The sequence below is a fragment of the Narcine bancroftii genome, chromosome 3 (genome assembly GCF_036971445.1).
Source record: "Narcine bancroftii isolate sNarBan1 chromosome 3, sNarBan1.hap1, whole genome shotgun sequence".
NCBI lineage: Eukaryota > Metazoa > Chordata > Chondrichthyes > Torpediniformes > Narcinidae > Narcine > Narcine bancroftii.
This window is the reverse complement of record NC_091471.1, coordinates 291,958,636-292,030,724: the sequence shown is the minus strand read 5'-3', so window position 1 is coordinate 292,030,724 and position 72,089 is coordinate 291,958,636.

The following is a 72,089-nucleotide window of genomic DNA, read 5'->3' as shown; positions in this document are numbered from 1 at the left end:
CAGGGAATCAGAGGCAGGGAATCAGACACGGGGAATCAGAGGCGGGGAATCAGAGATGGGGAATCAGAGGCGGGGAATCAGAGGCTGGGAATCCGACGCCGGGAATCAGAGGCGGGGAATCAGAGCTGGGGAATCAGAGGCGGGGAATCAGAGTTGGGGAATCAGAGGCGGGGAATCAGATATTGGGAAATAGAGGCGGGGAATCAGATATGGGGAATCAGAGGTGTGGAATCATAGGTTGGGAATCAGAGGCAGGGAATCAGAGGCGGGGAAACAGAGGCGGGGAATCAGATATGGGGAATCAGAGGTGGCGAATCAAAGGCGGTGAAACAGAGATGGGGAATCAGGGCAGGGAATCAGAGGCAGGGAATCAGAGCTGGGGAAACAGAGGTCGGGAATCAGATATGGGGAATCAGAGGTGGGGAATCAGGGGCGGGGAATCAGTGGCAGGGAATCAGAGCTGGGGAATCACAGGTGGGGAATCAGAGCTGGGGAAACAGAGGCGGGGAATCAGATATGGTGAATCAGAGGTGGGGAATCAGGGGCGGGGAATCAGAGGCAGGGAATCCGACGCCGGGAATCAGAGGCGGGGAATCAGAGCTGGGGAATCAGAGGCGGGGAATCAGAGTTGGGGAATCAGAGGCGGGGAATCAGAGATGGGGAATCAGAGGCGGGGAATCAGAGGCAGGGAATCGGATGCCGGGAATCAGAGGCGGGAAATCAGAGCTGGGGAATCAGAGGCGGGGAATCAGAGTTGGGGAATCAGAGGCGGCGAAGCAGATATGGGGAAATAGAGGCGGGGAATCAGATATGGGGAATCAGAGGCAGGGAATCAGATATGGGGAATCAGAGGCTGGGAATCAGAGGGGGGGAAACAGAGGCGGGGAATAAGATATGGGGATTCAGAGGTGGGGAATCAGGGGCGGGGAATCAGTGGCAGGGAATCAGAGGCGGGGAATCAGAGGCGGGGAATCAGAGGCAGGGAATCAGACACGGGGATTCAGAGGTGGGGAATCAGAGATGGGGAATCAGAGGCGGGGAATCAGAGGCAGGGAATCAGACGCGGGGAATCAGAGGTGGGGAATCAGAGCTGGGGAATCAGAGGCGGGGAATCAGAGGCAGGGAATCAGACGCGGGGAATCAGAGGCGGGGAATCAGAGCTGGGGAATCAGAGGTGGGGAATCAGAGCTGGGGAATCAGAGGCAGGGAATCGGATGTGCGGAATCAGAAATAGGGAATCAGAGGTGGGGAATCAGAGGCGGTGAATCAGAGATGGGGAATCAGAGGCGGGGAATCTGAGGCAGGAAATCAGACACGGGGATTCAGAGGCTGGGAATCAGACGGGGGGAATCAAAGGCGGGGAATCAGAGCTGGTGAATCAGAGGCAGGGAATCAGAGTTGGGGATTCAGAGGCGGGGAATCAGATATGGGGAAACAGAGGCGGGGAATCAGAGGCGGGCAAACAGAGGCGGGGAATTAGATATGGGGAATCAGAGGTGGGGAATCAGAGGTGGTGAATCAGAGATGGGGAATCACAGGCGGGGAATCAGAGGCAGGGAATAGAACACGTGGAATCAGAGGCAGGGAATCAGAGCTGGGGAATCAGAGGCGGGGAATCAGATATGGGGAAACAGAGGCGGGGAATCAGACACGGGGAATCAGAGGTGGGGAATCAGAGATGGGGAATCAGAGGCGGGGAATCAGAGGCAGGGAATCAGACGCGGGGAATCAGAGGCGGGGAATCAGAGCTGGGGAATCAGAGGCGGGGAATCAGAGGCAGGGAATCAGACGCGGGGAATCAGAGGCGGGGAATCAGAGCTGGGGAATCAGAGGTGGGGAATCAGAGCTGGGGAATCAGAGGCAGGGAATCGGATGTGCAGAATCAGAAATGGGGAATCAGAGGTGGGGAATCAGAGGCGGTGAATCAGAGATGGGGAATCAGAGGCGGGGAATCTGAGGCAGGAAATCAGACACGGGGATTCAGAGGCTGGGAATCAGACGGGGGGAATCAAAGGCGGGGAATCAGAGCTGGTGAATCAGAGGCAGGGAATCAGAGTTGGGGATTCAGAGGCGGGGAATCAGATATGGGGAAACAGAGGCGGGGAATCAGAGGTGGTGAATCAGAGATGGGGAATCACAGGCGGGGAATCAGAGGCAGGGAATAGAACGCGTGGAATCAGAGGCAGGGAATCAGAGCTGGGGAATCAGAGGCGGGGAATCAGATATGGGGAAACAGAGGCGGGGAATCAGAGGCGGGGAAACAGAGGCGGGGAATCAGACATGGGGAATCGGATGCGGGGAATCAGAGGCAGGGAATAGAACGCGTGGAATCAGAGGCAGGGAATCAGAGCTGGGGAATCAGAGGCGGGGAATCAGATATGGGGAAACAGAGGCGGGGAATCAGAGGCGGGGAAACAGAGGCGGGGAATCAGACATGGGGAATCGGATGCGGGGAATCAGAGGCGGGGAATCAGAGCTGGGGAATCAGAGGCGGGGAATCAGAGTTGGGGCATCAGAGGTGGGGAATTAGATATGGGGAAACAGAGGCGGGGAATCAGAGGCGGGGAAACAGCGGCGGGGAATCAGATATGGGGAATCAGAGGTGGGGAATCAGAGGCAGGGAATCAGATGTGCGGAATCAGAGATGGGGAATCAGAGGCAGGGTATCAGAATCAGAAGCGGGGAATCAGAGGCCGGGAATCAGAGGCCGGGAATCAGATGCTGGGAATAAGAGGCCGGGAATCAGAGGTGGGGAATCAGAGTCCGGGAATCAGAGATGGGGATTCAGAGGCGGGGAATGAGATATGGAGAATCAGAGGCGGGGAAACAGAGGTGGGGATTCAGAAATGGAGAATCAGAGGTGGCGAATCAAAGGCGGTGAATCAGAGATGGGGAATCAGAGGCGGGGAATCAGAGGCAGGGAATCAGATGCGGGGATTCAGAGGCGGGGAATCAGAGGCGGGGAATCAGAGGTGGGCAATCAGAGCCGGGGAATCAGATATGGGGAATCAGAGGCGGGGAATCAGAAGCGGGGAAACAGAGGCGGGGATTCAGATATGGGGAATCAGAGGTGGGGAATCAGAGGTTGTGAATCAGAGATGGGGAATCAAGGCGGGGAATCAGAGGCAGGGAATCAGACGCGGGGAATCAGAGGCGGGGAATCAGACTTGGGGAATCAGAGGCAGTGAATCAGATATGGGGAATCAGAGGCGGGGAAACAGAGGCGGGGAATCAGATATGGGGAATCAGAGGTGGGGAATCAGGGGCAGGGAATCAGTGGCAGGGAATCAGAGGCGGGGAATCAGAGGCGGGGAATCAGAGGCAGGGAATCAGACACGGGGAATCAGAGGCGGGGAATCAGAGATGGGGAATCAGAGGCGGGGAATCAGAGGCAGGGAATCCGACGCCGGGAATCAGAGGCGGGGAATCAGAGCTGGGGAATCAGAGGCGGGGAATCAGAGTTGGGGAATCAGAGGCGGGGAATCAGATATTGGGAAATAGAGGCGGGGAATCAGATATGGGGAATCAGAGGTGTGGAATCATAGGTTGGGAATCAGAGGCAGGGAATCAGAGGCGGGGAAACAGAGGCGGGGAATCAGAGGCAGGGAATCAGACGCGGGGAATCAGAGACGGGGAATAAGAGCTGGGGAATCAGAGGTGGGGAATCAGAGTCGGGGAATCAGAGGCAGGGAATCCGATGTGCGGAATCAGAAATGGGGAATCAGAGGTGGGGAATCAGAGGCGGTGCATCAGAGATGGGGAATCAGAGGCGGGGAATCAGAGGCAGGAAATCAGACACGGGGATTCAGAGGCTGGGAATCAGACGGGGGGAATCAAAGGCGGGGAATCAGAGCTGGTGAATCAGAGGCAGGGAATCAGAGTTGGGGATTCAGAGGCGAGGAATCAGATATGGGGAAACAGAGGCGGGGAATCAGAGGCGGGCAAACAGAGGCGGGGAATTAGATATGGGGAATCAGAGGTGGGGAATCAGAGGTGGTGAATCAGAGATGGGGAATCACAGGCGGGGAATCAGAGGCAGGGAATGGAACGCGGGGAATCAGAGGCAGGGAATCAGAGCTGGGGAATCAGAGGCGGGGAATCAGATATGGGGAAACAGAGGCGGGGAATCAGAGGCGGGGAAACAGAGGCGGGGAATCAGACATGGGGAATCGGATGCAGGGAATCAGAGGTGGGGAATTAGATATGGGGAAACAGAGGCGGGGAATCAGAGGCGGGGAAACAGAGGCGGGGAATCAGATATGGGGAATCAGAGGTGGGGAATCAGAGGCAGGGAATCAGATGTGCGGAATCAGATATGGGGAATCAGAGGCTGGGAATCAGAGCGGGGGAAACAGAGGCAGGTAATAAGATATGGGGAATCAGAGGTGGGGAATCAGTGGTGGGGAATCAGTGGCAGGGAATCAGAGGCGGGGAATCAGAGGCGGGGATTCAGAGGCAGGGAATCAGACACGGGGAATCAGAGGTGGGGAATCAGAGATGGGGAATCAGAGGCGGGGAATCAGAGGCAGGGAATCAGACGCGGGGAATCAGAGGCGTGGAATCAGAGCTGGGGAATCAGAGGTGGGGAATCAGAGTCGGGGAATCAGAGGCAGGGAATCGGATGTGCGGAATCAGAGATGGGGAATCAGAGGTGGGGAATCAGAGGCGGTGAATCAGAGATGGGGAATCAGAGGCGGGGAATCAGAGGCAGGAAATCAGACACGGGGATTCAGAGGCTGGGAATCAGACGGGGGGAATCAAAGGCGGGGAATCAGAGCTGGTGAATCAGAGGCAGGGAATCAGACACGGGGAATCAGAGGTGGTGAATCAGAGATGGGGAATCACAGGCGGGGAATCAGAGGCAGGGAATAGAACGCGGGGAATCAGAGGCAGGGAATCAGAGCTGGGGAATCAGAGGCGGGGAATCAGATATGGGGAAACAGAGGCGGGGAATCAGAGGCGGGGAAACAGAGGCAGGGAATCAGACATGGGGAATCGGATGCGGGGAATCAGAGGTGGGGAATCAGAGCTGGGGAATCAGAGGCGGGGAAACAGAGTTGGGGCATCAGAGGTGGGGAATTAGATATGGGGAAACAGAGGCGGGGAATCAGAGGCGGGGAAACAGAGGCGGGGAATCAGATATGGGGAATCAGAGGTGGGGAATCAGAGTCAGGGAATCAGATGTGCGGAATCAGAGATGGGGAATCAGAGGCAGGGAATCAGAATCAGAAGCGGGGAATTAGAGGCCGGGAATCAGAGGCCGGGAATCAGATGCTGGGAATAAGAGGCCGGGAATCAGAGGTGGGGAATCAGAGTCCGGGAATCAGAGATGGGGATTCAGAGGCGGGGAATGAGATATGGAGAATCAGAGGCGGGGAATCAGAGGCGTGGAAACAGAGGTGGGGAATCAGATATGGGGAATCAGAGGTGGCGAATCAAAGGCGGTGAATCAGAGATGGGGAAACAGAGGCGGGGAATCAGAGGCATGGAAACAGAGGTGGGGAATCACATATGGGGAATCAGAGGCGGGGAAACAGAGGCAGGGAATCAGATATGGGGAATCAGAGGCGGGGAATCAGTGGTGGGGAATCATAGGCAGGGAATCGGATGTGCGGAATCAGAGATGGGGAATCAGAGGCCGGGAATCAGAGGTGGTGAACCAGAGATGGGGAATCAGAGGCGGTGAATCAGAGGCAGGGAATCAGACGCGGGGAATCAGAGGTGGGCAATCAGAGGCGGGGAATCAGATATGGGGAATCAGAGGCGGGGAATCAGAGGCGGGGAAACAGAGGCGGGGAATCAGATATGGGGAATCAGAGGTGGGGCATCAGAGGTAGTGAATCACAGATGAGGAATCAGAGGCGGGGAATCAGAGGCAGGGAATCAGACGCGGGGAATCAGAGGCGGGGATTCAGAGCTGGGGAATCAGAGGCGGGGAATCAGAGTTGGGGAATCAGAGGTGGGGAATCAGATATGGGGAATCAGAGGCAGGGAATCAGAGGCAGGAAAACAGAGGCGGGGAATCAGATATGGGGAATCAGAGGTGGGGAATCAGGGGCAGGGAATCAGTGGCAGGGAATCAGACGCGGGGAATCAGAGGCGGGGAATCAGAGATGGGGAATCAGAGGTGGGGAATCAGAGGCAGGGAATCGGATGCCGGGAATCAGAGGCGGGAAATCAGAGCTGGGGAATCAGAGGCGGGGAATCAGAGTTGGGGAATCAGAGGCGGCGAAGCAGATACGGGGAAATAGAGGCGGGGAATCAGATATGGGGAATCAGAGGCAGGGAATCAGATATGGGGAATCAGAGGCTGGGAATCAGAGGGGGGGAAACAGAGGCGGGGAATAAGATATGGGGAATCAGAGGCGGGGAATCAGGGGCGGGGAATCAGTGGCAGGGAATCAGAGGCGGGGAATCAGAGGCGGGGAATCAGAGGCAGGGAATCAGACACGGGGAATCAGAGGTGGGGAATCAGAGATGGGGAATCAGAGGCGGGGAATCAGAGGCAGGGAATCAGACGCGGGGAATCAGAGGCGGGGAATCAGAGCTGGGGAATCAGAGGCGGGGAATCAGAGGCAGGGAATCAGACGCGGGGAATCAGAGGCGGGGAATCAGAGCTGGGGAATCAGAGGTGGGGAATCAGAGCTGGGGAATCAGAGGCAGGGAATCGGATGTGCGGAATCAGAAATAGGGAATCAGAGGTGGGGAATCAGAGGCGGTGAATCAGAGATGGGGAATCAGAGGCGGGGAATCTGAGGCAGGAAATCAGACACGGGGATTCAGAGGCTGGGAATCAGACGGGGGGAATCAAAGGCGGGGAATCAGAGCTGGTGAATCAGAGGCAGGGAATCAGAGTTGGGGATTCAGAGGCGGGGAATCAGATATGGGGAAACAGAGGCGGGGAATCAGAGGCGGGCAAACAGAGGCGGGGAATTAGATATGGGGAATCAGAGGTGGGGAATCAGAGGTGGTGAATCAGAGATGGGGAATCACAGGCGGGGAATCAGAGGCAGGGAATAGAACACGTGGAATCAGAGGCAGGGAATCAGAGCTGGGGAATCAGAGGCGGGGAATCAGATATGGGGAAACAGAGGCGGGGAATCAGACACGGGAAATCAGAGGTGGGGAATCAGAGATGGGGAATCAGAGCCGGGGAATCAGAGGCAGGGAATCAGACGCGGGGAATCAGAGGCGGGGAATCAGAGCTGGGGAATCAGAGGCGGGGAATCAGAGGCAGGGAATCAGACGCGGGGAATCAGAGGCGGGGAATAAGAGCTGGGGAATCAGAGGTGGGGAATCAGAGCTGGGGAATCAGAGGCAGGGAATCGGATGTGCAGAATCAGAAATGGGGAATCAGAGGTGGGGAATCAGAGGCGGTGAATCAGAGATGGGGAATCAGAGGCGGGGAATCTGAGGCAGGAAATCAGACACGGGGATTCAGAGGCTGGGAATCAGACGGGGGGAATCAAAGGCGGGGAATCAGAGCTGGTGAATCAGAGGCAGGGAATCAGAGTTGGGGATTCAGAGGCGGGGAATCAGATATGGGGAAACAGAGGCGGGGAATCAGAGGTGGTGAATCAGAGATGGGGAATCACAGGCGGGGAATCAGAGGCAGGGAATAGAACGCGTGGAATCAGAGGCAGGGAATCAGAGCTGGGGAATCAGAGGCGGGGAATCAGATATGGGGAAACAGAGGCGGGGAATCAGAGGCGGGGAAACAGAGGCGGGGAATCAGACATGGGGAATCGGATGCAGGGAATCAGAGGCGGGGAATCAGAGCTGGGGAATCAGAGGCGGGGAATCAGAGTTGGGGCATCAGAGGTGGGGAATTAGATATGGGGAAACAGAGGCGGGGAAACAGAGGCGGGGAAACAGAGTCGGGGAATCAGATATGGGGAATCAGAGGTGGGGAATCAGAGGCAGGGAATCAGATGTGCGGAATCAGAGATGGGGAATCAGAGGCAGGGTATCAGAATCAGAAGCGGGGAATCAGAGGCCGGGAATCAGAGGCCGGGAATCAGATGCTGGGAATAAGAGGCCGGGAATCAGAGGTGGGGAATCAGAGTCCGGGAATCAGAGATGGGGATTCAGAGGCGGGGAATGAGATATGGAGAATCAGAGGCGGGGAAACAGAGGTGGGGATTCAGAAATGGAGAATCAGAGGTGGCGAATCAAAGGCGGTGAATCAGAGATGGGGAATCAGAGGCGGGGAATCAGAGGCAGGGAATCAGATGCGGGGATTCAGAGGCGGGGAATCAGAGGCGGGGAATCAGAGGTGGGCAATCAGAGCCGGGGAATCAGATATGGGGAATCAGAGGCGGGGAATCAGAAGCGGGGAAACAGAGGCGGGGATTCAGATATGGGGAATCAGAGGTGGGGAATCAGAGGTTGTGAATCAGAGATGGGGATTCAAGGCGGGGAATCAGAGGCAGGGAATCAGACGCGGGGAATCAGAGGCGGGGATTCAGAGCTGGGGAATCAGAGGCGGGGAATCAGACTTGGGGAATCAGAGGCAGTGAATCAGATATGGGGAATCAGAGGCGGGGAATCGGAGGCGGGGAAACAGAGGCGGGGAATCAGATATGGGGAATCAGAGGTGGGGAATCAGGGGCAGGGTATCAGTGGCAGGGAATCAGAGGCGGGGAATCAGAGGCGGGGAATCAGAGGCAGGGAATCAGACACGGGGAATCAGAGGCGGGGAATCAGAGATGGGGAATCAGAGGCGGGGAATCAGAGGCAGGGAATCCGACGCCGGGAATCAGAGGCGGGGAATCAGAGCTGGGGAATCAGAGGCGGGGAATCAGAGTTGGGGAATCAGAGGCGGGGAATCAGATATTGGGAAATAGAGGCGGGGAATCAGATATGGGGAATCAGAGGTGTGGAATCATAGGTTGGGAATCAGAGGCAGGGAATCAGAGGCGGGGAAACAGAGGCGGGGAATCAGATATGGGGAATCAGAGGTGGCGAATCAAAGGCGGTGAAACAGAGATGGGGAATCAGGGCAGGGAATCAGAGGCAGGGAATCAGAGCTGGGGAAACAGAGGTCGGGAATCAGATATGGGGAATCAGAGGTGGGGAATCAGGGGCGGGGAATCAGTGGCAGGGAATCAGAGCTGGGGAATCATAGGTGGGGAATCAGAGCTGGGGAAACAGAGGCGGGGAATCAGATATGGTGAATCAGAGGTGGGGAATCAGGGGCGGGGAATCAGTGGCAGGGAATCAGAGGCCGGGAATAAAAGGCGGGGAATCAGAGCTGGGGAATCAGAGGCGGGGAATCAGAGTTGGGGAATCAGAGGAGGGGAATCAGATATGGGGAAACAGAGGCCGGGATTCAGAGGCAGGGAAACAGAGGCGGGGAATCAGATATGGGGAATCAGAGGTGGGGAATTAGAGGTTGCGAATCAGAGGCGGGGAATCAGAGGCGGGGAATCAGAGGCAGGGAATCGGACGTGCGGAATCAGAGATTGGGAATCAGAGGTGGGGATTCAGAGGTGGTGAATCAGAGAAGGGGAATCAGTGGCGGGGAATCTGAGGCGGGGAAACAGAGGCGGGGAATCAGAGGCGGGGAATCAGAGGTGGGGAATCAGGGGCAGGGAATCAGTGGCAGGGAATCAGACGCGGGGAATCAGAGGCGGGGAATCAGAGGCAGGGAATCAGACACGGGGAATCAGAGGCGGGGAATCAGAGATGGGGAATCAGAGGCGGTGAATCAGAGGCAGGGAATCAGAGGCGGGGAATCAGATATGGGGAATCAGAGGCGGGGAATCAGAGGCGGGGAAACAGAGGCGGGGAATCAGATATGGGGAATCAGAGGTGGGGCATCAGAGGTTGTGAATCACAGATGGGGAATTAGAGGCGGGGAATCAGAGGCAGGGAATCAGACGCGGGGAATCAGAGGCGGGGATTTAGAGCTGGGGAATCAGAGGCGGGGAATCAGATATGGGGAATCAGAGGCTGGGAATCAGAGGGGGGAAACAGAGGCGGGGAATAAGATATGGGGAATCAGAGGTGGGGAATCAGAGATGGGGAATCAGAGGCGGGGAATCAGAGGCAGGGAATCAGATGCGGGGAATCAGAGGCGGGGAATCAGAGCTGGGGAATCAGAGGTGGGGAATCAGAGTCGGGGAATCAGAGGCAGGGAATCGGATGTGCGGAATCAGAGATGGGGAATCAGAGGTGGGGAATCAGAGGCGGTGAATCAGAGATGGGGAATCAGAGGCGGGGAATCAGAGGCAGGAAATCAGACACGGGGATTCAGAGGCTGGGAATCAGACGGGGGGAATCAAAGGCGGGGAATCAGAGCTGGTGAATCAGAGGCAGGGAATCAGAGTTGGGGATTCAGAGGCGGGGAATCAGATATGGGGAAACAGAGGCGGGGAATCAGAGGCGGGCAAACAGAGGCGGGGAATTAGATATGGGGAATCAGAGGTGGGGAATCAGAGGTGGTGAATCAGAGATGGGGAATCACAGGCGGGGAATCAGAGGCAGGGAATAGAACGCGGGGAATCAGAGGCAGGGAATCAGAGCTGGGGAATCAGAGGCGGGGAATCAGATATGGGGAAACAGAGGCGGGGAATCAGAGGCGGGGAATCAGACATGGGGAATCGGATGCGGGGAATCAGAGGTGGGGAATCAGAGCTGGGGAATCAGAGGCGGGGAATCAGAGTTGGGGCATCAGAGGTGGGGAATTAGATATGGGGAAACAGAGGCGGGGAATCAGAACGGGGAAACAGAGGCGGGGAATCAGATATGGGGAATCAGAGGTGGGGAATCAGAGGCAGGGAATCAGATGTGCGGAATCAGAGATGGGGAATCAGAGGCAGGGAATCAGAATCAGAAGCGGGGAATTAGAGGCCGGGAATCAGAGGCCGGGAATCAGATGCTGGGAATAAGAGGCCGGGAATCAGAGGTGGGGAATCAGAGTCCGGGAATCAGAGATGGGGATTCAGAGGCGGGAAATGAGATATGGAGAATCAGAGGCGGGGAAACAGAGGTGGGGAATCAGATATGGGGAATCAGAGGTGGCGAATCACAGGCGGTGAATCAGAGATGGGGAAACAGAGGCGGGGAATCAGAGGCGGGGAAACAGAGGTGGGGAATCACATATGGGGAATCAGAGGCGGGGAAACAGAGGCAGGGAATCAGATATGGGGAATCAGAGGCGGGGAATCAGAGGTGGGGAACCATAGGCAGGGAATCGGATGTGCGGAATCAGAGATGGGGAATCAGAGGCCGGGAATCAGAGGTGGTGAATCAGAGATGGGGAATCAGAGGCGGTGAAGCAGAGGCAGGGAATCAGACGCGGGGAATCAGAGGTGGGCAATCAGAGGCGGGGAATCAGATATGGGGAATCAGAGGCGGGGAATCAGAGGCGGGGAAACAGAGGCGGGGAATCAGATATGGGGAATCAGAGGTGGGGAATCAGAGGCAGGGAATCAGATGTGCGGAATCAGAGATGGGGAATCAGAGGCAGGGTATCAGAATCAGAAGCGGGGAATCAGAGGCGGGGAATCAGAGGCCGGGAATCAGATGCTGGGAATAAGAGGCCGGGAATCAGAGGTGGGGAATCAGAGTCCGGGAATCAGAGATGGGGATTCAGAGGCGGGGAATGAGATATGGAGAATCAGAGGCGGGGAAACAGAGGTGGGGATTCAGAAATGGAGAATCAGAGGTGGCGAATCAAAGGCGGTGAATCAGAGATGGGGAATCAGAGGCGGGGAATCAGAGGCAGGGAATCAGATGCGGGGATTCAGAGGCGGGGAATCAGAGGCGGGGAATCAGAGGTGGGCAATCAGAGCCGGGGAATCAGATATGGGGAATCAGAGGCGGGGAATCAGAAGCGGGGAAACAGAGGCGGGGAATCAGAGGTGGGCAATCAGAGCCGGGGAATCAGATATGGGGAATCAGAGGTGGGGAATCAGAGGTTGTGAATCAGAGATGGGGAATCAAGGCGGGGAATCAGAGGCAGGGAATCAGACGCGGGGAATCAGAGGCGGGGATTCAGAGCTGGGGAATCAGAGGCGGGGAATCAGACTTGGGGAATCAGAGGCAGTGAATCATATATGGGGAATCAGAGGCGGGGAATCGGAGGCGGGGAAACAGAGGCGGGGAATCAGATATGGGGAATCAGAGGTGGGGAATCAGGGGCAGGGAATCAGTGGCAGGGAATCAGAGGCGGGGAATCAGAGGCGGGGAATCAGAGGCAGGGAATCAGACACGGGGAATCAGAGGCGGGGAATCAGAGATGGGGAATCAGAGGCGGGGAATCAGAGGCAGGGAATCCGACGCCGGGAATCAGAGGCGGGGAATCAGAGCTGGGGAATCAGAGGCGGGGAATCAGAGTTGGGGAATCAGAGGCGGGGAATCAGATATTGGGAAATAGAGGCGGGGAATCAGATATGGGGAATCAGAGGTGTGGAATCATAGGTTGGGAATCAGAGGCAGGGAATCAGAGGCGGGGAAACAGAGGCGGGGAATCAGATATGGGGAATCAGAGGTGGCGAATCAAAGGCGGTGAAACAGAGATGGGGAATCAGGGCAGGGAATCAGAGGCAGGGAATCAGAGCTGGGGAAACAGAGGTCGGGAATCAGATATGGGGAATCAGAGGTGGGGAATCAGGGGCGGGGAATCAGTGGCAGGGAATCAGAGCTGGGGAATCACAGGTGGGGAATCAGAGCTGGGGAAACAGAGGCGGGGAATCAGATATGGTGAATCAGAGGTGGGGAATCAGGGGCGGGGAATCAGTGGCAGGGAATCAGAGGCCGGGAATAAAAGGCGGGGAATCAGAGCTGGGGAATCAGAGGCGGGGAATCAGAGTTGGGGAATCAGAGGAGGGGAATCAGATATGGGGAAACAGAGGCCGGGATTCAGAGGCAGGGAAACAGAGGCGGGGAATCAGATATGGGGAATCAGAGGTGGGGAATTAGAGGTTGCGAATCAGAGGCGGGGAATCAGAGGCGGGGAATCAGAGGCAGGGAATCGGACGTGCGGAATCAGAGATTGGGAATCAGAGGTGGGGATTCAGAGGTGGTGAATCAGAGAAGGGGAATCAGTGGCGGGGAATCAGAGGCGGGGAAACAGAGGCGGGGAATCAGAGGCGGGGAATCAGAGGTGGGGAATCAGGGGCAGGGAATCAGTGGCAGGGAATCAGACGCGGGGAATCAGAGGCGGGGAATCAGAGGCAGGGAATCAGACACGGGGAATCAGAGGCGGGGAATCAGAGATGGGGAATCAGAGGCGGTGAATCAGAGGCAGGGAATCAGAGGCGGGGAATCAGATATGGGGAATCAGAGGCGGGGAATCAGAGACGGGGAAACAGAGGCGGGGAATCAGATATGGGGAATCAGAGGTGGGGCATCAGAGGTTGTGAATCACAGATGGGGAATTAGAGGCGGGGAATCAGAGGCAGGGAATCAGACGCGGGGAATCAGAGGCGGGGATTTAGAGCTGGGGAATCAGAGGCGGGGAATCAGATATGGGGAATCAGAGGCTGGGAATCAGAGGGGGGAAACAGAGGCGGGGAATAAGATATGGGGAATAAGAGGTGGGGAATCAGAGATGGGGAATCAGAGGCGGGGAATCAGAGGCAGGGAATCAGATGCGGGGAATCAGAGGCGGGGAATCAGAGCTGGGGAATCAGAGGTGGGGAATCAGAGTCGGGGAATCAGAGGCAGGGAATCGGATGTGCGGAATCAGAGATGGGGAATCAGAGGTGGGGAATCAGAGGCGGTGAATCAGAGATGGGGAATCAGAGGCGGGGAATCAGAGGCAGGAAATCAGACACGGGGATTCAGAGGCTGGGAATCAGACGGGGGGAATCAAAGGCGGGGAATCAGAGCTGGTGAATCAGAGGCAGGGAATCAGAGTTGGGGATTCAGAGGCGGGGAATCAGATATGGGGAAACAGAGGCGGGGAATCAGAGGCGGGCAAACAGAGGCGGGGAATTAGATATGGGGAATCAGAGGTGGGGAATCAGAGGTGGTGAATCAGAGATGGGGAATCACAGGCGGGGAATCAGAGGCAGGGAATAGAACGCGGGGAATCAGAGGCAGGGAATCAGAGCTGGGGAATCAGAGGCGGGGAATCAGATATGGGGAAACAGAGGCGGGGAATCAGAGGCGGGGAATCAGACATGGGGAATCGGATGCGGGGAATCAGAGGTGGGGAATCAGAGCTGGGGAATCAGAGGCGGGGAATCAGAGTTGGGGCATCAGAGGTGGGGAATTAGATATGGGGAAACAGAGGCGGGGAATCAGAACGGGGAAACAGAGGCGGGGAATCAGATATGGGGAATCAGAGGTGGGGAATCAGAGGCAGGGAATCAGATGTGCGGAATCAGAGATGGGGAATCAGAGGCAGGGAATCAGAATCAGAAGCGGGGAATTAGAGGCCGGGAATCAGAGGCCGGGAATCAGATGCTGGGAATAAGAGGCCGGGAATCAGAGGTGGGGAATCAGAGTCCGGGAATCAGAGATGGGGATTCAGAGGCGGGGAATGAGATATGGAGAATCAGAGGCGGGGAAAGAGAGGTGGGGAATCAGATATGGGGAATCAGAGGTGGCGAATCACAGGCGGTGAATCAGAGATGGGGAAACAGAGGCGGGGAATCAGAGGCGGGGAAACAGAGGTGGGGAATCACATATGGGGAATCAGAGGCGGGGAAACAGAGGCAGGGAATCAGATATGGGGAATCAGAGGCGGGGAATCAGAGGTGGGGAACCATAGGCAGGGAATCGGATGTGCGGAATCAGAGATGGGGAATCAGAGGCCGGGAATCAGAGGTGGTGAATCAGAGATGGGGAATCAGAGGCGGTGAAGCAGAGGCAGGGAATCAGACGCGGGGAATCAGAGGTGGGCAATCAGAGGCGGGGAATCAGATATGGGGAATCAGAGGCGGGGAATCAGAGGCGGGGAAACAGAGGCGGGGAATCATATATGTGGAATCAGAGGTGGGGCATCAGAGGTTGTGAATCACAGATGGGGAATTAGAGGCGGGGAATCAGAGGCAGGGAATCAGACGCGGGGAATCAGATATGGGGAATCAGAGGCTGGGAATCAGAGGGGGGAAACAGAGGCGGGGAATAAGATATGGGGAATCAGAGGTGGGGAATCAGAGATGGGGAATCAGACGCGGGGAATCAGAGGCGGGGAATCAGAGCTGGGGAATCAGAGGTGGGGAATCAGAGTCGGGGAATCGGAGGCAGGGAATCGGATGTGCGGAATCAGAGATGGGGATTCAGAGCTGGGGAATCAGAGGCGGGGAATCAGATATGGGGAATCAGAGGCTGGGAATCAGAGGGGGGAAACAGAGGCGGGGAATAAGATATGGGGAATCAGAAGTGGGGAATCAGAGATGGGGAATCAGAGGCGGGGAATCAGAGGCAGGGAATCAGAGCTGGGGAATCAGAGGCGGGGAATCAGAGTTGGGGCATCAGAGGTGGGGAATTAGATATGGGGAAACAGAGGCGGGGAATCAGAGGCGGGGAAACAGAGGCGGGGAATCAGATATGGGGAATCAGAGGTGGGGAATCAGAGGCAGGGAATCAGATGTGCGGAATCAGAGATGGGGAATCAGAGGCAGGGTATCAGAATCAGAAGCGGGGAATCAGAGGCCGGGAATCAGAGGCCGGGAATCAGATGCTGGGAATAAGAGGCCGGGAATCAGAGGTGGGGAATCAGAGTCCGGGAATCAGAGATGGGGATTCAGAGGCGGGGAATGAGATATGGAGAATCAGAGGCGGGGAAACAGAGGTGGGGATACAGAAATGGAGAATCAGAGGTGGCGAATCAAAGGCGGTGAATCAGAGATGGGGAATCAGAGGCGGGGAATCAGAGGCAGGGAATCAGATGCGGGGATTCAGAGGCGGGGAATCAGAGGCGGGGAATCAGAGGTGGGCAATCAGAGCCGGGGAATCAGATATGGGGAATCAGAGGCGGGGAATCAGAAGCGGGGAAACAGAGGCGGGGATTCAGATATGGGGAATCAGAGGTGGGGAATCAGAGGTTGTGATTCAGAGATGGGGAATCAAGGCGGGGAATCAGAGGCAGGGAATCAGACGCGGGGAATCAGAGGCGGGGATTCAGAGCTGGGGAATCAGAGGCGGGGAATCAGACTTGGGGAATCAGAGGCAGTGAATCATATATGGGGAATCAGAGGCGGGGAATCGGAGGCGGGGAAACAGAGGCGGGGAATCAGATATGGGGAATCAGAGGTGGGGAATCAGGGGCAGGGAATCAGTGGCAGGGAATCAGAGGCGGGGAATCAGAGGCGGGGAATCAGAGGCAGGGAATCAGACACGGGGAATCAGAGGCGGGGAATCAGAGATGGGGAATCAGAGGCGGGGAATCAGAGGCAGGGAATCCGACGCCGGGAATCAGAGGCGGGGAATCAGAGCTGGGGAATCAGAGGCGGGGAATCAGAGTTGGGGAATCAGAGGCGGGGAATCAGATATTGGGAAATAGAGGCGGGGAATCAGATATGGGGAATCAGAGGTGTGGAATCATAGGTTGGGAATCAGAGGCAGGGAATCAGAGGCGGGGAAACAGAGGCGGGGAATCAGATATGGGGAATCAGAGGTGGCGAATCAAAGGCGGTGAAACAGAGATGGGGAATCAGGGCAGGGAATCAGAGGCAGGGAATCAGAGCTGGGGAAACAGAGGTCGGGAATCAGATATGGGGAATCAGAGGTGGGGAATCAGGGGCGGGGAATCAGTGGCAGGGAATCAGAGCTGGGGAATCACAGGTGGGGAATCAGAGCTGGGGAAACAGAGGCGGGGAATCAGATATGGTGAATCAGAGGTGGGGAATCAGGGGCGGGGAATCAGTGGCAGGGAATCAGAGGCCGGGAATAAAAGGCGGGGAATCAGAGCTGGGGAATCAGAGGCGGGGAATCAGAGTTGGGGAATCAGAGGAGGGGAATCAGATATGGGGAAACAGAGGCCGGGATTCAGAGGCAGGGAAACAGAGGCGGGGAATCAGATATGGGGAATCAGAGGTGGGGAATTAGAGGTTGCGAATCAGAGGCGGGGAATCAGAGGCGGGGAATCAGAGGCAGGGAATCGGACGTGCGGAATCAGAGATTGGGAATCAGAGGTTGGGATTCAGAGGTGGTGAATCAGAGAAGGGGAATCAGTGGCGGGGAATCAGAGGCGGGGAAACAGAGGCGGGGAATCAGAGGCGGGGAATCAGAGGTGGGGAATCAGGGGCAGGGAATCAGTGGCAGGGAATCAGACGCGGGGAATCAGAGGCGGGGAATCAGAGGCAGGGAATCAGACACGGGGAATCAGAGGCGGGGAATCAGAGATGGGGAATCAGAGGCGGTGAATCAGAGGCAGGGAATCAGAGGCGGGGAATCAGATATGGGGAATCAGAGGCGGGGAATCAGAGGCGGGGAGACAGAGGCGGGGAATCAGATATGGGGAATCAGAGGTGGGGCATCAGAGGTTGTGAATCACAGATGGGGAATTAGAGGCGGGGAATCAGAGGCAGGGAATCAGACGCGGGGAATCAGAGGCGGGGATTTAGAGCTGGGGAATCAGAGGCGGGGAATCAGATATGGGGAATCAGAGGCTGGGAATCAGAGGGGGGAAACAGAGGCGGGGAATAAGATATGGGGAATCAGAGGTGGGGAATCAGAGATGGGGAATCAGAGGCGGGGAATCAGAGGCAGGGAATCAGATGCGGGGAATCAGAGGCGGGGAATCAGAGCTGGGGAATCAGAGGTTGCGAATCAGAGTCGGGGAATCAGAGGCAGGGAATCGGATGTGCGGAATCAGAGATGGGGAATCAGAGGTGGGGAATCAGAGGCGGTGAATCAGAGATGGGGAATCAGAGGCGGGGAATCAGAGGCAGGAAATCAGACACGGGGATTCAGAGGCTGGGAATCAGACGGGGGGAATCAAAGGCGGGGAATCAGAGCTGGTGAATCAGAGGCAGGGAATCAGAGTTGGGGATTCAGAGGCGGGGAATCAGATATGGGGAAACAGAGGCGGGGAATCAGAGGCGGGCAAACAGAGGCGGGGAATTAGATATGGGGAATCAGAGGTGGGGAATCAGAGGTGGTGAATCAGAGATGGGGAATCACAGGCGGGGAATCAGAGGCAGGGAATAGAACGCGGGGAATCAGAGGCAGGGAATCAGAGCTGGGGAATCAGAGGCGGGGAATCAGATATGGGGAAACAGAGGCGGGGAATCAGAGGCGGGGAATCAGACATGGGGAATCGGATGCGGGGAATCAGAGGTGGGGAATCAGAGCTGGGGAATCAGAGGCGGGGAATCAGAGTTGGGGCATCAGAGGTGGGGAATTAGATATGGGGAAACAGAGGCGGGGAATCAGAACGGGGAAACAGAGGCGGGGAATCAGATATGGGGAATCAGAGGTGGGGAATCAGAGGCAGGGAATCAGATGTGCGGAATCAGAGATGGGGAATCAGAGGCAGGGAATCAGAATCAGAAGCGGGGAATTAGAGGCCGGGAATCAGAGGCCGGGAATCAGATGCTGGGAATAAGAGGCCGGGAATCAGAGGTGGGGAATCAGAGTCCGGGAATCAGAGATGGGGATTAAGAGGCGGGGAATGAGATATGGAGAATCAGAGGCGGGGAAACAGAGGTGGGGAATCAGATATGGGGAATCAGAGGTGGCGAATCACAGGCGGTGAATCAGAGATGGGGAAACAGAGGCGGGGAATCAGAGGCGGGGAAACAGAGGTGGGGAATCACATATGGGGAATCAGAGGCGGGGAAACAGAGGCAGGGAATCAGATATGGGGAATCAGAGGCGGGGAAGCAGAGGTGGGGAACCATAGGCAGGGAATCGGATGTGCGGAATCAGAGATGGGGAATCAGAGGCCGGGAATCAGAGGTGGTGAATCAGAGATGGGGAATCAGAGGCGGTGAAGCAGAGGCAGGGAATCAGACGCGGGGAATCAGAGGTGGGCAATCAGAGGCGGGGAATCAGATATGGGGAATCAGAGGCGGGGAATCAGAGGCGGGGAATCAGAGGCGGGCAAACAGAGGCGGGGAATTAGATATGGGGAATCAGAGGTGGGGAATCAGAGGTGGTGAATCAGAGATGGGGAATCACAGGCGGGGAATCAGAGGCAGGGAATAGAACGCGGGGAATCAGAGGCAGGGAATCAGAGCTGGGGAATCAGAGGCGGGGAATCAGATATGGGGAAACAGAGGCGGGGAATCAGAGGCGGGGAAACAGAGGCGGGGAATCAGACATGGGGAATCGGATGCGGGGAATCAGAGGTGGGGAATCAGAGCTGGGGAATCAGAGGTGGGGAATCAGAGTTGGGGCATCAGAGGTGGGGAATTAGATATGGGGAAACAGAGGCGGGGAATCAGAACGGGGAAACAGAGGCGGGGAATCAGATATGGGGAATCAGAGGTGGGGAATCAGAGGCAGGGAATCAGATGTGCGGAATCAGAGATGGGGAATCAGAGGCAGGGAATCAAAATCAGAAGCGGGGAATTAGAGGCCGGGAATCAGAGGCCGGGAATCAGATGCTGGGAATAAGAGGCCGGGAATCAGAGGTGGGGAATCAGAGTCCGGGAATCAGAGATGGGGATTCAGAGGCGGGGAATGAGATATGGAGGATCAGAGGCGGGGAAACAGAGGTGGGGAATCAGATATGGGGAATAAGAGGTTGCGAATCACAGGCGGTGAATCAGAGATGGGGAAACAGAGGCGGGGAATCAGAGGCGGGGAAACAGAGGTGGGGAATCACATATGGGGAATCAGAGGCGGGGAAACAGAGGCAGGGAATCAGATATGGGGAATCAGAGGCGGGGAATCAGAGGTGGGGAACCATAGGCAGGGAATCGGATGTGCGGAATCAGAGATGGGGAATCAGAGGCCGGGAATCAGAGGTGGTGAATCAGAGATGGGGAATCAGAGGCGGTGAATCAGAGGCAGGGAATCAGACGCGGGGAATCAGAGGTGGGCAATCAGAGGCGGGGAATCAGATATGGGGAATCAGAGGCGGGGAATCAGAGGCGGGGAAACAGAGGCAGGGAATCAGATATGGGAAATCAGAGGTGGGGCATCAGAGGTTGTGAATCACAGATGGGGAATTAGAGGTGGGGAATCAGAGGCAGGGAATCAGACGCGGGGAATCAGAGGCGGGGATTCAGAGCTGGGGAATCAGAGGCGGGGAATCAGAGTTGGGGAATCAGAGGCGGGGAATCAGATATGGGGAATCAGAGGCAGGGAATCAGAGGCGGGAAAACGGAGGCGGGGAATCAGATATGGGGAATCAGAGGTGGGGAATCAGGCGCAGGGAATCAGTGGCAGGGAATCAGACGCGGGGATTCAGAGGCGGGGAATCAGAGGCGGGCAAACAGAGGCGGGGAATTAGATATGGGGAATCAGAGGTGGGGAATCAGAGGTGGTGAATCAGAGATGGGGAATCACAGGCGGGGAATCAGAGGCAGGGAATAGAACGCGGGGATCAGAGGCAGGGAATCAGAGCTGGGGAATCAGAGGCGGGGAATCAGATATGGGGAAACAGAGGCGGGGAATCAGAGGCGGGGAAACAGAGGCGGGGAATCAGACATGGGGAATCGGATGCGGGGAATCAGAGGTGGGGAATCAGAGCTGGGGAATCAGAGGCGGGGAATCAGAGTTGGGGCATCAGAGGTGGGGAATTAGATATGGGGAAACAGAGGCGGGGAATCAGAGGCGGGGAAACAGAGGCGGGGAATCAGATATGGGGAATCAGAGGTGGGGAATCAGAGGCAGGGAATCAGATGTGCGGAATCAGAGATGGGGAATCAAAGGCGGTGAATCAGAGATGGGGAAACAGAGGCGTGGAATCAGAGGCGGGTAAACAGAGGTGGGGAATCACATATGGGGAATCAGAGGCGGGGAAACAGAGGCAGGGAATCCGATATGGGGAATCAGAGGCGGGGAATCAGAGGTGGGGAATCATAGGCAGGGAATCGGATGTGCGGAATCAGAGATGGGGAATCAGAGGCCGGGAATCAGAGGTGGTGAATCAGAGATGGGGAATCAGAGGCGGTGAATCAGAGGTGCACAATCAGAGGCGGGGAATCAGATATGGGGAATCAGAGGCGGGGAATCAGAGGCGGGGAAACAGAGGCGAGGAATCAGATATGGGGAATCAGAGGTGGGGCATCAGAGGTTGTGAATCACAGATGGGGAATCAGAGGCGGGGAATCAGAGGCAGGGAATCAGACGTGGGGAATCAGAGCCGGGGATTCAGAGCTGGGGAATCAGAGGCGGGGAATCAGAGTTGGGGAATCAGAGGCGGGGAATCAGATATGGGGAATCAGAGGCAGGGAATCAGAGGCGGGAAAACAGAGGCGGGGAATCAGATATGGGGAATCAGAGGTGGGGAATCAGGGGCAGGGAATCAGTGGCAGGGAATCAGACGCGGGGAATCAGAGGCGGGGAATCAGAGGCACGGAATCAGACACGGGGAATCAGAGGCGGGGAATCAGAGATGGGGAATCAGAGGCGGGGAATCAGAGGCAGGGAATCGGATGCCGGGAATCAGAGGCGGGAAATCAGAGTTGGGGAATCAGAGGCGGCGAAGCAGATATGGGGAAATAGAGGCGGGGAATCAGATATGGGGAATCAGAGGCAGGGAATCAGATATGGGGAATCAGAGGCTGGGAATCAGAGGGGGGGAAACAGAGGCGGGGAATAAGATATGGGGAATCAGAGGTGGGGAATCAGGGGCGGGGAATCAGTGGCAGGGAATCAGAGGCGGGGAATCAGAGGCGGGGAATCAGAGGCAGGGAATCAGACACGGGGAATCAGAGGTGGGGAATCAGAGATGGGGAATCAGAGGCGGGGAATCAGAGGCAGGGAATCAGACGCGGGGAATCAGAGACGGGGAATAAGAGCTGGGGAATCAGAGGTGGGGAATCAGAGTCGGGGAATCAGAGGCAGGGAATCGGATGTGCGGAATCAGAAATGGGGAATCAGAGGTGGGGAATCAGAGGCGGTGCATCAGAGATGTGGAATCAGAGGCGGGGAATCAGAGGCAGGAAATCAGACACGGGGATTCAGAGGCTGGGAATCAGTCGGGGGGAATCAAAGGCGGGGAATCAGAGCTGGTGAATCAGAGGCAGGGAATCAGAGTTGGGGATTCAGAGGCGAGGAATCAGATATGGGGAAACAGAGGCGGGGAATCAGAGGCGGGCAAACAGAGGCGGGGAATTAGATATGGGGAATCAGAGGTGGGGAATCAGAGGTGGTGAATCAGAGATGGGGAATCACAGGCGGGGAATCAGAGGCAGGGAATGGAACGCGGGGAATCAGAGGCAGGGAATCAGAGCTGGGGAATCAGAGGCGGGGAATCAGATATGGGGAAACAGAGGCGGGGAATCAGAGGCGGGGAAACAGAGGCGGGGAATCAGACATGGGGAATCGGATGCAGGGAATCAGAGGTGGGGAATTAGATATGGGGAAACAGAGGCGGGGAATCAGAGGCGGGGAAACAGAGGCGGGGAATCAGATATGGGGAATCAGAGGTGGGGAATCAGAGGCAGGGAATCAGATGTGCGGAATCAGAGATGGGGAATCAGAGGCAGGGAATCAGAATCAGAAGCGGGGAATCAGAGGCCGGGAATCAGAGGCCGGGAATCAAATGCTTGGAATAAGAGGCCGGGAATCAGAGGTGGGGAATCAGAGTCCGGGAATCAGAGATGGGGATTCAGAGGCGGGGAATGAGATATGGAGAATCAGAGGCGGGGAATCAGAGGCGGGGAAACAGAGGTGGGGAATCAGATATGGGGAATCAGAGGTGGCGAATCAAAGGCGGTGAATCAGAGATGGGGAATCAGAGGCGGGGAATCAAGGGCAGGGAATCAGATGCAGGGAATCAGAGGCGGGGAATCAGAGCTGGGGAATCAGAGGCGGGGAATCAGATATGGGGAAATAGAGGCGGGGAATCAGATATGGTGAATCAGAGGCAGGGAATCAGATATGGGGAATCAGAGGCGGGGAATCAGAGTTGGGGCATCAGAGGTGGGGAATTAGATATGGGGAAACAGAGGCGGGGAATCAGAGGCGGGGAAACAGAGGCGGGGAATAAGATATGGGGAATCAGAGGTGGGGAATCAGAGGCAGGGAATCAGATGTGCGGAATCAGAGATGGGGAATCAAAGGCGGTGAATCAGAGATGGGGAAACAGAGGCGTGGAATCAGAGGCGGGTAAACAGAGGTGGGGAATCACATATGGGGAATCAGAGGCGGGGAAACAGAGGCAGGGAATCCGATATGGGGAATAAGAGGCGGGGAATCAGAGGTGGGGAATCATAGGCAGGGAATCGGATGTGCGGAATCAGAGATGGGGAATCAGAGGCCGGGAATCAGAGGTGGTGAATCAGAGATGGGGAATCAGAGGCGGTGAATCAGAGGTGCACAATCAGAGGCGGGGAATCAGATATGGGGAATCAGAGGCGGGGAATCAGAGGCGGGGAAACAGAGGCGGGGAATCAGATATGGGGAATCAGAGGTGGGGCATCAGAGGTTGTGAATCACAGATGGGGAATCAGAGGCGGGGAATCAGAGGCAGGGAATCAGACGTGGGGAATCAGAGCCGGGGATTCAGTGCTGGGGAATCAGAGGCGGGGAATCAGAGTTGGGGAATCAGAGGCGGGGAATCAGATATGGGGAATCAGAGGCAGGGAATCAGAGGCGGGAAAACAGAGGCGGGGAATCATATATGGGGAATCAGAGGTGGGGAATCAGGGGCAGGGAATCAGTGGCAGGGAATCAGACGCGGGGAATCAGAGGCGGGGAATCAGAGGCAGGGAATCAGACACGGGGAATCAGAGGCGTGGAATCAGAGATGGGGAATCAGAGGCGGGGAATCAGAGGCAGGGAATCGGATGCCGGGAATCAGAGGCGGGAAATCAGAGCTGGGGAATCAGAGGCGGGGAATCAGAGTTGGGGAATCAGAGGCGGCGAAGCAGATATGGGGAAATAGAGGCGGGGAATCAGATATGGGGAATCAGAGGCAGGGAATCAGATATGGGGAATCAGAGGCTGGGAATCAGAGGGGGGGAAACAGAGGCGGGGAATAAGATATGGGGAATCAGAGGTGGGGAATCAGGGGCGGGGAATCAGTGGCAGGGAATCAGAGGCGGGGAATCAGAGGCGGGGAATCAGAGGCAGGGAATCAGACACGGGGAATCAGAGGTGGGGAATCAGAGATGGGGAATCAGAGGCGGGGAATCAGAGGCAGGGAATCAGACGCGGGGAATCAGAGACGGGGAATAAGAGCTGGGGAATCAGAGGTGGGGAATCAGAGTCGGGGAATCAGAGGCAGGGAATCGGATGTGCGGAATCAGAAATGGGGAATCAGAGGTGGGGAATCAGAGGCGGTGCATCAGAGATGGGGAATCAGAGGCGGGGAATCAGAGGCAGGAAATCAGACACGGGGATTCAGAGGCTGGGAATCAGACGGGGGGAATCAAAGGCGGGGAATCAGAGCTGGTGAATCAGAGGCAGGGAATCAGAGTTGGGGATTCAGAGGCGAGGAATCAGATATGGGGAAACAGAGGCGGGGAATCAGAGGCGGGCAAACAGAGGCGGGGAATTAGATATGGGGAATCAGAGGTGGGGAATCAGAGGTGGTGAATCAGAGATGGGGAATCACAGGCGGGGAATCAGAGGCAGGGAATGGAACGCGGGGAATCAGAGGCAGGGAATCAGAGCTGGGGAATCAGAGGCGGGGAATCAGATATGGGGAATCAGAGGTGGGGAATCAGGGGCAGGGAATCAGTGGCAGGGAATCAGACGCGGGGAATCAGAGGCGGGGAATCAGAGGCACGGAATCAGACACGGGGAATCAGAGGCGGGGAATCAGAGATGGGGAATCAGAGGCGGGGAATCAGAGGCAGGGAATCGGATGCCGGGAATCAGAGGCGGGAAATCAGAGTTGGGGAATCAGAGGCGGCGAAGCAGATATGGGGAAATAGAGGCGGGGAATCAGATATGGGGAATCAGAGGCAGGGAATCAGATATGGGGAATCAGAGGCTGGGAATCAGAGGGGGGGAAACAGAGGCGGGGAATAAGATATGGGGAATCAGAGGTGGGGAATCAGGGGCGGGGAATCAGTGGCAGGGAATCAGAGGCGGGGAATCAGAGGCGGGGAATCAGAGGCAGGGAATCAGACACGGGGAATCAGAGGTGGGGAATCAGAGATGGGGAATCAGAGGCGGGGAATCAGAGGCAGGGAATCAGACGCGGGGAATCAGAGACGGGGAATAAGAGCTGGGGAATCAGAGGTGGGGAATCAGAGTCGGGGAATCAGAGGCAGGGAATCGGATGTGCGGAATCAGAAATGGGGAATCAGAGGTGGGGAATCAGAGGCGGTGCATCAGAGATGGGGAATCAGAGGCGGGGAATCAGAGGCAGGAAATCAGACACGGGGATTCAGAGGCTGGGAATCAGTCGGGGGGAATCAAAGGCGGGGAATCAGAGCTGGTGAATCAGAGGCAGGGAATCAGAGTTGGGGATTCAGAGGCGAGGAATCAGATATGGGGAAACAGAGGCGGGGAATCAGAGGCGGGCAAACAGAGGCGGGGAATTAGATATGGGGAATCAGAGGTGGGGAATCAGAGGTGGTGAATCAGAGATGGGGAATCACAGGCGGGGAATCAGAGGCAGGGAATGGAACGCGGGGAATCAGAGGCAGGGAATCAGAGCTGGGGAATCAGAGGCGGGGAATCAGATATGGGGAAACAGAGGCGGGGAATCAGAGGCGGGGAAACAGAGGCGGGGAATCAGACATGGGGAATCGGATGCAGGGAATCAGAGGTGGGGAATTAGATATGGGGAAACAGAGGCGGGGAATCAGAGGCGGGGAAACAGATGCGGGGAATCAGATATGGGGAATCAGAGGTGGGGAATCAGAGGCAGGGAATCAGATGTGCGGAATCAGAGATGGGGAATCAGAGGCAGGGAATCAGAATCAGAAGCGGGGAATCAGAGGCCGGGAATCAGAGGCCGGGAATCAAATGCTTGGAATAAGAGGCCGGGAATCAGAGGTGGGGAATCAGAGTCCGGGAATCAGAGATGGGGATTCAGAGGCGGGGAATGAGATATGGAGAATCAGAGGCGGGGAATCAGAGGCGGGGAAACAGAGGTGGGGAATCAGATATGGGGAATCAGAGGTGGCGAATCAAAGGCGGTGAATCAGAGATGGGGAATCAGAGGCGGGGAATCAAGGGCAGGGAATCAGATGCAGGGAATCAGAGGCGGGGAATCAGAGCTGGGGAATCAGAGGCGGGGAATCAGATATGGGGAAATAGAGGCGGGGAATCAGATATGGTGAATCAGAGGCAGGGAATCAGATATGGGGAATCAGAGGCGGGGAATCAGAGTTGGGGCATCAGAGGTGGGGAATTAGATATGGGGAAACAGAGGCGGGGAATCAGAGGCGGGGAAACAGAGGCGGGGAATAAGATATGGGGAATCAGAGGTGGGGAATCAGAGGCAGGGAATCAGATGTGCGGAATCAGAGATGGGGAATCAAAGGCGGTGAATCAGAGATGGGGAAACAGAGGCGTGGAATCAGAGGCGGGTAAACAGAGGTGGGGAATCACATATGGGGAATCAGAGGCGGGGAAACAGAGGCAGGGAATCCGATATGGGGAATAAGAGGCGGGGAATCAGAGGTGGGGAATCATAGGCAGGGAATCGGATGTGCGGAATCAGAGATGGGGAATCAGAGGCCGGGAATCAGAGGTGGTGAATCAGAGATGGGGAATCAGAGGCGGTGAATCAGAGGTGCACAATCAGAGGCGGGGAATCAGATATGGGGAATCAGAGGCGGGGAATCAGAGGCGGGGAAACAGAGGCGGGGAATCAGATATGGGGAATCAGAGGTGGGGCATCAGAGGTTGTGAATCACAGATGGGGAATCAGAGGCGGGGAATCAGAGGCAGGGAATCAGACGTGGGGAATCAGAGCCGGGGATTCAGTGCTGGGGAATCAGAGGCGGGGAATCAGAGTTGGGGAATCAGAGGCGGGGAATCAGATATGGGGAATCAGAGGCAGGGAATCAGAGGCGGGAAAACAGAGGCGGGGAATCATATATGGGGAATCAGAGGTGGGGAATCAGGGGCAGGGAATCAGTGGCAGGGAATCAGACGCGGGGAATCAGAGGCGGGGAATCAGAGGCAGGGAATCAGACACGGGGAATCAGAGGCGTGGAATCAGAGATGGGGAATCAGAGGCGGGGAATCAGAGGCAGGGAATCGGATGCCGGGAATCAGAGGCGGGAAATCAGAGCTGGGGAATCAGAGGCGGGGAATCAGAGTTGGGGAATCAGAGGCGGCGAAGCAGATATGGGGAAATAGAGGCGGGGAATCAGATATGGGGAATCAGAGGCAGGGAATCAGATATGGGGAATCAGAGGCTGGGAATCAGAGGGGGGGAAACAGAGGCGGGGAATAAGATATGGGGAATCAGAGGTGGGGAATCAGGGGCGGGGAATCAGTGGCAGGGAATCAGAGGCGGGGAATCAGAGGCGGGGAATCAGAGGCAGGGAATCAGACACGGGGAATCAGAGGTGGGGAATCAGAGATGGGGAATCAGAGGCGGGGAATCAGAGGCAGGGAATCAGACGCGGGGAATCAGAGACGGGGAATAAGAGCTGGGGAATCAGAGGTGGGGAATCAGAGTCGGGGAATCAGAGGCAGGGAATCGGATGTGCGGAATCAGAAATGGGGAATCAGAGGTGGGGAATCAGAGGCGGTGCATCAGAGATGGGGAATCAGAGGCGGGGAATCAGAGGCAGGAAATCAGACACGGGGATTCAGAGGCTGGGAATCAGACGGGGGGAATCAAAGGCGGGGAATCAGAGCTGGTGAATCAGAGGCAGGGAATCAGAGTTGGGGATTCAGAGGCGAGGAATCAGATATGGGGAAACAGAGGCGGGGAATCAGAGGCGGGCAAACAGAGGCGGGGAATTAGATATGGGGAATCAGAGGTGGGGAATCAGAGGTGGTGAATCAGAGATGGGGAATCACAGGCGGGGAATCAGAGGCAGGGAATGGAACGCGGGGAATCAGAGGCAGGGAATCAGAGCTGGGGAATCAGAGGCGGGGAATCAGATATGGGGAAACAGAGGCGGGGAATCAGAGGCGGGGAAACAGAGGCGGGGAATCAGACATGGGGAATCGGATGCAGGGAATCAGAGGTGGGGAATTAGATATGGGGAAACAGAGGCGGGGAATCAGAGGCGGGGAAACAGAGGCGGGGAATCAGATATGGGGAATCAGAGGTGGGGAATCAGAGGCAGGGAATCAGATGTGCGGAATCAGATATGGGGAATCAGAGGCTGGGAATCAGAGCGGGGGAAACAGAGGCAGGTAATAAGATATGGGGAATCAGAGGTGGGGAATCAGTGGTGGGGAATCAGTGGCAGGGAATCAGAGGCGGGGAATCAGAGGCAGGGATTCAGAGGCAGGGAATCAGACACGGGGAATCAGAGGTGGGGAATCAGAGATGGGGAATCAGAGGCGGGGAATCAGAGGCAGGGAATCAGACGCGGGGAATCAGAGGCGTGGAATCAGAGCTGGGGAATCAGAGGTGGGGATTCAGAGTCGGGGAATCAGAGGCAGGGAATCGGATGTGCGGAATCAGAGATGGGGAATCAGAGGAGGGGAATCAGAGGCGGTGAATCAGAGATGGGGAATCAGAGGCGGGGAATCAGAGGCAGGAAATCAGACACGGGGATTCAGAGGCTGGGAATCAGACGGGGGGAATCAAAGGCGGGGAATCAGAGCTGGTGAATCAGAGGCAGGGAATCAGAGTTGGGGATTCAGAGGCGGGGAATCAGATATGGGGAAACAGAGGCGGGGAATCAGAGGCGGGAAAACAGAGGCGGGGAATTAGATATGGGGAATCAGAGGTGGGGAATCAGAGGTGGTGAATCAGAGATGGGGAATCACAGGCGGGGAATCAGAGGCAGGGAATAGAACGCGGGGAATCAGAGGCAGGGAATCAGAGCTGGGGAATCAGAGGTGGGGAATCAGATATGGGGAAACAGAGGCGGGGAATCAGAGGCGGGGAAACAGAGGCAGGGAATCAGACATGGGGAATCGGATGCGGGGAATCAGAGGTGGGGAATCAGAGCTGGGGAATCAGAGGCGGGGAAACAGAGTTGGGGCATCAGAGGTGGGGAATTAGATATGGGGAAACAGAGGCGGGGAATCAGAGGCGGGGAAACAGAGGCGGGGAATCAGATATGGGGAATCAGAGGTGGGGAATCAGAGTCAGGGAATCAGATGTGCGGAATCAGAGATGGGGAATCAGAGGCAGGGAATCAGAATCAGAAGCGGGGAATTAGAGGCCGGGAATCAGAGGCCGGGAATCAGATGCTGGGAATAAGAGGCCGGGAATCAGAGGTGGGGAATCAGAGTCCGGGAATCAGAGATGGGGATTCAGAGGCGGGGAATGAGATATGGAGAATCAGAGGCGGGGAATCAGAGGCGTGGAAACAGAGGTGGGGAATCAGATATGGGGAATCAGAGGTGGCGAATCAAAGGCGGTGAATCAGAGATGGGGAAACAGAGGCGGGGAATCAGAGGCGTGGAAACAGAGGTGGGGAATCACATATGGGGAATCAGAGGCGGGGAAACAGAGGCAGGGAATCAGATATGGGGAATCAGAGGCGGGGAATCAGTGGTGTGGAATCATAGGCAGGGAATCGGATGTGCGGAATCAGAGATGGGGAATCAGAGGCAGGGAATCAGAGGTGGTGAACCAGAGATGGGGAATCAGAGGCGGTGAATCAGAGGCAGGGAATCAGACGCGGGGAATCAGAGGTGGGCAATCAGAGGCGGGGAATCAGATATGGGGAATCAGAGGCGGGGAATCAGAGGCGGGGAAACAGAGGCGGGGAATCAGATATGGGGAATCAGAGGTGGGGCATCAGAGGTTGTGAATCACAGATGAGGAATCAGAGGCGGGGAATCAGAGGCAGGGAATCAGACGCGGGGAATCAGAGGCGGGGATTCAGAGCTGGGGAATCAGAGGCGGGGAATCAGAATTGGGGAATCAGAGGCGGGGAATCAGATATGGGGAATCAGAGGCAGGGAATCAGAGGCAGGAAAACAGAGGCGGGGAATCAGATATGGGGAATCAGAGGTGGGGAATCAGGGGCAGGGAATCAGTGGCAGGGAATCAGACGCGGGGAATCAGAGTCGGGGAATCAGAGGCAGGGAATCAGACACGGGGAATCAGAGTCGGGGAATCAGAGATGGGGAATCAGAGGCGGGGAATCAGAGGCAGGGAATCGGATGCCGGGAATCAGAGGCGGGAAATCAGAGCTGGGGAATCAGAGGTGGGGAATCAGAGTTGGGGAATCAGAGGCGGCGAAGCAGATATGGGGAAATAGAGGCGGGGAATCAGATATGGGGAATCAGAGGCAGGGAATCAGATATGGGGAATCAGAGGCTGGGAATCAGAGGGGGGGAAACAGAGGCGGGGAATAAGATATGGGGAATCAGAGGTGGGGAATCAGGGGCAGGGAATCAGTGGCAGGGAATCAGAGGTGGGGAATCAGAGGCGGGGAATCAGAGGCAGGGAATCAGACACGGGGAATCAGAGGTGGGGAATCAGAGATGGGGAATCAGAGGCGGGGAATCAGAGGCAGGGAATCAGACGCGGGGAATCAGAGGCGGGGAATCAGAGCTGGGGAATCAGAGGCGGGGAATCAGTGGCAGGGAATCAGACGCGGGGAATCAGAGGCGGGGAATCAGAGCTGGGGAATCAGAGGTGGGGAATCAGAGCTGGGGAATCAGAGGCAGGGAATCGGATGTGCGGAATCAGAAATAGGGAATCAGAGGTGGGGAATCAGAGACGGTGAATCAGAGATGGGGAATCAGAGGCGGGGAATCTGAGGCAGGAAATCAGACACGGGGATTCAGAGGCTGGGAATCAGACGGGGGGAATCAAAGGCGGGGAATCAGAGCTGGTGAATCAGAGGCAGGGAATCAGAGTTGGGGATTCAGAGGCGGGGAATCAGATATGGGGAAACAGAGGCGGGGAATCAGAGGCGGGCAAACAGAGGCGGGGAATTAGATATGGGGAATCAGAGGTGGGGAATCAGAGGTGGTGAATCAGAGATGGGGAATCACAGGCGGGGAATCAGAGGCAGGGAATAGAACACGTGGAATCAGAGGCAGGGAATCAGAGCTGGGGAATCAGAGGCGGGGAATCAGATATGGGGAAACAGAGGCGGGGAATCAGACACGGGGAATCAGAGGAGGGGAATCAGAGATGGGGAATCAGAGGCGGGGAATCAGAGGCAGGGAATCAGACGCGGGGAATCAGAGGCGGGGAATCAGAGCTGGGGAATCAGAGGCGGGGAATCAGAGGCAGGGAATCAGACGCGGGGAATCAGAGGCGGGGAATCAGAGCTGGGGAATCAGAGGTGGGGAATCAGAGCTGGGGAATCAGAGGCAGGGAATCGGATGTGCAGAATCAGAAATGGGGAATCAGAGGTGGGGAATCAGAGGCGGGGAATCTGAGGCAGGAAATCAGACACGGGGATTCAGAGGCTGGGAATCAGACGGGGGGAATCAAAGGCGGGGAATCAGAGCTGGTGAATCAGAGGCAGGGAATCAGAGTTGGGGATTCAGAGGCGGGGAATCAGATATGGGGAAACAGAGGCGGGGAATCAGAGGTGGTGAATCAGAGATGGGGAATCACAGGCGGGGAATCAGAGGCAGGGAATAGAACGCGTGGAATCAGAGGCAGGTAATCAGAGCTGGGGAATCAGAGGCGGGGAATCAGATATGGGGAAACAGAGGCGGGGAATCAGAGGCGGGGAAACAGAGGCGGGGAATCAGACATGGGGAATCGGATGCGGGGAATCAGAGGCGGGGAATCAGAGCTGGGGAATCAGAGGCGGGGAATCAGAGTTGGGGCATCAGAGGTGGGGAATTAGATATGGGGAAACAGAGGCGGGGAATCAGAGGCGGGGAAACAGAGGCGGGGAATCAGATATGGGGAATCAGAGGTGGGGAATCAGAGGCAGGGAATCAGATGTGCGGAATCAGAGATGGGGAATCAGAGGCAGGGTATCAGAATCAGAAGCGGGGAATCAGAGGCCGGGAATCAGAGGCCGGGAATCAGATGCTGGGAATAAGAGGCCGGGAATCAGAGGTGGGGAATCAGAGTCCGGGAATCAGAGATGGGGATTCAGAGGCGGGGAATGAGATATGGAGAATCAGAGGCGGGGAAACAGAGGTGGGGATTCAGAAATGGAGAATCAGAGGTGGCGAATCAAAGGCGGTGAATCAGAGATGGGGAATCAGAGGCGGGGAATCAGAGGCAGGGAATCAGATGCGGGGATTCAGAGGCGGGGAATCAGAGGCGGGGAATCAGAGGTGGGCAATCAGAGCCGGGGAATCAGATATGGGGAATCAAAGGCGGGGAATCAGAAGCGGGGAAACAGAGGCGGGGATTCAGATATGGGGAATCAGAGGTGGGGAATCAGAGGTTGTGAATCAGAGATGGGGAATCAATGCGGGGAATCAGAGGCAGGGAATCAGACGCGGGGAATCAGAGGCGGGGATTCAGAGCTGGGGAATCAGAGGCGGGGAATCAGACTTGGGGAATCAGAGGCAGAGAATCAGATATGGGGAATCAGAGGCGGGGAATCGGAGGCGGGGAAACAGAGGCGGGGAATCAGATATGGGGAATCAGAGGTGGGGAATCAGGGGCAGGGAATCAGTGGCAGGGAATCAGAGGCGGGGAATCAGAGGCGGGGAATCAGAGGCAGGGAATCAGACACGGGGAATCAGAGGCGGGGAATCAGAGATGGGGAATCAGAGGCGGGGAATCAGAGGCAGGGAATCCGACGCCGGGAATCAGAGGCGGGGAATCAGAGCTGGGGAATCAGAGGCGGGGAATCAGAGTTGGGGAATCAGAGGCGGGGAATCAGATATTGGGAAATAGAGGCGGGGAATCAGATATGGGGAATCAGAGGTGTGGAATCATAGGTTGGGAATCAGAGGCAGGGAATCAGAGGCGGGGAAACAGAGGCGGGGAATCAGATATGGGGAATCAGAGGTGGCGAATCAAAGGCGGTGAAACAGAGATGGGGAATCAGGGCAGGGAATCAGAGGCAGGGAATCAGAGCTGGGGAAACAGAGGTCGGGAATCAGATATGGGGAATCAGAGGTGGGGAATCAGGGGCGGGGAATCAGTGGCAGGGAATCAGAGCTGGGGAATCACAGGTGGGGAATCAGAGCTGGGGAAACAGAGGCGGGGAATCAGATATGGTGAATCAGAGGTGGGGAATCAGGGGCGGGGAATCAGTGGCAGGGAATCAGAGGCCGGGAATAAAAGGCGGGGAATCAGAGCTGGGGAATCAGAGGCGGGGAATCAGAGTTGGGGAATCAGAGGAGGGGAATCAGATATGGGGAAACAGAGGCCGGGATTCAGAGGCAGGGAAACAGAGGCGGGGAATCAGATATGGGGAATCAGAGGTGGGGAATTAGAGGTTGCGAATCAGAGGCGGGGAATCAGAGGCGGGGAATCAGAGGCAGGGAATCGGACGTGCGGAATCAGAGATTGGGAATCAGAGGTGGGGATTCAGAGGTGGTGAATCAGAGAAGGGGAATCAGTGGCAGGGAATCAGACGCGGGGAATCAGAGGCGGGGAATCAGAGGCAGGGAATCAGACACGGGGAATCAGAGGCGGGGAATCAGAGATGGGGAATCAGAGGCGGTGAATCAGAGGCAGGGAATCAGAGGCGGGGAATCAGATATGGGGAATCAGAGGCGGGGAATCAGAGGCGGGGAAACAGAGGCGGGGAATCAGATATGGGGAATCAGAGGTGGGGCATCAGAGGTTGTGAATCACAGATGGGGAATTAGAGGCGGGGAATCAGAGGCAGGGAATCAGACGCGGGGAATCAGAGGCGGGGATTTAGAGCTGGGGAATCAGAGGCGGGGAATCAGATATGGGGAATCAGAGGCTGGGAATCAGAGGGGGGAAACAGAGGCGGGGAATAAGATTTGGGGAATCAGAGGTGGGGAATCAGAGATGGGGAATCAGAGGCGGGGAATCAGAGGCAGGGAATCAGATGCGGGGAATCAGAGGCGGGGAATCAGAGCTGGGGAATCAGAGGTGGGGAATCAGAGTCGGGGAATCAGAGGCAGGGAATCGGATGTGCGGAATCAGAGATGGGGAATCAGAGGTGGGGAATCAGAGGCGGTGAATCAGAGATGGGGAATCAGAGGCGGGGAATCAGAGGCAGGAAATCTGACACGGGGATTCAGAGGCTGGGAATCAGACGGGGGGAATCAAAGGCGGGGAATCAGAGCTGGTGAATCAGAGGCAGGGAATCAGAGTTGGGGATTCAGAGGCGGGGAATCAGATATGGGGTAACAGAGGCGGGGAATCAGAGGCGGGCAAACAGAGGCGGGGAATTAGATATGGGGAATCAGAGGTGGGGAATCAGAGGTGGTGAATCAGAGATGGGGAATCACAGGCGGGGAATCAGAGGCAGGGAATAGAACGCGGGGAATCAGAGGCAGGGAATCAGAGCTGGGGAATCAGAGGCGGGGAATCAGATATGGGGAAACAGAGGCGGGGAATCAGAGGCGGGGAATCAGACATGGGGAATCGGATGCGGGGAATCAGAGGTGGGGAATCAGAGCTGGGGAATCAGAGGCGGGGAATCAGAGTTGGGGCATCAGAGGTGGGGAATTAGATATGGGGAAACAGAGGCGGGGAATCAGAACGGGGAAACAGAGGCGGGGAATCAGATATGGGGAATCAGAGGTGGGGAATCAGAGGCAGGGAATCAGATGTGCGGAATCAGAGATGGGGAATCAGAGGCAGGGAATCAGAATCAGAAGCGGGGAATTAGAGGCCGGGAATCAGAGGCCGGGAATCAGATGCTGGGAATAAGAGGCCGGGAATCAGAGGTGGGGAATCAGAGTCCGGGAATCAGAGATGGGGATTCAGAGGCGGGGAATGAGATATGGAGAATCAGAGGCGGGGAAACAGAGGTGGGGAATCAGATATGGGGAATCAGAGGTGGCGAATCACAGGCGGTGAATCAGAGATGGGGAAACAGATGCGGGGAATCAGAGGCGGGGAAACAGAGGTGGGGAATCACATATGGGGAATCAGAGGCGGGGAAACAGAGGCAGGGAATCAGATATGGGGAATCAGAGGCGGGGAATCAGAGGTGGGGAACCATAGGCAGGGAATCGGATGTGCGGAATCAGAGATGGGGAATCAGAGGCCGGGAATCAGAGGTGGTGAATCAGAGATGGGGAATCAGAGGCGGTGAAGCAGAGGCAGGGAATCAGACGCGGGGAATCAGAGGTGGGCAATCAGAGGCGGGGAATCAGATATGGGGAATCAGAGGCGGGGAATCAGAGGCGGGGAAACAGAGGCGGGGAATCAGATATGTGGAATCAGAGGTGGGGCATCAGAGGTTGTGAATCACAGATGGGGAATTAGAGGCGGGGAATCAGAGGCAGGGAATCAGACGCGGGGAATCAGATATGGGGAATCAGAGGCTGGGAATCAGAGGGGGGAAACAGAGGCGGGGAATAAGATATGGGGAATCAGAGGTGGGGAATCAGAGATGGGGAATCAGAGGCGAGGAATCAGAGGCAGGGAATTAGACGCGGGGAATCAGAGGCGGGGAATCAGAGCTGGGGAATCAGAGGTGGGGAATCAGAGTCGGGGAATCAGAGGCAGGGAATCGGATGTGCGGAATCAGAGATGGGGATTCAGAGCTGGGGAATCAGAGGCGGTGAATCAGAGATGGGGAATCAGAGGCGGGGAATCAGAGGCAGGAAATCAGACACGGGCATTCAGAGGCTGGGAATCAGACGGGGGGAATCAAAGGCGGGGAATCAGAGCTGGTGAATCAGAGGCAGGGAATCAGAGTTGGGGATTCAGAGGCGGGGAATCAGATATGGGGAAACAGAGGCGGGGAATCAGAGGCGGGCAAACAGAGGCGGGGAATTAGATATGGGGAATCAGAGGTGGGGAATCAGAGGTGGTGAATCAGAGATGGGGAATCACAGGCGGGGAATCAGAGGCAGGGAATAGAACGCGGGGAATCAGAGGCAGGGAATCAGAGCTGGGGAATCAGAGGCGGGGAATCAGATATGGGGAAACAGAGGCGGGGAATCAGAGGCGGGGAAACAGAGGCGGGGAATCAGACATGGGGAATCGGATGCGGGGAATCAGAGGTGGGGAATCAGAGCTGGGGAATCAGAGGTGGGGAATCAGAGTTGGGGCATCAGAGGTGGGGAATTAGATATGGGGAAACAGAGGCGGGGAATCAGAACGGGGAAACAGAGGCGGGGAATCAGATATGGGGAATCAGAGGTGGGGAATCAGAGGCAGGGAATCAGATGTGCGGAATCAGAGATGGGGAATCAGAGGCAGGGAATCAGAATCAGAAGCGGGGAATTAGAGGCCGGGAATCAGAGGCCGGGAATCAGATGCTGGGAATAAGAGGCCGGGAATCAGAGGTGGGGAATCAGAGTCCGGGAATCAGAGATGGGGATTCAGAGGCGGGGAATGAGATATGGAGAATCAGAGGCGGGGAAACAGAGGTGGGGAATCAGATATGGGGAATAAGAGGTTGCGAATCACAGGCGGTGAATCAGAGATGGGGAAACAGAGGCGGGGAATCAGAGGCGGGGAAACAGAGGTGGGGAATCACATATGGGGAATCAGAGGCGGGGAAACAGAGGCAGGGAATCAGATATGGGGAATCAGAGGCGGGGAATCAGAGGTGGGGAACCATAGGCAGGGAATCGGATGTGCGGAATCAGAGATGGGGAATCAGAGGCCGGGAATCAGAGGTGGTGAATCAGAGATGGGGAATCAGAGGCGGTGAATCAGAGGCAGGGAATCAGACGCGGGGAATCAGAGGTGGGCAATCAGAGGCGGGGAATCAGATATGGGGAATCAGAGGCGGGGAATCAGAGGCGGGGAAACAGAGGCAGGGAATCAGATATGGGAAATCAGAGGTGGGGCATCAGAGGTTGTGAATCACAGATGGGGAATTAGAGGCGGGGAATCAGAGGCAGGGAATCAGACGCGGGGAATCAGAGGCGGGGATTCAGAGCTGGGGAATCAGAGGCGGGGAATCAGAGTTGGGGAATCAGAGGCGGGGAATCAGATATGGGGAATCAGAGGCAGGGAATCAGAGGCGGGAAAACGGAGGCGGGGAATCAGATATGGGGAATCAGAGGTGGGGAATCAGGCGCAGGGAATCAGTGGCAGGGAATCAGACGCGGGGATTCAGAGGCGGGGAATCAGAGGCGGGCAAACAGAGGCGGGGAATTAGATATGGGGAATCAGAGGTGGGGAATCAGAGGTGGTGAATCAGAGATGGGGAATCACAGGCGGGGAATCAGAGGCAGGGAATAGAACGCGGGGATCAGAGGCAGGGAATCAGAGCTGGGGAATCAGAGGCGGGGAATCAGATATGGGGAAACAGAGGCGGGGAATCAGAGGCGGGGAAACAGAGGCGGGGAATCAGACATGGGGAATCGGATGTGGGGAATCAGAGGTGGGGAATCAGAGCTGGGGAATCAGAGGCGGGGAATCAGAGTTGGGGCATCAGAGGTGGGGAATTAGATATGGGGAAACAGAGGCGGGGAATCAGAGGCGGGGAAACAGAGGCGGGGAATCAGATATGGGGAATCAGAGGTGGGGAATCAGAGGCAGGGAATCAGACGTGCGGAATCAGAGATGGGGAATCAAAGGCGGTTAATCAGAGATGGGGAAACAGAGGCGTGGAATCAGAGGCGGGTAAACAGAGGTGGGGAATCACATATGGGGAATCAGAGGCGGGGAAACAGAGGCAGGGAATCCGATATGGGGAATCAGAGGCGGGGAATCAGAGGTGGGGAATCATAGGCAGGGAATCGGATGTGCGGAATCAGAGATGGGGAATCAGAGGCCAGGAATCAGAGGTGGTGAATCAGAGATGGGGAATCAGAGGCGGTGAATCAGAGGTGCACAATCAGAGGCGGGGAATCAGATATGGGGAATCAGAGGCGGGGAATCAGAGGCGGGGAAACAGAGGCGGGGAATCAGATATGGGGAATCAGAGGTGGGGCATCAGAGGTTGTGAATCACAGATGGGGAATCAGAGGCGGGGAATCAGAGGCAGGGAATCAGACTTGGGGAATCAGAGCCGGGGATTCAGAGCTGGGGAATCAGAGGCGGGGAATCAGAGTTGGGGAATCAGAGGCGGGGAATCAGATATGGGGAATCAGAGGCAGGGAATCAGAGGCGGGAAAACAGAGGCGGGGAATCAGATATGGGGAATCAGAGGTGGGGAATCAGGGGCAGGGAATCAGTGGCAGGGAATCAGACGCGGGGAATCAGAGGCGGGGAATCAGAGGCAGGGAATCAGACACGGGGAATCAGAGGCGGGGAATCAGAGATGGGGAATCAGAGGCGGGGAATCAGAGGCAGGGAATCGGATGCCGGGAATCAGAGGCGGGAAATCAGAGCTGGGGAATCAGAGGCGGGGAATCAGAGTTGGGGAATCAGAGGCGGCGAAGCAGATATGGGGAAATAGAGGCGGGGAATCAGATATGGGGAATCAGAGGCAGGGAATCAGATATGGGGAATCAGAGGCTGGGAATCAGAGGGGGGCAAACAGAGGCGGGGAATAAGATATGGGGAATCAGAGGTGGGGAATCAGGGGCGGGGAATCAGTGGCAGGGAATCAGAGGCGGGGAATCAGAGGCGGGGAATCAGAGGCAGGGAATCAGACACGGGGAATCAGAGGTGGGGAATCAGAGATGGGGAATCAGAGGCGGGGAATCAGAGGCAGGGAATCAGACGCGGGGAATCAGAGACGGGGAATAAGAGCTGGGGAATCAGAGGTGGGGAATCAGAGTCGGGGAATCAGAGGCAGGGAATCGGATGTGCGGAATCAGAAATGGGGAATCAGAGGTGGGGAATCAGAGGCGGTGCATCAGAGATGGGGAATCAGAGGCGGGGAATCAGAGGCAGGAAATCAGACACGGGGATTCAGAGGCTGGGAATCAGACGGGGGGAATCAAAGGCGGGGAATCAGAGCTGGTGAATCAGAGGCAGGGAATCAGAGTTGGGGATTCAGAGGCGAGGAATCAGATATGGGGAAACAGAGGCGGGGAATCAGAGGCGGGCAAACAGAGGCGGGGAATTAGATATGGGGAATCAGAGGTGGGGAATCAGAGGTGGTGAATCAGAGATGGGGAATCACAGGCGGGGAATCAGAGGCAGGGAATGGAACGCGGGGAATCAGAGGCAGGGAATCAGAGCTGGGGAATCAGAGGCGGGGAATCAGATATGGGGAAACAGAGGCGGGGAATCAGAGGCGGGGAAACAGAGGCGGGGAATCAGACATGGGGAATCGGATGCAGGGAATCAGAGGTGGGGAATTAGATATGGGGAAACAGAGGCGGGGAATCAGAGGCGGGGAAACAGAGGCGGGGAATCAGATATGGGGAATCAGAGGTGGGGAATCAGGGGCGGGGAATCAGTGGCAGGGAATCAGAGGCGGGGAATCAGAGGCGGGGAATCAGAGGCAGGGAATCAGACACGGGGAATCAGAGGTGGGGAATCAGAGATGGGGAATCAGAGGCGGGGAATCAGAGGCAGGGAATCAGACGCGGGGAATCAGAGACGGGGAATAAGAGCTGGGGAATCAGAGGTGGGGAATCAGAGTCGGGGAATCAGAGGCAGGGAATCGGATGTGCGGAATCAGAAATGGGGAATCAGAGGTGGGGAATCAGAGGCGGTGCATCAGAGATGGGGAATCAGAGGCGGGGAATCAGAGGCAGGAAATCAGACACGGGGATTCAGAGGCTGGGAATCAGTCGGGGGGAATCAAAGGCGGGGAATCAGAGCTGGTGAATCAGAGGCAGGGAATCAGAGTTGGGGATTCAGAGGCGAGGAATCAGATATGGGGAAACAGAGGCGGGGAATCAGAGGCGGGCAAACAGAGGCGGGGAATTAGATATGGGGAATCAGAGGTGGGGAATCAGAGGTGGTGAATCAGAGATGGGGAATCACAGGCGGGGAATCAGAGGCAGGGAATGGAACGCGGGGAATCAGAGGCAGGGAATCAGAGCTGGGGAATCAGAGGCGGGGAATCAGATATGGGGAAACAGAGGCGGGGAATCAGAGGCGGGGAAACAGAGGCGGGGAATCAGACATGGGGAATCGGATGCAGGGAATCAGAGGTGGGGAATTAGATATGGGGAAACAGAGGCGGGGAATCAGAGGCGGGGAAACAGAGGCGGGGAATCAGATATGGGGAATCAGAGGTGGGGAATCAGAGGCAGGGAATCAGATGTGCGGAATCAGAGATGGGGAATCAGAGGCAGGGAATCAGAATCAGAAGCGGGGAATCAGAGGCCGGGAATCAGAGGCCGGGAATCAAATGCTTGGAATAAGAGGCCGGGAATCAGAGGTGGGGAATCAGAGTCCGGGAATCAGAGATGGGGATTCAGAGGCGGGGAATGAGATATGGAGAATCAGAGGCGGGGAATCAGAGGCGGGGAAACAGAGGTGGGGAATCAGATATGGGGAATCAGAGGTGGCGAATCAAAGGCGGTGAATCAGAGATGGGGAATCAGAGGCGGGGAATCAAGGGCAGGGAATCAGATGCAGGGAATCAGAGGCGGGGAATCAGAGCTGGGGAATCAGAGGCGGGGAATCAGATATGGGGAAATAGAGGCGGGGAATCAGATATGGTGAATCAGAGGCAGGGAATCAGATATGGGGAATCAGAGGCGGGGAATCAGAGTTGGGGCATCAGAGGTGGGGAATTAGATATGGGGAAACAGAGGCGGGGAATCAGAGGCGGGGAAACAGAGGCGGGGAATAAGATATGGGGAATCAGAGGTGGGGAATCAGAGGCAGGGAATCAGATGTGCGGAATCAGAGATGGGGAATCAAAGGCGGTGAATCAGAGATGGGGAAACAGAGGCGTGGAATCAGAGGCGGGTAAACAGAGGTGGGGAATCACATATGGGGAATCAGAGGCGGGGAAACAGAGGCAGGGAATCCGATATGGGGAATAAGAGGCGGGGAATCAGAGGTGGGGAATCATAGGCAGGGAATCGGATGTGCGGAATCAGAGATGGGGAATCAGAGGCCGGGAATCAGAGGTGGTGAATCAGAGATGGGGAATCAGAGGCGGTGAATCAGAGGTGCACAATCAGAGGCGGGGAATCAGATATGGGGAATCAGAGGCGGGGAATCAGAGGCGGGGAAACAGAGGCGGGGAATCAGATATGGGGAATCAGAGGTGGGGCATCAGAGGTTGTGAATCACAGATGGGGAATCAGAGGCGGGGAATCAGAGGCAGGGAATCAGACGTGGGGAATCAGAGCCGGGGATTCAGTGCTGGGGAATCAGAGGCGGGGAATCAGAGTTGGGGAATCAGAGGCGGGGAATCAGATATGGGGAATCAGAGGCAGGGAATCAGAGGCGGGAAAACAGAGGCGGGGAATCATATATGGGGAATCAGAGGTGGGGAATCAGGGGCAGGGAATCAGTGGCAGGGAATCAGACGCGGGGAATCAGAGGCGGGGAATCAGAGGCAGGGAATCAGACACGGGGAATCAGAGGCGTGGAATCAGAGATGGGGAATCAGAGGCGGGGAATCAGAGGCAGGGAATCGGATGCCGGGAATCAGAGGCGGGAAATCAGAGCTGGGGAATCAGAGGCGGGGAATCAGAGTTGGGGAATCAGAGGCGGCGAAGCAGATATGGGGAAATAGAGGCGGGGAATCAGATATGGGGAATCAGAGGCAGGGAATCAGATATGGGGAATCAGAGGCTGGGAATCAGAGGGGGGGAAACAGAGGCGGGGAATAAGATATGGGGAATCAGAGGTGGGGAATCAGGGGCGGGGAATCAGTGGCAGGGAATCAGAGGCGGGGAATCAGAGGCGGGGAATCAGAGGCAGGGAATCAGACACGGGGAATCAGAGGTGGGGAATCAGAGATGGGGAATCAGAGGCGGGGAATCAGAGGCAGGGAATCAGACGCGGGGAATCAGAGACGGGGAATAAGAGCTGGGGAATCAGAGGTGGGGAATCAGAGTCGGGGAATCAGAGGCAGGGAATCGGATGTGCGGAATCAGAAATGGGGAATCAGAGGTGGGGAATCAGAGGCGGTGCATCAGAGATGGGGAATCAGAGGCGGGGAATCAGAGGCAGGAAATCAGACACGGGGATTCAGAGGCTGGGAATCAGACGGGGGGAATCAAAGGCGGGGAATCAGAGCTGGTGAATCAGAGGCAGGGAATCAGAGTTGGGGATTCAGAGGCGAGGAATCAGATATGGGGAAACAGAGGCGGGGAATCAGAGGCGGGCAAACAGAGGCGGGGAATTAGATATGGGGAATCAGAGGTGGGGAATCAGAGGTGGTGAATCAGAGATGGGGAATCACAGGCGGGGAATCAGAGGCAGGGAATGGAACGCGGGGAATCAGAGGCAGGGAATCAGAGCTGGGGAATCAGAGGCGGGGAATCAGATATGGGGAAACAGAGGCGGGGAATCAGAGGCGGGGAAACAGAGGCGGGGAATCAGACATGGGGAATCGGATGCAGGGAATCAGAGGTGGGGAATTAGATATGGGGAAACAGAGGCGGGGAATCAGAGGCGGGGAAACAGAGGCGGGGAATCAGATATGGGGAATCAGAGGTGGGGAATCAGAGGCAGGGAATCAGATGTGCGGAATCAGATATGGGGAATCAGAGGCTGGGAATCAGAGCGGGGGAAACAGAGGCAGGTAATAAGATATGGGGAATCAGAGGTGGGGAATCAGTGGTGGGGAATCAGTGGCAGGGAATCAGAGGCGGGGAATCAGAGGCAGGGATTCAGAGGCAGGGAATCAGACACGGGGAATCAGAGGTGGGGAATCAGAGATGGGGAATCAGAGGCGGGGAATCAGAGGCAGGGAATCAGACGCGGGGAATCAGAGGCGTGGAATCAGAGCTGGGGAATCAGAGGTGGGGATTCAGAGTCGGGGAATCAGAGGCAGGGAATCGGATGTGCGGAATCAGAGATGGGGAATCAGAGGAGGGGAATCAGAGGCGGTGAATCAGAGATGGGGAATCAGAGGCGGGGAATCAGAGGCAGGAAATCAGACACGGGGATTCAGAGGCTGGGAATCAGACGGGGGGAATCAAAGGCGGGGAATCAGAGCTGGTGAATCAGAGGCAGGGAATCAGAGTTGGGGATTCAGAGGCGGGGAATCAGATATGGGGAAACAGAGGCGGGGAATCAGAGGCGGGAAAACAGAGGCGGGGAATTAGATATGGGGAATCAGAGGTGGGGAATCAGAGGTGGTGAATCAGAGATGGGGAATCACAGGCGGGGAATCAGAGGCAGGGAATAGAACGCGGGGAATCAGAGGCAGGGAATCAGAGCTGGGGAATCAGAGGTGGGGAATCAGATATGGGGAAACAGAGGCGGGGAATCAGAGGCGGGGAAACAGAGGCAGGGAATCAGACATGGGGAATCGGATGCGGGGAATCAGAGGTGGGGAATCAGAGCTGGGGAATCAGAGGCGGGGAAACAGAGTTGGGGCATCAGAGGTGGGGAATTAGATATGGGGAAACAGAGGCGGGGAATCAGAGGCGGGGAAACAGAGGCGGGGAATCAGATATGGGGAATCAGAGGTGGGGAATCAGAGTCAGGGAATCAGATGTGCGGAATCAGAGATGGGGAATCAGAGGCAGGGAATCAGAATCAGAAGCGGGGAATTAGAGGCCGGGAATCAGAGGCCGGGAATCAGATGCTGGGAATAAGAGGCCGGGAATCAGAGGTGGGGAATCAGAGTCCGGGAATCAGAGATGGGGATTCAGAGGCGGGGAATGAGATATGGAGAATCAGAGGCGGGGAATCAGAGGCGTGGAAACAGAGGTGGGGAATCAGATATGGGGAATCAGAGGTGGCGAATCAAAGGCGGTGAATCAGAGATGGGGAAACAGAGGCGGGGAATCAGAGGCGTGGAAACAGAGGTGGGGAATCACATATGGGGAATCAGAGGCGGGGAAACAGAGGCAGGGAATCAGATATGGGGAATCAGAGGTGGGGAATCAGTGGTGTGGAATCATAGGCAGGGAATCGGATGTGCGGAATCAGAGATGGGGAATCAGAGGCAGGGAATCAGAGGTGGTGAACCAGAGATGGGGAATCAGAGGCGGTGAATCAGAGGCAGGGAATCAGACGCGGGGAATCAGAGGTGGGCAATCAGAGGCGGGGAATCAGATATGGGGAATCAGAGGCGGGGAATCAGAGGCGGGGAAACAGAGGCGGGGAATCAGATATGGGGAATCAGAGGTGGGGCATCAGAGGTTGTGAATCACAGATGAGGAATCAGAGGCGGGGAATCAGAGGCAGGGAATCAGACGCGGGGAATCAGAGGCGGGGATTCAGAGCTGGGGAATCAGAGGCGGGGAATCAGAATTGGGGAATCAGAGGCGGGGAATCAGATATGGGGAATCAGAGGCAGGGAATCAGAGGCAGGAAAACAGAGGCGGGGAATCAGATATGGGGAATCAGAGGTGGGGAATCAGGGGCAGGGAATCAGTGGCAGGGAATCAGACGCGGGGAATCAGAGTCGGGGAATCAGAGGCAGGGAATCAGACACGGGGAATCAGAGTCGGGGAATCAGAGATGGGGAATCAGAGGCGGGGAATCAGAGGCAGGGAATCGGATGCCGGGAATCAGAGGCGGGAAATCAGAGCTGGGGAATCAGAGGTGGGGAATCAGAGTTGGGGAATCAGAGGCGGCGAAGCAGATATGGGGAAATAGAGGCGGGGAATCAGATATGGGGAATCAGAGGCAGGGAATCAGATATGGGGAATCAGAGGCTGGGAATCAGAGGGGGGGAAACAGAGGCGGGGAATAAGATATGGGGAATCAGAGGTGGGGAATCAGGGGCAGGGAATCAGTGGCAGGGAATCAGAGGTGGGGAATCAGAGGCGGGGAATCAGAGGCGGGGAATCAGAGGCAGGGAATCAGACACGGGGAATCAGAGGTGGGGAATCAGAGATGGGGAATCAGAGGCGGGGAATCAGAGGCAGGGAATCAGACGCGGGGAATCAGAGGCGGGGAATCAGAGCTGGGGAATCAGAGGCGGGGAATCAGTGGCAGGGAATCAGACGCGGGGAATCAGAGGCGGGGAATCAGAGCTGGGGAATCAGAGCTGGGGAATCAGAGGCAGGGAATCGGATGTGCGGAATCAGAAATAGGGAATCAGAGGTGGGGAATCAGAGACGGTGAATCAGAGATGGGGAATCAGAGGCGGGGAATCTGAGGCAGGAAATCAGACACGGGGATTCAGAGGCTGGGAATCAGACGGGGGGAATCAAAGGCGGGGAATCAGAGCTGGTGAATCAGAGGCAGGGAATCAGAGTTGGGGATTCAGAGGCGGGGAATCAGATATGGGGAAACAGAGGCGGGGAATCAGAGGCGGGCAAACAGAGGCGGGGAATTAGATATGGGGAATCAGAGGTGGGGAATCAGAGGTGGTGAATCAGAGGTGGTGAATCAGAGATGGGGAATCACAGGCGGGGAATCAGAGGCAGGGAATAGAACGCGGGGAATCAGAGGCAGGGAATCAGAGCTGGGGAATCAGAGGCGGGGAATCAGATATGGGGAAACAGAGGCGGGGAATCAGAGGCGGGGAATCAGACATGGGGAATCGGATGCGGGGAATCAGAGGTGGGGAATCAGAGCTGGGGAATCAGAGGCGGGGAATCAGAGTTGGGGCATCAGAGGTGGGGAATTAGATATGGGGAAACAGAGGCGGGGAATCAGAACGGGGAAACAGAGGCGGGGAATCAGATATGGGGAATCAGAGGTGGGGAATCAGAGGCAGGGAATCAGATGTGCGGAATCAGAGATGGGGAATCAGAGGCAGGGAATCAGAATCAGAAGCGGGGAATTAGAGGCCGGGAATCAGAGGCCGGGAATCAGATGCTGGGAATAAGAGGCCGGGAATCAGAGGTGGGGAATCAGAGTCCGGGAATCAGAGATGGGGATTCAGAGGCGGGGAATGAGATATGGAGAATCAGAGGCGGGGAAACAGAGGTGGGGAATCAGATATGGGGAATCAGAGGTGGCGAATCACAGGCGGTGAATCAGAGATGGGGAAACAGATGCGGGGAATCAGAGGCGGGGAAACAGAGGTGGGGAATCACATATGGGGAATCAGAGGCGGGGAAACAGAGGCAGGGAATCAGATATGGGGAATCAGAGGCGGGGAATCAGAGGTGGGGAACCATAGGCAGGGAATCGGATGTGCGGAATCAGAGATGGGGAATCAGAGGCCGGGAATCAGAGGTGGTGAATCAGAGATGGGGAATCAGAGGCGGTGAAGCAGAGGCAGGGAATCAGACGCGGGGAATCAGAGGTGGGCAATCAGAGGCGGGGAATCAGATATGGGGAATCAGAGGCGGGGAATCAGAGGCGGGGAAACAGAGGCGGGGAATCAGATATGTGGAATCAGAGGTGGGGCATCAGAGGTTGTGAATCACAGATGGGGAATTAGAGGCGGGGAATCAGAGGCAGGGAATCAGACGCGGGGAATCAGATATGGGGAATCAGAGGCTGGGAATCAGAGGGGGGAAACAGAGGCGGGGAATAAGATATGGGGAATCAGAGGTGGGGAATCAGAGATGGGGAATCAGAGGCGAGGAATCAGAGGCAGGGAATTAGACGCGGGGAATCAGAGGCGGGGAATCAGAGCTGGGGAATCAGAGGTGGGGAATCAGAGTCGGGGAATCAGAGGCAGGGAATCGGATGTGCGGAATCAGAGATGGGGATTCAGAGCTGGGGAATCAGAGGCGGTGAATCAGAGATGGGGAATCAGAGGCGGGGAATCAGAGGCAGGAAATCAGACACGGGCATTCAGAGGCTGGGAATCAGACGGGGGGAATCAAAGGCGGGGAATCAGAGCTGGTGAATCAGAGGCAGGGAATCAGAGTTGGGGATTCAGAGGCGGGGAATCAGATATGGGGAAACAGAGGCGGGGAATCAGAGGCGGGCAAACAGAGGCGGGGAATTAGATATGGGGAATCAGAGGTGGGGAATCAGAGGTGGTGAATCAGAGATGGGGAATCACAGGCGGGGAATCAGAGGCAGGGAATAGAACGCGGGGAATCAGAGGCAGGGAATCAGAGCTGGGGAATCAGAGGCGGGGAATCAGATATGGGGAAACAGAGGCGGGGAATCAGAGGCGGGGAAACAGAGGCGGGGAATCAGACATGGGGAATCGGATGCGGGGAATCAGAGGTGGGGAATCAGAGCTGGGGAATCAGAGGTGGGGAATCAGAGTTGGGGCATCAGAGGTGGGGAATTAGATATGGGGAAACAGAGGCGGGGAATCAGAACGGGGAAACAGAGGCGGGGAATCAGATATGGGGAATCAGAGGTGGGGAATCAGAGGCAGGGAATCAGATGTGCGGAATCAGAGATGGGGAATCAGAGGCAGGGAATCAGAATCAGAAGCGGGGAATTAGAGGCCGGGAATCAGAGGCCGGGAATCAGATGCTGGGAATAAGAGGCCGGGAATCAGAGGTGGGGAATCAGAGTCCGGGAATCAGAGATGGGGATTCAGAGGCGGGGAATGAGATATGGAGAATCAGAGGCGGGGAAACAGAGGTGGGGAATCAGATATGGGGAATAAGAGGTTGCGAATCACAGGCGGTGAATCAGAGATGGGGAAACAGAGGCGGGGAATCAGAGGCGGGGAAACAGAGGTGGGGAATCACATATGGGGAATCAGAGGCGGGGAAACAGAGGCAGGGAATCAGATATGGGGAATCAGAGGCGGGGAATCAGAGGTGGGGAACCATAGGCAGGGAATCGGATGTGCGGAATCAGAGATGGGGAATCAGAGGCCGGGAATCAGAGGTGGTGAATCAGAGATGGGGAATCAGAGGCGGTGAATCAGAGGCAGGGAATCAGACGCGGGGAATCAGAGGTGGGCAATCAGAGGCGGGGAATCAGATATGGGGAATCAGAGGCGGGGAATCAGAGGCGGGGAAACAGAGGCAGGGAATCAGATATGGGAAATCAGAGGTGGGGCATCAGAGGTTGTGAATCACAGATGGGGAATTAGAGGCGGGGAATCAGAGGCAGGGAATCAGACGCGGGGAATCAGAGGCGGGGATTCAGAGCTGGGGAATCAGAGGCGGGGAATCAGAGTTGGGGAATCAGAGGCGGGGAATCAGATATGGGGAATCAGAGGCAGGGAATCAGAGGCGGGAAAACGGAGGCGGGGAATCAGATATGGGGAATCAGAGGTGGGGAATCAGGCGCAGGGAATCAGTGGCAGGGAATCAGACGCGGGGATTCAGAGGCGGGGAATCAGAGGCGGGCAAACAGAGGCGGGGAATTAGATATGGGGAATCAGAGGTGGGGAATCAGAGGTGGTGAATCAGAGATGGGGAATCACAGGCGGGGAATCAGAGGCAGGGAATAGAACGCGGGGATCAGAGGCAGGGAATCAGAGCTGGGGAATCAGAGGCGGGGAATCAGATATGGGGAAACAGAGGCGGGGAATCAGAGGCGGGGAAACAGAGGCGGGGAATCAGACATGGGGAATCGGATGCGGGGAATCAGAGGTGGGGAATCAGAGCTGGGGAATCAGAGGCGGGGAATCAGAGTTGGGGCATCAGAGGTGGGGAATTAGATATGGGGAAACAGAGGCGGGGAATCAGAGGCGGGGAAACAGAGGCGGGGAATCAGATATGGGGAATCAGAGGTGGGGAATCAGAGGCAGGGAATCAGACGTGCGGAATCAGAGATGGGGAATCAAAGGCGGTGAATCAGAGATGGGGAAACAGAGGCGTGGAATCAGAGGCGGGTAAACAGAGGTGGGGAATCACATATGGGGAATCAGAGGCGGGGAAACAGAGGCAGGGAATCCGATATGGGGAATCAGAGGCGGGGAATCAGAGGTGGGGAATCATAGGCAGGGAATCGGATGTGCGGAATCAGAGATGGGGAATCAGAGGCCAGGAATCAGAGGTGGTGAATCAGAGATGGGGAATCAGAGGCGGTGAATCAGAGGTGCACAATCAGAGGCGGGGAATCAGATATGGGGAATCAGAGGCGGGGAATCAGAGGCGGGGAAACAGAGGCGGGGAATCAGATATGGGGAATCAGAGGTGGGGCATCAGAGGTTGTGAATCACAGATGGGGAATCAGAGGCGGGGAATCAGAGGCAGGGAATCAGACTTGGGGAATCAGAGCCGGGGATTCAGAGCTGGGGAATCAGAGGCGGGGAATCAGAGTTGGGGAATCAGAGGCGGGGAATCAGATATGGGGAATCAGAGGCAGGGAATCAGAGGCGGGAAAACAGAGGCGGGGAATCAGATATGGGGAATCAGAGGTGGGGAATCAGGGGCAGGGAATCAGTGGCAGGGAATCAGACGCGGGGAATCAGAGGCGGGGAATCAGAGGCAGGGAATCAGACACGGGGAATCAGAGGCGGGGAATCAGAGATGGGGAATCAGAGGCGGGGAATCAGAGGCAGGGAATCGGATGCCGGGAATCAGAGGCGGGAAATCAGAGCTGGGGAATCAGAGGCGGGGAATCAGAGTTGGGGAATCAGAGGCGGCGAAGCAGATATGGGGAAATAGAGGCGGGGAATCAGATATGGGGAATCAGAGGCAGGGAATCAGATATGGGGAATCAGAGGCTGGGAATCAGAGGGGGGCAAACAGAGGCGGGGAATAAGATATGGGGAATCAGAGGTGGGGAATCAGGGGCGGGGAATCAGTGGCAGGGAATCAGAGGCGGGGAATCAGAGGCGGGGAATCAGAGGCAGGGAATCAGACACGGGGAATCAGAGGTGGGGAATCAGAGATGGGGAATCAGAGGCGGGGAATCAGAGGCAGGGAATCAGACGCGGGGAATCAGAGACGGGGAATAAGAGCTGGGGAATCAGAGGTGGGGAATCAGAGTCGGGGAATCAGAGGCAGGGAATCGGATGTGCGGAATCAGAAATGGGGAATCAGAGGTGGGGAATCAGAGGCGGTGCATCAGAGATGGGGAATCAGAGGCGGGGAATCAGAGGCAGGAAATCAGACACGGGGATTCAGAGGCTGGGAATCAGACGGGGGGAATCAAAGGCGGGGAATCAGAGCTGGTGAATCAGAGGCAGGGAATCAGAGTTGGGGATTCAGAGGCGAGGAATCAGATATGGGGAAACAGAGGCGGGGAATCAGAGGCGGGCAAACAGAGGCGGGGAATTAGATATGGGGAATCAGAGGTGGGGAATCAGAGGTGGTGAATCAGAGATGGGGAATCACAGGCGGGGAATCAGAGGCAGGGAATGGAACGCGGGGAATCAGAGGCAGGGAATCAGAGCTGGGGAATCAGAGGCGGGGAATCAGATATGGGGAAACAGAGGCGGGGAATCAGAGGCGGGGAAACAGAGGCGGGGAATCAGACATGGGGAATCGGATGCAGGGAATCAGAGGTGGGGAATTAGATATGGGGAAACAGAGGCGGGGAATCAGAGGCGGGGAAACAGAGGCGGGGAATCAGATATGGGGAATCAGAGGTGGGGAATCAGAGGCAGGGAATCAGATGTGCGGAATCAGAGATGGGGAATCAGAGGCAGGGAATCAGAATCAGAAGCGGGGAATCAGAGGCCGGGAATCAGAGGCCGGGAATCAAATGCTTGGAATAAGAGGCCGGGAATCAGAGGTGGGGAATCAGAGTCCGGGAATCAGAGATGGGGATTCAGAGGCGGGGAATGAGATATGGAGAATCAGAGGCGGGGAATCAGAGGCGGGGAAACAGAGGTGGGGAATCAGATATGGGGAATCAGAGGTGGCGAATCAAATGCGGTGAATCAGAGATGGGGAATCAGAGGCGGGGAATCAAGGGCAGGGAATCAGATGCAGGGAATCAGAGGCGGGGAATCAGAGCTGGCGAATCAGAGGTGGGGAATCAGAGGTGGGCAATCAGAGCCGGGGAATCAGATATGGGGAATCAGAGGCGGGGAATCAGAGGCGGGGAAACAGAGGCGGGGAATCAGATATGGGGAATCAGAGGTGGGGAATCAGAGGATGTAAATCAGAGATGGGGAATCAAGGCGGGGAATCAGAGGCAGGGAATCAGACGCGGGGAATCAGAGGTGGGGATTCAGAGCTGGGGAATCAGAGGCGGGGAATCAGAGTTGGGGAATCAGAGGCAGGGAATCAGATATGGGGAATCAGAGGCGGAGAATCAGAGGCGGGGAAACAGAGGCGGGGAATCAGATATGGGGAATCAGAAGTGGGGAATCAGGGGCAGGGAATCAGTGGCAGGGAATCAGAGGCGGGGAATCAGAGGCGGGGAATCAGAGGCAGGGAATCAGACACGGGGAATCAGAGGCGGGGAATCAGAGATGGGGAATCAGAGGCGGGGAATCAGAGGCAGGGAATCGGACGCCGGGAATCAGAGGCGGGGAATCAGAGCTGGGGAATCAGAGGCGGGGAATCGGAGTTGGTGAATCAGAGGCGGGGAATCAGATATGGGGAAATAGAGGCTGGGAATCAGAGGGGGGAAACAGAGGCGGGGAATAAGATATGGGGAATCAGAGGTGGGGAATCAGAGATGGGGAATCAGAGGCGAGGAATCAGAGGCAGGGAATCAGACGCGGGGAATCAGAGGCGGGGAATCAGAGCTGGGGAATCAGAGGTGGGGAATCAGAGTCGGGGAATCAGAGGCAGGGAATCGGATGTGCGGAATCAGAGATGGGGATTCAGAGCTGGGGAATCAGAGGCGGGGAATCAGATATGGGGAATCAGAGGCTGGGAATCAGAGGGGGAAAACAGAGGCGGGGAATAAGATATGGGGAATCAGAGGTGGGGAATCAGAGATGGGGAATCAGAGGCGGGGAATCAGAGGCAGGGAATCAGACGCGGGGAATCAGAGGCGGGGAATCAGAGGCAGGGAATCAGACACGGGGATTCAGAGGCTGGGAATCAGACGGGGGGAATCAAAGGCGGGGAATCAGAGCTGGTGAATCAGAGGCAGGGAATCAGAGTTGGGGATTCAGAGGCGGGGAATCAGATATGGGGAAACAGAGGCGGGGAATCAGAGGCGGGCAAACAGAGGCGGGGAATTAGATATGGGGAATCAGAGGTGGGGAATCAGAGGTGGTGAATCAGAGGTGGTGAATCAGAGATGGGGAATCACAGGCGGGGAATCAGAGGCAGGGAATAGAACGCGGGGAATCAGAGGCAGGGAATCAGAGCTGGGGAATCAGAGGCGGGGAATCAGATATGGGGAAACAGAGGCGGGGAATCAGAGGCGGGGAATCAGACATGGGGAATCGGATGCGGGGAATCAGAGGTGGGGAATCAGAGCTGGGGAATCAGAGGCGGGGAATCAGAGTTGGGGCATCAGAGGTGGGGAATTAGATATGGGGAAACAGAGGCGGGGAATCAGAACGGGGAAACAGAGGCGGGGAATCAGATATGGGGAATCAGAGGTGGGGAATCAGAGGCAGGGAATCAGATGTGCGGAATCAGAGATGGGGAATCAGAGGCAGGGAATCAGAATCAGAAGCGGGGAATTAGAGGCCGGGAATCAGAGGCCGGGAATCAGATGCTGGGAATAAGAGGCCGGGAATCAGAGGTGGGGAATCAGAGTCCGGGAATCAGAGATGGGGATTCAGAGGCGGGGAATGAGATATGGAGAATCAGAGGCGGGGAAACAGAGGTGGGGAATCAGATATGGGGAATCAGAGGTGGCGAATCACAGGCGGTGAATCAGAGATGGGGAAACAGATGCGGGGAATCAGAGGCGGGGAAACAGAGGTGGGGAATCACATATGGGGAATCAGAGGCGGGGAAACAGAGGCAGGGAATCAGATATGGGGAATCAGAGGCGGGGAATCAGAGGTGGGGAACCATAGGCAGGGAATCGGATGTGCGGAATCAGAGATGGGGAATCAGAGGCCGGGAATCAGAGGTGGTGAATCAGAGATGGGGAATCAGAGGCGGTGAAGCAGAGGCAGGGAATCAGACGCGGGGAATCAGAGGTGGGCAATCAGAGGCGGGGAATCAGATATGGGGAATCAGAGGCGGGGAATCAGAGGCGGGGAAACAGAGGCGGGGAATCAGATATGTGGAATCAGAGGTGGGGCATCAGAGGTTGTGAATCACAGATGGGGAATTAGAGGCGGGGAATCAGAGGCAGGGAATCAGACGCGGGGAATCAGATATGGGGAATCAGAGGCTGGGAATCAGAGGGGGGAAACAGAGGCGGGGAATAAGATATGGGGAATCAGAGGTGGGGAATCAGAGATGGGGAATCAGAGGCGAGGAATCAGAGGCAGGGAATTAGACGCGGGGAATCAGAGGCGGGGAATCAGAGCTGGGGAATCAGAGGTGGGGAATCAGAGTCGGGGAATCAGAGGCAGGGAATCGGATGTGCGGAATCAGAGATGGGGATTCAGAGCTGGGGAATCAGAGGCGGTGAATCAGAGATGGGGAATCAGAGGCGGGGAATCAGAGGCAGGAAATCAGACACGGGCATTCAGAGGCTGGGAATCAGACGGGGGGAATCAAAGGCGGGGAATCAGAGCTGGTGAATCAGAGGCAGGGAATCAGAGTTGGGGATTCAGAGGCGGGGAATCAGATATGGGGAAACAGAGGCGGGGAATCAGAGGCGGGCAAACAGAGGCGGGGAATTAGATATGGGGAATCAGAGGTGGGGAATCAGAGGTGGTGAATCAGAGATGGGGAATCACAGGCGGGGAATCAGAGGCAGGGAATAGAACGCGGGGAATCAGAGGCAGGGAATCAGAGCTGGGGAATCAGAGGCGGGGAATCAGATATGGGGAAACAGAGGCGGGGAATCAGAGGCGGGGAAACAGAGGCGGGGAATCAGACATGGGGAATCGGATGCGGGGAATCAGAGGTGGGGAATCAGAGCTGGGGAATCAGAGGTGGGGAATCAGAGTTGGGGCATCAGAGGTGGGGAATTAGATATGGGGAAACAGAGGCGGGGAATCAGAACGGGGAAACAGAGGCGGGGAATCAGATATGGGGAATCAGAGGTGGGGAATCAGAGGCAGGGAATCAGATGTGCGGAATCAGAGATGGGGAATCAGAGGCAGGGAATCAGAATCAGAAGCGGGGAATTAGAGGCCGGGAATCAGAGGCCGGGAATCAGATGCTGGGAATAAGAGGCCGGGAATCAGAGGTGGGGAATCAGAGTCCGGGAATCAGAGATGGGGATTCAGAGGCGGGGAATGAGATATGGAGAATCAGAGGCGGGGAAACAGAGGTGGGGAATCAGATATGGGGAATAAGAGGTTGCGAATCACAGGCGGTGAATCAGAGATGGGGAAACAGAGGCGGGGAATCAGAGGCGGGGAAACAGAGGTGGGGAATCACATATGGGGAATCAGAGGCGGGGAAACAGAGGCAGGGAATCAGATATGGGGAATCAGAGGCGGGGAATCAGAGGTGGGGAACCATAGGCAGGGAATCGGATGTGCGGAATCAGAGATGGGGAATCAGAGGCCGGGAATCAGAGGTGGTGAATCAGAGATGGGGAATCAGAGGCGGTGAATCAGAGGCAGGGAATCAGACGCGGGGAATCAGAGGTGGGCAATCAGAGGCGGGGAATCAGATATGGGGAATCAGAGGCGGGGAATCAGAGGCGGGGAAACAGAGGCAGGGAATCAGATATGGGAAATCAGAGGTGGGGCATCAGAGGTTGTGAATCACAGATGGGGAATTAGAGGCGGGGAATCAGAGGCAGGGAATCAGACGCGGGGAATCAGAGGCGGGGATTCAGAGCTGGGGAATCAGAGGCGGGGAATCAGAGTTGGGGAATCAGAGGCGGGGAATCAGATATGGGGAATCAGAGGCAGGGAATCAGAGGCGGGAAAACGGAGGCGGGGAATCAGATATGGGGAATCAGAGGTGGGGAATCAGGCGCAGGGAATCAGTGGCAGGGAATCAGACGCGGGGATTCAGAGGCGGGGAATCAGAGGCGGGCAAACAGAGGCGGGGAATTAGATATGGGGAATCAGAGGTGGGGAATCAGAGGTGGTGAATCAGAGATGGGGAATCACAGGCGGGGAATCAGAGGCAGGGAATAGAACGCGGGGATCAGAGGCAGGGAATCAGAGCTGGGGAATCAGAGGCGGGGAATCAGATATGGGGAAACAGAGGCGGGGAATCAGAGGCGGGGAAACAGAGGCGGGGAATCAGACATGGGGAATCGGATGCGGGGAATCAGAGGTGGGGAATCAGAGCTGGGGAATCAGAGGCGGGGAATCAGAGTTGGGGCATCAGAGGTGGGGAATTAGATATGGGGAAACAGAGGCGGGGAATCAGAGGCGGGGAAACAGAGGCGGGGAATCAGATATGGGGAATCAGAGGTGGGGAATCAGAGGCAGGGAATCAGACGTGCGGAATCAGAGATGGGGAATCAAAGGCGGTGAATCAGAGATGGGGAAACAGAGGCGTGGAATCAGAGGCGGGTAAACAGAGGTGGGGAATCACATATGGGGAATCAGAGGCGGGGAAACAGAGGCAGGGAATCCGATATGGGGAATCAGAGGCGGGGAATCAGAGGTGGGGAATCATAGGCAGGGAATCGGATGTGCGGAATCAGAGATGGGGAATCAGAGGCCAGGAATCAGAGGTGGTGAATCAGAGATGGGGAATCAGAGGCGGTGAATCAGAGGTGCACAATCAGAGGCGGGGAATCAGATATGGGGAATCAGAGGCGGGGAATCAGAGGCGGGGAAACAGAGGCGGGGAATCAGATATGGGGAATCAGAGGTGGGGCATCAGAGGTTGTGAATCACAGATGGGGAATCAGAGGCGGGGAATCAGAGGCAGGGAATCAGACTTGGGGAATCAGAGCCGGGGATTCAGAGCTGGGGAATCAGAGGCGGGGAATCAGAGTTGGGGAATCAGAGGCGGGGAATCAGATATGGGGAATCAGAGGCAGGGAATCAGAGGCGGGAAAACAGAGGCGGGGAATCAGATATGGGGAATCAGAGGTGGGGAATCAGGGGCAGGGAATCAGTGGCAGGGAATCAGACGCGGGGAATCAGAGGCGGGGAATCAGAGGCAGGGAATCAGACACGGGGAATCAGAGGCGGGGAATCAGAGATGGGGAATCAGAGGCGGGGAATCAGAGGCAGGGAATCGGATGCCGGGAATCAGAGGCGGGAAATCAGAGCTGGGGAATCAGAGGCGGGGAATCAGAGTTGGGGAATCAGAGGCGGCGAAGCAGATATGGGGAAATAGAGGCGGGGAATCAGATATGGGGAATCAGAGGCAGGGAATCAGATATGGGGAATCAGAGGCTGGGAATCAGAGGGGGGCAAACAGAGGCGGGGAATAAGATATGGGGAATCAGAGGTGGGGAATCAGGGGCGGGGAATCAGTGGCAGGGAATCAGAGGCGGGGAATCAGAGGCGGGGAATCAGAGGCAGGGAATCAGACACGGGGAATCAGAGGTGGGGAATCAGAGATGGGGAATCAGAGGCGGGGAATCAGAGGCAGGGAATCAGACGCGGGGAATCAGAGACGGGGAATAAGAGCTGGGGAATCAGAGGTGGGGAATCAGAGTCGGGGAATCAGAGGCAGGGAATCGGATGTGCGGAATCAGAAATGGGGAATCAGAGGTGGGGAATCAGAGGCGGTGCATCAGAGATGGGGAATCAGAGGCGGGGAATCAGAGGCAGGAAATCAGACACGGGGATTCAGAGGCTGGGAATCAGACGGGGGGAATCAAAGGCGGGGAATCAGAGCTGGTGAATCAGAGGCAGGGAATCAGAGTTGGGGATTCAGAGGCGAGGAATCAGATATGGGGAAACAGAGGCGGGGAATCAGAGGCGGGCAAACAGAGGCGGGGAATTAGATATGGGGAATCAGAGGTGGGGAATCAGAGGTGGTGAATCAGAGATGGGGAATCACAGGCGGGGAATCAGAGGCAGGGAATGGAACGCGGGGAATCAGAGGCAGGGAATCAGAGCTGGGGAATCAGAGGCGGGGAATCAGATATGGGGAAACAGAGGCGGGGAATCAGAGGCGGGGAAACAGAGGCGGGGAATCAGACATGGGGAATCGGATGCAGGGAATCAGAGGTGGGGAATTAGATATGGGGAAACAGAGGCGGGGAATCAGAGGCGGGGAAACAGAGGCGGGGAATCAGATATGGGGAATCAGAGGTGGGGAATCAGAGGCAGGGAATCAGATGTGCGGAATCAGAGATGGGGAATCAGAGGCAGGGAATCAGAATCAGAAGCGGGGAATCAGAGGCCGGGAATCAGAGGCCGGGAATCAAATGCTTGGAATAAGAGGCCGGGAATCAGAGGTGGGGAATCAGAGTCCGGGAATCAGAGATGGGGATTCAGAGGCGGGGAATGAGATATGGAGAATCAGAGGCGGGGAATCAGAGGCGGGGAAACAGAGGTGGGGAATCAGATATGGGGAATCAGAGGTGGCGAATCAAATGCGGTGAATCAGAGATGGGGAATCAGAGGCGGGGAATCAAGGGCAGGGAATCAGATGCAGGGAATCAGAGGCGGGGAATCAGAGCTGGCGAATCAGAGGTGGGGAATCAGAGGTGGGCAATCAGAGCCGGGGAATCAGATATGGGGAATCAGAGGCGGGGAATCAGAGGCGGGGAAACAGAGGCGGGGAATCAGATATGGGGAATCAGAGGTGGGGAATCAGAGGATGTAAATCAGAGATGGGGAATCAAGGCGGGGAATCAGAGGCAGGGAATCAGACGCGGGGAATCAGAGGTGGGGATTCAGAGCTGGGGAATCAGAGGCGGGGAATCAGAGTTGGGGAATCAGAGGCAGGGAATCAGATATGGGGAATCAGAGGCGGAGAATCAGAGGCGGGGAAACAGAGGCGGGGAATCAGATATGGGGAATCAGAAGTGGGGAATCAGGGGCAGGGAATCAGTGGCAGGGAATCAGAGGCGGGGAATCAGAGGCGGGGAATCAGAGGCAGGGAATCAGACACGGGGAATCAGAGGCGGGGAATCAGAGATGGGGAATCAGAGGCGGGGAATCAGAGGCAGGGAATCGGACGCCGGGAATCAGAGGCGGGGAATCAGAGCTGGGGAATCAGAGGCGGGGAATCGGAGTTGGTGAATCAGAGGCGGGGAATCAGATATGGGGAAATAGAGGCTGGGAATCAGAGGGGGGAAACAGAGGCGGGGAATAAGATATGGGGAATCAGAGGTGGGGAATCAGAGATGGGGAATCAGAGGCGAGGAATCAGAGGCAGGGAATCAGACGCGGGGAATCAGAGGCGGGGAATCAGAGCTGGGGAATCAGAGGTGGGGAATCAGAGTCGGGGAATCAGAGGCAGGGAATCGGATGTGCGGAATCAGAGATGGGGATTCAGAGCTGGGGAATCAGAGGCGGGGAATCAGATATGGGGAATCAGAGGCTGGGAATCAGAGGGGGAAAACAGAGGCGGGGAATAAGATATGGGGAATCAGAGGTGGGGAATCAGAGATGGGGAATCAGAGGCGGGGAATCAGAGGCAGGGAATCAGACGCGGGGAATCAGAGGCGGGGAATCAGAGCTGGGGAATCAGAGGTGGGGAATCAGAGTCGGGGAATCAGAGGCAGGGAATCGGATGTGCGGAATCAGAGATGGGGAATCAGAGGTGGGGAATCAGAGGCGGTGAATCAGAGATGGGGAATCAGAGGCGGGGAATCAGAGGCAGGAAATCAGACACGGGGATTCAGAGGCTGGGAATCAGACGGGGGGAATCAAAGGCGGGGAATCAGAGCTGGTGAATCAGAGGCAGGGAATCAGAGTTGGGGATTCAGAGGCGGGGAATCAGATATGGGGAAACAGAGGCGGGGAATCAGAGGCGGGCAAACAGAGGCGGGGAATTAGATATGGGGAATCAGAGGTGGGGAATCAGAGGTGGTGAATCAGAGATGGGGAATCACAGGCGGGGAATCAGAGGCAGGGAATAGAACGCGGGGAATCAGAGGCAGGGAATCAGAGCTGGGGAATCAGAGGCGGGGAATCAGATATGGGGAAACAGAGGCGGGGAATCAGAGGCGGGGAAACAGAGGCGGGGAATCAGACATGGGGAATCGGATGCGGGGAATCAGAGGTGGGGAATCAGAGCTGGGGAATCAGAGGTGGGGAATCAGAACGGGGAAACAGAGGCGGGGAATCAGATATGGGGAATCAGAGGTGGGGAATCAGAGGCAGTGAATCAGATGTGCGGAATCAGAGATGGGGAATCAGAGGCAGGGAATCAGAATCAGAAGCGGGGAATTAGAGGCCGGGATTCAGAGGCCGGGAATCAGATGCTGGGAATAAGAGGCCGGGAATCAGAGGTGGGGAATCAGAGTCCGGGAATCAGAGATGGGGATTCAGAGGCGGGGAATGAGATATGGAGAATCAGAGGCGGGGAAACAGAGGTGGGGAATCAGATATGGGGAATAAGAGGTGGCGAATCACAGGCGGTGAATCAGAGATGGGGAAACAGAGGCGGGGAATCAGAGGCGGGGAAACAGAGGTGGGGAATCACATATGGGGAATCAGAGGCGGGGAAACAGAGGCAGGGAATCAGATATGGGGAATCAGAGGCGGGGAATCAGAGGTGGGGAACCATAGGCAGGGAATCGGATGTGCGGAATCAGAGATGGGGAATCAGAGGCCGGGAATCAGAGGTGGTGAATCAGAGATGGGGAATCAGAGGCGGTGAATCAGAGGCAGGGAATCAGACGCGGGGAATCAGAGGTGGGCAATCAGAGTCGGGGAATCAGAGGCAGGGAATCGGATGTGCGGAATCAGAGATGGGGATTCAGAGCTGGGGAATCAGAGGCGGGGAATCAGATATGGGGAATCAGAGGCTGGGAATCAGAGGGGGAAAACAGAGGCGGGGAATAAGATATGGGGAATCAGAGGTGGGGAATCAGAGATGGGGAATCAGAGGCGGGGAATCAGAGGCAGGGAATCAGACGCGGGGAATCAGAGGCGGGGAATCAGAGCTGGGGAATCAGAGGTGGGGAATCAGAGTCGGGGAATCAGAGGCAGGGAATCGGATGTGCGGAATCAGAGATGGGGAATCAGAGGTGGGGAATCAGAGGCGGTGAATCAGAGATGGGGAATCAGAGGCGGGGAATCAGAGGCAGGAAATCAGACACGGGGATTCAGAGGCTGGGAATCAGACGGGGGGAATCAAAGGCGGGGAATCAGAGCTGGTGAATCAGAGGCAGGGAATCAGAGTTGGGGATTCAGAGGCGGGGAATCAGATATGGGGAAACAGAGGCGGGGAATCAGAGGCGGGCAAACAGAGGCGGGGAATTAGATATGGGGAATCAGAGGTGGGGAATCAGAGGTGGTGAATCAGAGATGGGGAATCACAGGCGGGGAATCAGAGGCAGGGAATAGAACGCGGGGAATCAGAGGCAGGGAATCAGAGCTGGGGAATCAGAGGCGGGGAATCAGATATGGGGAAACAGAGGCGGGGAATCAGAGGCGGGGAAACAGAGGCGGGGAATCAGACATGGGGAATCGGATGCGGGGAATCAGAGGTGGGGAATCAGAGCTGGGGAATCAGAGGTGGGGAATCAGAACGGGGAAACAGAGGCGGGGAATCAGATATGGGGAATCAGAGGTGGGGAATCAGAGGCAGTGAATCAGATGTGCGGAATCAGAGATGGGGAATCAGAGGCAGGGAATCAGAATCAGAAGCGGGGAATTAGAGGCCGGGATTCAGAGGCCGGGAATCAGATGCTGGGAATAAGAGGCCGGGAATCAGAGGTGGGGAATCAGAGTCCGGGAATCAGAGATGGGGATTCAGAGGCGGGGAATGAGATATGGAGAATCAGAGGCGGGGAAACAGAGGTGGGGAATCAGATATGGGGAATAAGAGGTGGCGAATCACAGGCGGTGAATCAGAGATGGGGAAACAGAGGCGGGGAATCAGAGGCGGGGAAACAGAGGTGGGGAATCACATATGGGGAATCAGAGGCGGGGAAACAGAGGCAGGGAATCAGATATGGGGAATCAGAGGCGGGGAATCAGAGGTGGGGAACCATAGGCAGGGAATCGGATGTGCGGAATCAGAGATGGGGAATCAGAGGCCGGGAATCAGAGGTGGTGAATCAGAGATGGGGAATCAGAGGCGGTGAATCAGAGGCAGGCAATCAGACGCGGGGAATCAGAGGTGGGCAATCAGAGGCGGGGAATCAGATATGGGGAATCAGAGGCGGGGAATCAGAGGCGGGGAAACAGAGGCGGGGAATCAGATATGGGAAATCAGAGGTGGGGCATCAGAGGTTGTGAATCACAGATGGGGAATTAGAGGCGGGGAATCAGAGGCAGGGAATCAGACGCGGGGAATCAGAGGCGGGGATTCAGAGCTGGGGAATCAGAGGCGGGGAATCAGAGTTGGGGAATCAGAGGCGGGGAATCAGATATGGGGAATCAGAGGCAGGGAATCAGAGGCGGGAAAACGGAGGCGGGGAATCAGATATGGGGAATAAGAGGTGGGGAATCAGGCGCAGGGAATCAGTGGCAGGGAATCAGACGCGGGGATTCAGAGGCGGGGAATCAGAGGCGGGCAAACAGAGGCGGGGAATTAGATATGGGGAATCAGAGGTGGGGAATCAGAGGTGGTGAATCAGAGATGGGGAATCACAGGCGGGGAATCAGAGGCAGGGAATAGAACGCGGGGATCAGAGGCAGGGAATCAGAGCTGGGGAATCAGAGGCGGGGAATCAGATATGGGGAAACAGAGGCGGGGAATCAGAGGCGGGGAAACAGAGGCGGGGAATCAGACATGGGGAATCGGATGCGGGGAATCAGAGGTGGGGAATCAGAGCTGGGGAATCAGAGGCGGGGAATCAGAGTTGGGGCATCAGAGGTGGGGAATTAGATATGGGGAAACAGAGGCGGGGAATCAGAGGCGGGGAAACAGAGGCGGGGAATCAGATATGGGGAATCAGAGGTGGGGAATCAGAGGCAGGGCATCAGATGTGCGGAATCAGAGATGGGGAATCAAAGGCGGTGAATCAGAGATGGGGAAACAGAGGCGTGGAATCAGAGGCGGGTAAACAGAGGTGGGGAATCACATATGGGGAATCAGAGGCGGGGAAACAGAGGCAGGGAATCCGATATGGGGAATCAGAGGCGGGGAATCAGAGGTGGGGAATCATAGGCAGGGAATCGGATGTGCGGAATCAGAGATGGGGAATCAGAGGCCGGGAATCAGAGGTGGTGAATCAGAGATGGGGAATCAGAGGCGGTGAATCAGAGGTGCACAATCAGAGGCGGGGAATCAGATATGGGGAATCAGAGGCGGGGAATCAGAGGCGGGGAAACAGAGGCGGGGAATCAGATATGGGGAATCAGAGGTGGGGCATCAGAGGTTGTGAATCACAGATGGGGAATCAGAGGCGGGGAATCAGAGGCAGGGAATCAGACGTGGGGAATCAGAGCCGGGGATTCAGAGCTGGGGAATCAGAGGCGGGGAATCAGAGTTGGGGAATCAGAGGCGGGGAATCAGATATGGGGAATCAGAGGCAGGGAATCAGAGGCGGGAAAACAGAGGCGGGGAATCAGATATGGGGAATCAGAGGTGGGGAATCAGGGGCAGGGAATCAGTGGCAGGGAATCAGACGCGGGGAATCAGAGGCGGGGAATCAGAGGCAGGGAATCAGACACGGGGAATCAGAGGCGGGGAATCAGAGATGGGGAATCAGAGGCGGGGAATCAGAGGGAGGGAATCGGATGCCGGGAATCAGAGGCGGGAAATCAGAGCTGGGGAATCAGAGGCGGGGAATCAGAGTTGGGGAATCAGAGGCGGCGAAGCAGATATGGGGAAATAGAGGCGGGGAATCAGATATGGGGAATCAGAGGCAGGGAATCAGATATGGGGAATCAGAGGCTGGGAATCAGAGGGGGGGAAACAGAGGCGGGGAATAAGATATGGGGAATCAGAGGTGGGGAATCAGGGGCGGGGAATCAGTGGCAGGGAATCAGAGGCGGGGAATCAGAGGCGGGGAATCAGAGGCAGGGAATCAGACACGGGGAATCAGAGGTGGGGAATCAGAGATGGGGAATCAGAGGCGGGGAATCAGAGGCAGGGAATCAGACGCGGGGAATCAGAGACGGGGAATAAGAGCTGGGGAATCAGAGGTGGGGAATCAGAGTCGGGGAATCAGAGGCAGGGAATCCGATGTGCGGAATCAGAAATGGGGAATCAGAGGTGGGGAATCAGAGGCGGTGCATCAGAGATGGGGAATCAGAGGCGGGGAATCAGAGGCAGGAAATCAGACACGGGGATTCAGAGGCTGGGAATCAGACGGGGGGAATCAAAGGCGGGGAATCAGAGCTGGTGAATCAGAGGCAGGGAATCAGAGTTGGGGATTCAGAGGCGAGGAATCAGATATGGGGAAACAGAGGCGGGGAATCAGAGGCGGGCAAACAGAGGCGGGGAATTAGATATGGGGAATCAGAGGTGGGGAATCAGAGGTGGTGAATCAGAGATGGGGAATCACAGGCGGGGAATCAGAGGCAGGGAATGGAACGCGGGGAATCAGAGGCAGGGAATCAGAGCTGGGGAATCAGAGGCGGGGAATCAGATATGGGGAAACAGAGGCGGGGAATCAGAGGCGGGGAAACAGAGGCGGGGAATCAGACATGGGGAATCGGATGCAGGGAATCAGAGGTGGGGAATTAGATATGGGGAAACAGAGGCGGGGAATCAGAGGCGGGGAAACAGAGGCGGGGAATCAGATATGGGGAATCAGAGGTGGGGAATCAGAGGCAGGGAATCAGATGTGCGGAATCAGAGATGGGGAATCAGAGGCAGGGAATCAGAATCAGAAGCGGGGAATCAGAGGCCGGGAATCAGAGGCCGGGAATCAAATGCTTGGAATAAGAGGCCGGGAATCAGAGGTGGGGAATCAGAGTCCGGGAATCAGAGATGGGGATTCAGAGGCGGGGAATGAGATATGGAGAATCAGAGGCGGGGAATCAGAGGCGGGGAAACAGAGGTGGGGAATCAGATATGGGGAATCAGAGGTGGCGAATCAAAGGCGGTGAATCAGAGATGGGGAATCAGAGGCGGGGAATCAAGGGCAGGGAATCAGATGCAGGGAATCAGAGGCGGGGAATCAGAGCTGGCGAATCAGAGGCGGGGAATCAGAGGTGGGCAATCAGAGCCGGGGAATCAGATATGGGGAATCAGAGGCGGGGAATCAGAGGCGGGGAAACAGAGGCGGGGAATCAGATATGGGGAATCAGAGGTGGGGAATCAGAGGTTGTAAATCAGAGATGGGGAATCAAGGCGGGGAATCAGAGGCAGGGAATCAGACGCGGGGAATCAGAGGTGGGGATTCAGAGCTGGGGAATCAGAGGCGGGGAATCAGAGTTGGGGAATCAGAGGCAGGGAATCAGATATGGGGAATCAGAGGCGGAGAATCAGAGGCGGGGAAACAGAGGCGGGGAATCAGATATGGGGAATCAGAAGTGGGGAATCAGGGGCAGGGAATCAGTGGCAGGGAATCAGAGGCGGGGAATCAGAGGCGGGGAATCAGAGGCAGGGAATCAGACACGGGGAATCAGAGGCGGGGAATCAGAGATGGGGAATCAGAGGCGGGGAATCAGAGGCAGGGAATCGGACGCCGGGAATCAGAGGCGGGGAATCAGAGCTGGGGAATCAGAGGCGGGGAATCAGAGTTGGTGAATCAGAGGCGGGGAATCAGATATGGGGAAATAGAGGCGGGGAATCAGATATGGGGAATGAGAGGTGTGGAATCAGAGGTTGGGAATCAGAGGCAGGGAATCAGAGGCGGGGAAACAGAGGCGGGGAATCAGATATGGGGAATCAGAGGTGGCGAATCAAAGGCGGTGAAACAGAGATGGGGAATCAGGGCAGGGAATCAGAGGCAGGGAATCAGAGCTGGGGAAACAGAGGCGGGGAATCAGATATGGGGAATCAGAGGTGGGGAATCAGGGGCAGGGAATCAGTGGCAGGGAATCAGAGCTGGGGAATCAGAGGTGGGGAATCAGAGCTGGGGAAACAGAGGCGGGGAATCAGATATGGGGAATCAGAGGTGGGGAATCAGGGGAGGGGAATCAGTGGCAGGGAATCAGAGGCCGGGAATAAAAGGCGGGGAATAAGAGCTGGGGAATCAGAGGCCGGGAATCAGAGGCAGGGAAACAGAGGCGGGGAATCAGATATGGGGAATCAGAGGTGGGGAATTAGAGGTTGCGAATCAGAGGCAGGGAATCAGAGGCGGGGAATCAGAGGCGGGGAATCAGAGGCAGGGTATCGGATGTGCGGAATCAGAGATGGGGAATCAGAGGTGGGGATTCAGAGGTGGTGAATCAGAGAAGGGGAATCAGAGGCAGGGAATCAGACGCAGGGAATCAGAGGCGGGGAATCATAGCTGGCGAATTAGAGGAGGGGAATCAAAGTTGGGGAATCAGAGGCGGGGAATCAGATATGGGGAAACAGAGGCGGGGAATCAGAGGCGGGGAAACAGAGGCGGGGAATCATAGGAGGGGAATCAGAGATGGGGAATCAGAGGCGGGGAATCAGAGGCAGGGAATCGGATGCCGGAAATCAGAGTCGGGAAATCAGAGCTGGGGAATCAAAGGCGGGGAATCAGAGTTGGGGAATCAGAGGCGGCGAAGCAGATATGGGGAAAATGAGGCGGGGAATCAGATATGGGGAATCAGAGGCGGGGAATCAGATATGGGGAATCAGAGGCTGGGAATCAGAGCGGGGGAAACAGAGGCGGGGAATAAGATATGGGGAATCAGAGGTGGGGAATCAGTGGTGGGGAATCAGTGGCAGGGAATCAGAGGCGGGGAATCAGAGGCGGGGATTCAGAGGCAGGGAATCAGACACGGGGAATCAGAGGTGGGGAATCAGAGATGGGGAATCAGAGGCGGGGAATCAGAGGCAGGGAATCAGATGCGGGGAATCAGAGGCGGGGAATCAGAGCTGGGGAATCAGAGGTGGGGAATCAGAGTCGGGGAATCAGAGGCAGGGAATCGGATGTGCGGAATCAGAGATGGGGAATCAGAGGTGGGGAATCAGAGGCGGTGAATCAGAGATGGGGAATCAGAGGCGGGGAATCAGAGGCAGGAAATCAGACACGGGGATTCAGAGGCTGGGAATCAGACGGGGGGAATCAAAGGCGGGGAATCAGAGGCAGGGAATAGAACGCGGGGAACCAGAGGCAGGGAATCAGAGCTGGGGAATCAGATATGGGGAAACAGAGGCGGGGAATCAGAGGCGGGGAAACAGAGGCGGGGAATCAGATATGGGGAATCAGAGGTGGGGAATCAGGGGCAGGGAATCAGTGGCAGGGAATCAGACGCGGGGAATCAGAGGCGGGGAATCAGAGGCAGGGAATCAGACACGGGGAATCAGAGGCGGGGTATCAGAGATGGGGAATCAGAGGCGGGGAATCAGAGGCAGGGAATCGGATGCCGGAAATCAGAGGTGTGAAATCAGAGCTGGGGAATCAGAGGCGGGGAATCAGAGTTGGGGAATCAGAGGCGGCGAAGCAGATATGGGGAAATAGAGGCGGGGAATCAGATATGGGGAATCAGAGGCGTGGAATCAGAGATGGGGAATCAGAGGTGGGGAATCAGAGGCGGTGAATCAGAGATGGGGAATCAGAGGCGGGGAATCAGAGGCAGGAAATCAGACACGGGGATTCAGAGGCTGGGAATCAGACGGGGGGAATCAAAGGCGGGGAATCAGAGCTGGTGAATCAGAGGCAGGGAATCAGAGTTGGGGATTCAGAGGCGGGGAATCAGATATGGGGAAACAGAGGCGGGGAATCAGAGGCGGGCAAACAGAGGCGGGGAATTAGATATGGGGAATCAGAGGTGGGGAATCAGAGGTGGTGAATCAGAGATGGGGAATCACAGGCGGGGAATCAGAGGCAGGGAATAGAACGCGGGGAATCAGAGGCAGGGAATCAGAGCTGGGGAATCAGAGGCGGGGAATCAGATATGGGGAAACAGAGGCGGGGAATCAGAGGCGGGGAAACAGAGGCAGGGAATCAGACATGGGGAATCAGATGCGGGGAATCAGAGGTGGGGAATCAGACCTGGGGAATCAGAGGCGGGGAATCAGAGTTGGGGCATCAGAGGTGGGGAATTAGATATGGGGAAACAGAGGCGGGGAATCAGAGGCAGGGAAACAGTGGCGGGGAATCAGATATGGGGAATCAGAGGTGGGGAATCAGAGGCAGGGAATCAGATGTGCGGAATCAGAGATGGGGAATCAGAGTCCGGGAATCAGAGATGGGGATTCAGAGGCGGGGAATAAGATATGGAGAATCAGAGGCGGGGAATCGGAGGCGGGGAAACAGAGGTGGGGAATCAGATATGGGGAATCAGAGGTGGCGAATCAAATGCGGTGAATCAGAGATGGGGAAACAGAGGCGGGGAATCAGAGGCGTGGAAACAGAGGTGGGGAATCATATATGGGGAATCAGAGGCGGGGAAACAGAGGCAGGGAATCAGATATGGGGAATCAGAGGCGGGGAATCAGAGGTGGGGAATCATAGGCAGGGAATCGGATGTGCGGAATCAGAGATGGGGAATCAGAGGCCGGGAATCAGAGGTGGTGAACCAGAGATGGGGAATCAGAGGCGGTGAATCAGAGGCAGGGAATCAGACGCGGGGAATCAGAGGTGGGCAATCAGAGGCGGGGAATCAGATATGGGGAAACAGAGGCGGGGAATCAGAGGCGGGGAAACAGAGGCGGGGAATCATAGGCGGGGAATCAGAGATGGGGAATCAGAGGCGGGGAATCAGAGGCAGGGAATCGGATGCCGGAAATCAGAGGCAGGAAATCAGAGCTGGGGAATCAAAGGCGGGGAATCAGAGTTGGGGAATCAGAGGCGGCGAAGCAGATATGGGGAAAATGAGGCGGGGAATCATATATGGGGAATCAGAGGCGGGGAATCAGATATGGGGAATCTGAGGCTGGGAATCAGAGCGGGGGAAACAGAGGCGGGGAATAAGATATGGGGAATCAGAGGTGGGGAATCAGTGGTGGGGAATCAGTGGCAGGGAATCAGATGCGGGGAATCAGAGGCGGGGATTCAGAGGCAGGGAATCAGACACGGGGAATCAGAGGTGGGGAATCAGAGATGGGGAATCAGAGGCGGGGAATCAGAGGCAGGGAATCAGATGCGGGGAATCAGAGGCGGGGAATCAGAGCTGGGGAATCAGAGGTGGGGAATCAGAGTCGGGGAATCAGAGGCAGGGAATCGGATGTGCGGAATCAGAGATGGGGAATCAGAGGTGGGGAATCAGAGGCGGTGAATCAGAGATGGGGAATCAGAGGCGGGGAATCAGAGGCAGGAAATCAGACACGGGGATTCAGAGGCTGGGAATCAGACGGGGGGAATCAAAGGCGGGGAATCAGAGCTGGTGAATCAGAGGCAGGGAATCAGAGTTGGGGATTCAGAGGCGGGGAATCAGATATGGGGAAACAGAGGCGGGGAATCAGAGGCGGGCAAACAGAGGCGGGGAATTAGATATGGGGAATCAGAGGTGGGGAATCAGAGGTGGTGAATCAGAGATGGGGAATCACAGGCGGGGAATCAGAGGCAGGGAATAGAACGCGGGGAACCAGAGGCAGGGAATCAGAGCTGGGGAATCAGATATGGGGAAACAGAGGCGGGGAATCAGAGGCGGGGAAACAGAGGCGGGGAATCAGATATGGGGAATCAGAGGTGGGGAATCAGGGGCAGGGAATCAGTGGCAGGGAATCAGACGCGGGGAATCAGAGGCGGGGAATCAGAGGCAGGGAATCAGACACGGGGAATCAGAGGCGGGGTATCAGAGATGGGGAATCAGAGGCGGCGAATCAGAGGCAGGGAATCGGATGCCGGAAATCAGAGGTGGGAAATCAGAGCTGGGGAATCAGAGGCGGGGAATCAGAGTTGGGGAATCAGAGGCGGCGAAGCAGATATGGGGAAATAGAGGCGGGGAATCAGATATGGGGAATCAGAGGCGTGGAATCAGAGATGGGGAATCAGAGGTGGGGAATCAGAGGCGGTGAATCAGAGATGGGGAATCAGAGGCGGGGAATCAGAGGCAGGAAATCAGACACGGGCATTCAGAGGCTGGGAATCAGACGGGGGGAATCAAAGGCGGGGAATCAGAGCTGGTGAATCAGAGGCAGGGAATCAGAGTTGGGGATTCAGAGGCGGGGAATCAGATATGGGGAAACAGAGGCGGGGAATCAGAGGCGGGCAAACAGAGGCGGGGAATTAGATATGGGGAATCAGAGGTGGGGAATCAGAGGTGGTGAATCAGAGATGGGGAATCACAGGCGGGGAATCAGAGGCAGGGAATAGAACGCGGGGAATCAGAGGCAGGGAATCAGAGCTGGGGAATCAGAGGCGGGGAATCAGATATGGGGAAACAGAGGCGGGGAATCAGAGGCGGGGAAACAGAGGCAGGGAATCAGACATGGGGAATCGGATGCGGGGAATCAGAGGTGGGGAATCAGAGCTGGGGAATCAGAGGCGGGGAATCAGAGTTGGGGCATCAGAGGTGGGGAATTAGATATGGGGAAACAGAGGCGGGGAATCAGAGGCGGGGAAACAGAGGCGGGGAATCAGATATGGGGAATCAGAGGTGGGGAATCAGAGGCAGGGAATCAGATGTGCGGAATCAGAGATGGGGAATCAGAGGCAGGGAATCAGAATCAAAAGCGGGGAATTAGAGGCCGGGAATCAGAGGCCGGGAATCAGATGCTGGGAATAAGAGGCCGGGAATCAGAGGTGGGGAATCAGAGTCCGGGAATCAGAGATGGGGATTCAGAGGCGGGGAATGAGATATGGAGAATCAGAGGCGGGGAATCAGAGGCGGGGAAACAGAGGTGGGGAATCAGATATGGGGAATCAGAGGTGGCGAATCAAAGGCGGTGAATCAGAGATGGGGAAACAGAGGTGGGGAATCAGAGGCGTGGAAACAGAGGTGGGGAATCACATATGGGGAATCAGAGGCGAGGAAACAGAGGCAGGGAATCAGATATGGGGAATCAGAGGCGGGGAATCAGAGGCGGTGAATCAGAGGCAGGGAATCAGACGCGGGGAATCAGAGGTGGGCAATCAGAGGCGGGGAATCAGATATGGGGAATCAGAGGCGGGGAATCAGAGGCGGGGAAACAGAGGCGGGGAATAAGATATGGGGAATCAGAGGTGGGGCATAAGAGGTTGTGAATCACAGATGGGGAATCAGAGGCGGGGAATCAGAGGCAGGGAATCAGACGCGGGGAATCAGAGGCGGGGATTCAGAGCTGGGGAATCAGAGGCGGGGAATCAGAGTTGGGGAATCAGAGGCGGGGAATCAGATATGGGGAATCAGAGGCAGGGAATCAGAGGCAGGAAAACAGAGGCGGGGAATCAGATATGGGGTATCAGAGGTGGGGAATCAGGGGCAGGGAATCAGTGGCAGGGAATCAGACGCGGGGAATCAGAGTCGGGGAATCAGAGGCAGGGAATCAGACACGGGGAATCAGAGGCGGGGAATCAGAGATGGGGAATCAGAGGCGGTAATCAGATGCAGGGAATCGGATGCCGGGAATCAGAGGCGGGAAATCAGAGCTGGGGAATCAGAGGCGGGGAATCAGAGTTGGGGAATCAGAGGCGGCGAAGCAGATATGGGGAAATAGAGGCGGGGAATCAGATATGGGGAATCAGAGGCAGGGAATCAGATATGGGGAATCAGAGGCTGGGAATCAGAGGGGGGGAAACAGAGGCGGGGAATAAGATATGGGGAATCAGAGGTGGGGAATCAGGGGCGGGGAATCAGTGGCAGGGAATCAGAGGCGGGGAATCAGAGGCGGGGAATCAGAGGCAGGGAATCAGAAACGGGGAATCAGAGGTGGGGAATCAGAGATGGGGAATCAGAGGCGGGGAATCAGAGGCAGGGAATCAGACGCGGGGAATCAGAGGCGGGGAATCAGAGCTGGGGAATCAGAGGCGGGGAATCAGAGGCAGGGAATCAGACGCGGGGAATCAGAGGTGGGGAATCAGAGCTGGGGAATCAGAGGCAGGGAATCGGATGTGCGGAATCAGAAATGGGGAATCAGAGGTGGGGAATCAGAGGCGGTGAATCAGAGATGGGGAATCAGAGGCGGGGAATCTGAGGCAGGAAATCAGACACGGGGATTCAGAGGCTGGGAATCAGACGGGGGGAATCAAAGGCGGGGAATCAGAGCTGGTGCATCAGAGGCAGGGAATCTGAGTTGGGGATTCAGAGGCGGGGAATCAGATATGGGGAAACAGAGGCGGGGTATCAGAGGCGGGCAAACAGAGGCGGGGAATTAGATATGGGGAATCAGAGGTGGGGAATCAGAGGTGGTGAATCAGAGATGGGGAATCACAGGCGGGGAATCAGAGGCAGGGAATAGAACGCGGGGAATCAGAGGCAGGGAATCAGAGGTGGGGAATCAGAGGCGGGGAATCAGATATGGGGAAACAGAGGCGGGGAATCAGAGGCGGGGAAACAGAGGCGGGGAATCAGACATGGGGAATCGGATGCGGGGAATCAGAGGCGGGGAATCAGAGCTGGGGAATCAGAGGCGGGGAATCAGAGTTGGGGCATCAGAGGTGGGGAATTAGATATGGGGAAACAGAGGCGGGGAATCAGAGGCGGGGAAACAGAGGCGGGGAATCAGATATGGGGAATCAAATGTGGTGAATCAGAGGCAGGGAATCAGATGTGCGGAATCAGAGATGGGGAATCAGAGGCAGGGTATCAGAATCAGAAGCGGGGAATCAGAGGCCGGGAATCAGAGGCCGGGAATCAGATGCTGGGAATAAGAGGCCGGGAATCAGAGGTGGGGAATCAGAGTCCGGGAATCAGAGATGGGGATTCAGAGGCGGGGAATGAGATATGGAGAATCAGAGGCGGGGAATCAGAGGTGGGGAAACAGAGGTGGGGATTCAGATATGGGGAATCAGAGGTGGCGAATCAAAGGCGGTGAATCAGAGATGGGGAATCAGAGGCGGGGAATCAGAGGCAGGGAATCAGATGCGGGGATTCAGAGGCGGGGAA